We start from the raw sequence: 71,790 nt of genomic DNA on the forward strand, positions 1-71,790 counted from the left end.
CATCAGCAAGCACTGATCCTGCAAGGTGCTGAGCATCTCCTATTAGATGCTGCGGCCCCTCAAAACCCACTGCAGTCAGTGGAAGTCGAGGGTCTCAGCATTTCACAGGATCAGGTCCTAAGATTGGACCCTGTCTACTCTGCTTTTCTGTTTTTGTCCTTGCTCCCCAGCAGGGACTTGTCACTGCTCTGGGCTATTTACCCCTCCCCCCCCCTCCAATGAGCCTTGCGTTACCCTCCCTGCCTCACATCCTGAGGAGTGCACATGTCTGGAAAACTCCCGTTCCTCTTACTCTGCAGCATCTGGAGTTAAGGCCAAATACAGCCCCTTTGGATGGGAGGTGTTGGAAAGAAGCCCTGTTTTCACCAGGCCCTTAGCCAGTGAAATAATCCTTTTGACACTGACCCTGCTAGTCCCAGGCCACGAAGGATCTGCTAGCCTTGAATTCTTAATAGTTAGAGTTAAACTCAGTGCTTTAGAATTCTGATTCCTTCCCAGCATTTCCTTCCAAGACACCAGTGGATCCTGGGCAGTACAGATCCTGCAGTACAGCTATCTAGAAATAAAAATGGCAATATACAGCAATTGGCAATAGAGAGCAATCAATATAAGTTAGAAGTTATGAAGTGCAGAATAATGATAAGGGAAGCTAAAGACATCTGGGAAAACTCCATTGCTGGCAGGGCTATGGACACTAAGGAGTTTTAAAAATATATTAGGGAAAAAATAAATCCTAGCAATGATATAGGTCCATTACTAGATGATACAGTTATTAATGATGATACAGAACTATTCAATAAATATCGTTTGTCTGTATTTGGAAAGCAGTAGGATGTTCTCATATCATATGATGACAATGAAGTAGGATGTTCGTTTTGGCCATTTCCAAACAAAATATTTTGACTTTTTGCTTTGAAAAGTTTTGTTTTGACCATTTTGAAACATTTTGTTTTAGCTTTTCATTTGGAAATGGCGTTTAGTTTAGATATTGAGCTGAATTAAAAAAAAAATTCACTTCAAATTAAATGTTTCATTCAACCCCAAACAATTTATTTTTGTATTTTCATTTGTCAAGAAGAACCAAAAATATTCCATTTTGGTTCTAACCAAATTTAATTATTTTTTCTTGGCTGGGGAGACCTGGTCAGTTTGGCTCCCAAATGAAAACAAAAATCAACTCTAATACTTAGGTGTTTTGCATCTTGATTAAATATTGCCACTGTTCAATATAGCTCCAGAGCACATGTTAAATGAATTAAGAACTAGCTACGGGAGCTTACAAAGTAGTTGTTAGTGAAAGCCCGTTAGGATCTGTATTATCTTCCATGAAGTTACACATACTGTAACCAAGTCACTTCTCCGTCTTTTGGATGAGACCCACAGGGATCTGCAGACCAAAGGCTGAGAACCACAGGTCTAGTGGCAAAGGCACTGGGCTGCCATGCTTTGGGACTGAGGGCAAACACTTCCTTTGACACAGACTTTCTGTGTAACACTGGGTGAGTCACTTACACCAACGTTTTCCCAAGCAGCCATTAGTGCTGCGGTCCTCATCTCCTTGAGAGTCCTGGAGCCTATTTTCAGAAAGGCTGAGCATTCCCACCTGGGACTGAAGTCAGTGGGAGCTAGAGGTGCTCAGCATCTCTGAAAAATCAGGCTCTGGGTCTCTCGAGTTGGGCACCCAGAATTAATGGACAGTTTTACAAATAGTGTCCTCAGTCTGTCTGTGCCTCAGTTGCCCATCTGTACAATGGGGATAATAGCCTTTCCACACCCCTGGGGAGCAGGGTAGGATAAACACATGAATAATACATGAAGAGCTCCATTACTGCAGGTACAAGCCTCGTAGAAACACCCATGTGGAAACGAGCAATTACATATTTTGTTCAGGGTGTGGATGGTATGTGGTGAAGGGGGCAGAGGCTACACAATGGATGAGGAGGATATAAAAAGAAACACTGAGCAGCGGCCATATCCCTAAGCACCATCCATCCTGTGTCCTGTGGAGAGAATAGCATGTGATCAAGTCCTTATTGACACGAGGGGGCAGATGGAAGGTTGTTTGATGGTGGTAGCCAAGTAAGTATCTAGGCAGATATCTGTCCAGGAACTAACTCAGCACCGCAGGAGGAATGCATCACATTATTACAATGTGATCAATTAGCCACACATTAAAAACAGGGCTTAGGCACTTTTGCCACCATGTTATATCAACCTCTGCTGGGCCCGGGCTACTTTACTGCTGCCACCTCTGGAGCAGCCCAGGTGAAGAATGACCCTCTGATTTTTTGCTAGTTAGACAAGTCCTGAGTGGGTTTGATCCTGCTCTCACTTAGTGGGGAAAAAGCATTTGCCACCTGTTTGCCTTGCAAGTGAGGACTGGACCCAAGGGATTTTTATGACCTTTAAAACACTCATTCTAACCCTTGCACCCCAGCTGCAGGCAGCCCACCTGGCCATGGCATTTGCATTAGAGAAACAGGCTATCTTCTGAGGGAGATCTGAAAGGCTTTTGTTTCACTGCTTCCACTTAAGGTCACCTGTTTAACAGCTAGCGCAGCACAGCTGAGAGATGGAAAAAAGAACGATAGGTCCCCAGGAACCAACAAGGCTGTAAATCATGCCAACAACGACCTTCCCCTGGCATTTATGAGCCCTTCAGACACCGGCCTCACTTGTGCAAAACAGACCAGTGCAAACACATCCCTGACAACATCAAAGCGTGGAGTGGTTGCTGTGTGGCTGCTCTGAGAACGTGTCCTGCATGGAACAAAACAGAGCATCAACGGTGCCTTTCTGGTGGGACCCAGCACATTCTTCTTGTGCCGGATGAGTGGGAAAGGCTGGCTCACCTACACGCTGGCACGGGCACAGAGGAAGGAATTTGGTCTAAAACTGATTTTTCAATCTGGGCCCAATCCTGCAAACCAGCATTTCCAGACTGTCACGTTTGCCTTTCTATTGAGTTTTAACCTTCATTCTGAATTTCTGATGCTTGCCTTTTTAATAGCTACAACCGGCATGTAAAGGCCTATACCCAGAAGTGACTAATATGCCCCCAACCTTAACTCTGGCTTAGCAAAGGTTGTTTTTTGTTTTGTTTTTCCTGGGGCTATTATAGCAGGTTCCTGTTATAACTAAGGTTGCAAATCAGTTTCATTATGACCCTAGGACATTAGTGTTTTCAGAAGCTCCTGTCTTTCCAAGCTATTCACCCTGAGGCTGAAATTTTCAGTGCTCGATTTCCACCTAACTTCCTTTTGCTGAAGTCTGACCCTTCTGCCGTTTTGGAGCTGTGAAGGGTGGGAAAAGGTTCTTTTCACATTGGGGCAACAATGATCACCTTCCTCCCCTTGACGGTTTTTCTTTTTCCAGTAGGACAACACAGAAACAGAGGAAGCTTTAAGGATTAGATTCTCAGCCTCATGCAATTTTTGTTGGGAAAAGGGGGTGCAAAAGAGCCAGTCATGGCTCCCAGAGCATGGGAGTTGCTATCATATATGTTGGTAGGTTACACTCCCCAAATGGCCATCCACCAGCCTGAATAGCCAGAGCATGGCATGTTCTGGCCGCACCTGCCCTCTGCCCTTGACATCCACCCTATGTTGAGAGCTGCAGCAGGGTGGTATAGGAGCTAGCTTCGCTCCATCTACACATGCAAGGCACTCTCCTGCACTAGGGCATCCCCAGCTGCAGAGATCTGAGGCTACATCTTCACTGATGGCGGCAAAGCGTCCGTCAGATCGACTTCTCTGGATTGACTGAGCGGTCAGTGAAGACCCGCTCAGTCAATCCAGAAATCGACGTATTAAGACCACCTTCTCAAGTGGCATAGTGCTGTGTTGACAGGAACGCGGTTCCCATCGGTGCAGTGCAGTGAAGACGGTGCGCAGAAGAGAAGCAGAGAAGTCGACGGGAGTTACGCAAGTTTTTTGCGTAGTTTGCGTAACTCTGGTCGACTGCCGCTGAATCTCGGAGGTAAGTGTAGACAGGGCCTAAGAAACTTGCACCCTCTTTGTGCTTCTGGAGCTGCGCAAAGAGGCTGGAGCGGGCCAAGCATCTGGCCCTAACTGTGGAATGTATCCAGTCCTTTTTTTAAACTTAGGAAAGCATGTGATGTACACAGTGAGTTGTAAATCAGCTGAGAGAGAAATGTTGGGAAAAGCGTTTATAATCATATACAATGGAAAATTGTCCCCCCTTTTGTGAATGGGACACAGCTGGGAAATAGGCCAGATTTAAACACCTACTCGACTAATTCACCACCACTGAGTTGATGTTCTTTAAACAGGACTTAATGTTTATATCAAGAAACAAGATTAGTTTAAAGTTTCTAGCTGGAGCGGTTCTGCAGTTTTTTGACTGCAAACATTCTGAGTTAAGTAACTTTTCTAGGAACATGCCAAATAAATGTAAACTTGCAGAACTTTAATCTCTCTGCCCCTCCCCCCACCCCAGCCAATGTTCTTCAAACACACGTGACGTTTAGATCTCAATGAGTTCTACAAAACAAGCCAAGTCTGGGGTTTCTAGTACAGCAGGGTATCATAATGTGAATGCAGATTTTCTAAGTCAAGCAACTTTCAGCTGGCCAAAGCCCCTAAAATTAAGCTTGCAACTCCTTCTTCTAACTCCCTCTTTTCAGATGTTCATAAGTTTCTCAAACTTTAATTTTTGGGGATGCATTTTCCATGCTTGTTTGCTGCCCAAAGGCGATTTTCTTCCCTAGCACTTTGATCAAAATGCCTCTGTCAGTTTTGGAATTTTACATGGTGGGGAAAAAACACTTTTCCCACTGAAAAAACGAAAGACCCCAAAAAGTTGCATGGTCATATTTCATTCTGGATAAGTAAAAATTGGCTAAACTTCTTAACATGAAATTTGCCATGGATTAGTCCTTCATGTGCAATATATGCTTTGCCAAGTTAAAAAGCAAAAAGAACCAAAACTTGATGGGGGAGGTAATATCTTTTATTGGACCATCTTCTGTTGATGAGAGACCAGCTTTCGAGTTACACAGAGCTCTTCTTCAGGTCTGGGAAAGGTACTCAGAGTCACAGCTCAGTATAAATTATACAGATACAATATGTTCAAAACCAGTGGCTCTCAACCTTTCAGACGACTGTACCCCTTTCAGGAGTCTGATTTGTCTTGTGTACCCCCAAGTTTCACCTCACTTAAAAACTACTTGCTTACAAAATTAGGCATAGAAATACAGAAGTGTCAAAGTGCAATATTACTGAAAATTTGCTTACTTTCTCATTTTACCATATAATTATAAAATAAATCAATTGCAATATAAATATTGTACTTACGTTTCACTGTATAGTCTATAGAGCAGTATAAACAAGTCATTGTCTGTACAAAAATTTTAATTTGTACTGACTTCACTAGTGCTTTTTACGTAGCTTGCTGTAAAACTAGGCAAATATCTAGATGAGTTGCTGTACCCCCAGAGGTATGAGTACCCCTGGTTGATAACCACTGTGCTAAACTATCTGTTTGACTTGTATTTAGCTGTGATGCGCTGAGTATCTTTTCCAGACCTGAAGAAGAGCTCTGTGTAGCTTGAAAGCTTGTCTCTCTCACTGACAGAAAGTTGGTTGAGTAAGAGTTGCCCATCTTGTCTCTCTAATATTCTGGGACTGACACAGCTACACCACCACCACAAACTAAAACATGATGGTCAGATAACCTTGTTATGAATGCTAGAAAGGGGCTGTCTCTGTTTGTGCGCTGAGATACAAGAGGAACACAATAGCAATTATTGGGAGCTGGATGGAGGAACTGACCTAAGGGGGAAAATGAAATGACTTATACATCAATAGCTCGACTGAGTGATTCCTAAGGGGAAAATAAAAGTCCAGGGAGAGGAATTTTTAGGCTAGCGTATGGGGGCATCGTTAGGAGTAATGTGTCAAATTAAAAGGAGTGGGGGTGAAATTAGGATGAGTATAAGGACAATCTTCTTGACAGTGAGATCTATTGGACTGTGGAATAGCATTGCATGGAAGAGGGAGAAGCTAAATTTCCCAAGACATTTGAAAACCAGGCTGGACCAAATGGTAGTGAATCTTCAATAGGGAACTAACTTGTACGCTAAAGAAATGGACTGGATGACCTCACCATTCTTCTCCATCTCCAGGTTCAGTGACTCGCTGGTGCAGTTTTCTGTTGATTTAAGTTTGTTAAGCAGTTTGGGCTCCATAGGGGTAAAAGACGCTGTATAACTATACAATGTTATTATCTAGTAAGATTTTATTAGTATTTGAATGTGTAACTATTAGGGGACTCTATACTGGACATTTTTACTAAGATTTATCGTTAAATGCAAATCTTGGAGAAACTGGGAAGAAGAACCACAGAATAAGGGAAAGATCTCAGTATTGTGATCGGCGGAGCTCCATTGACATTGACAGAGCTACACACTAATCTATCCCAGATGGGGAGCTGACCTTCTGTTTTCATGCCTTTTGGAACAATGTATTTTCTTCAGGTCCCATTTGTGTATTTCATGGCCCTATCTCTAGGCAGAATTCCCTCCCTGGGCCATGCATGGAAACCCTAACTCATGCAAATAGTCATAAGATACACGAGCAAGTCAACTGCTTTACTAATGTGAGTTGAGATTTACTTTTGTGGCAGGCTTTGGCATTTACTATTCCACACCCAATGAACTCTGAGCTCTCAGACACGCATGTAACTAGTATCTGACTGACCACGTATGTTAAGTGATGTTAATGATTGTTTGTTGCAAAGGAAACATTTCTACCATCTGTCAACTTTGGATGATGAATGTCAGGACGTTGCCAGCACATGAAATATTTCCACCCTAATAAACAAACTCTTGTCTTGATCCTGTGTCAGTCCGAGATTCATACAGCTGCTTGCAGCCTGGAGCAAAATTTTGTCCACAAACGATTTCAACAGTGATGTAAATATGACCTATCTGCCCCATTAGCGCTTGTGGTGCTTCAGCCATTAGTGAGCTTACAGCGGCACCGATGCAGCTGCCCTGCTGTCAGAGCGCTTCTGTAGCCACTCGATGTCAATGGGAGAGAGCTCTTCTGTCGACATAATAAAATCATCTCAATGAACGGTGGTTGCTATGTCAACGCTGTGCACACGGCTACTCTAGGTCACTCGGGAGTTTTTTTCACACCCTTGGGCGACATAAATTTTGCCGACGTAAGTGCTAGAGTAGAGATTGCCTTAGCGTTTACAGTACACGGGGGTTAATTCCTTTCCGCGGGCATATCCTATATGTATTACAGTGCTGTACTTAGATTTAGCTAATGTGAACATAGGAGCGACCTCTGGGAGTAATAAGGTGGCGTATTTCCCTTTCAGTGCTCTCCCTCTCCCCAAAGATGTGACCCCCAACTTTGCTTGCCCTATGGCTGGTGAGAGGAAAAAGAGAAAGGGCTCTTCTCTGTTTCCCTAAGCCAGGCCTTCCTCATATCCTTCTCCAGTCTGGGCTGCGTGAATTCAGAATTGCCAACAAATTCTGTGAAAGTTGTGTGTGGGGGGGGGGGGGGGCAGAAATGGTGGCTGGTTGGACTGAAACAAAAAATGTTGAAATTTTCAGTGAACCAAAAACACGGAGAGAAGAAAGTCATTCCAAGTGAATCTACATTTCATTATGACAAAACGGAAGCACTGTCTTTCCAATGTTGATGGTTTTTAATGGTTCTATTTTTTAAATAAAATTCAAGGAACTTTTGAACTGAAAGGTCATTTCAAACCCCTGGATTGAAACGTTTCATGTTGGAAATGTTGAAGGGAAATGTTCCAGTATTTTCTCCTCCGCAATGAACCAATTGGTGAAATTGACGTGGATCTGTGTAGGGTTTGGAGGTCACTAAAGCTGCATTCAGTTTTGGCTGAAAAATCCCACCCATCTCTATTCTGGCCCGAACCATTCTTTGTCTCTGCCCTGCCCCAGCTCCTTTCAGTGCCAGCTGGCTATGGGCCGCTGCACCTGGCAGAGCCTGTGGGCCGGGGAGGGCACAGATTTTGCAGCATTTCCTCCCACCTTGCAACCAGGCTCTGCTCCCCATGTGGGCACGACTGGCGTACGCAGCATGCAGGATGGATACAGAGTTCTGGGAGGGAGCCAAGGACTCAGCATGAGGCAGAGCACAGGGGAGACATGGTGATACGGAGTGCAAAACTCCCCAGGTCACCTTGCTTGGGCATTAATAACATTTTGAAATTCAGCCCAGGTTTGTCCCAGGTCTGGGGAGGTTTGGCTGTGAGAATGAACCTGGGCAGCTGCCAGGCAAGGATCTGCACGGTATCAACTTGAAATGGGCTCCAACCAAAGCCCTAGATCCAAGGCACCGTTCCTGAGCTGCAAGGATGTTCACACCCACGGCCAAGTTTTGCAGCTGGCCCTTGTGCTCCTCACCGGTGCGGTTGAATTCCCAGAGCCGAACACCCCAGGCTCAGGAAAGCTGAGAGCTAGGTCTGGGCTGTGTGGTGCTGGCTGATCTCTAGTTTCAGGAGTTTTGTTTGGAACTGGGGGCTCTTTACCTGACACTAGGTAAAGTGTCTGTGTGGGATAAGATGTGGGGAGCATGACCGTCCACACCAAAACCAAAGAGTACAATCCCTTGGCTCCCAGTGAACTGATACACTGAGTCTGACACGCACTTGTACATCAGGAAATGGGAGACCCCCACCCCCTGCCCCTCAGGCACAAGCTCTCAACTCCCCAGAGATCAGGAGCAGGAAGGGTCCCCTATCCTGCCTCTTCCATAGACTTGCTACTGTTTGGTCATGGCTATAGTGTATGCAGGCAGCCCTGGGAATGGGTCTCAGGCCTTCTGGCTCTAGGAACATGTCTCCAGCACTATAGCTGGAGGGAAATCTCTCTTAGCTTCTAACTGCTGATGGACTCCAGTAGGAATCTCCCACGGGGATCGGTTCTTGCCCCTATACCAGTCAATGTTTTCTCACTGACCTAGAATTAAACATAGTCATCCCTGATCCAGTTTGCAGATGACTCAAAAGTTGGGGAAATGGTCACCAATAAAGAGGGCAAGTTACTGATACAGAGCAATCTGAATCAGTGGATAAACTGGGCACAAGCAAACACTGTTTCAATACGGCTAAATGTAACTGTGTACATCTGGGAACAAAGAGTGTCAGCCATGCTGACAAGCAGGGGCACTCCAACCTGGGGAGCAGTGACCCTGAAAAATATGTGGGGGTCATGGTGAGTAATCAGCTGGACATGAGCTCCCAGAGAGATGCTGTGGCCAAAAGGGCTAATGTGATCCTGGGATGCATACACAGAGAAATATGGAGGAGGAGTAAAGAGATTGGTACCTCTATTTTGACACCGGTGCAACCGCTGCTGGAATACTGTGTCCTGTTCTGGTGCCCACAGTTCAAAGAAGGATGTTGATAAATGGCAGAGGGCTCAGAGAATTGCAAGAATGAGTAAAGGGTTAGAAAAGCTGCCTTATAGTGACAGACTCAGGAAGCTCAGTTTCTTTAGCTTAAGAAAGAGAAGGGGTGACTTGATCATAGTCTAAATGGGAAGCAAATATTTAATAATGGGCTCGTCTATCTAGCAGAGAAAGATGTAACACTATCCAATAGCTGGACATTAAAGCTAGACACATTCAGACTGGAACTAAGGTGTAAATGTGTAACAGTGAGAGGAATTAACCATTGGTAAATTTTACTGAGGGGTGATGGTGGATTCTCCATTGCTGATAATTTTTAAAATCAAGCTGGGATGTTTTTCTAAGAGCTCTGTTCTAGGAATTATTGTGGGAAAGGTCTCCAGCCTGTGTTACACAGGAGGTCAGACTAGATGATCACAATGATCCCTTCTGGCCTGGGAATCTATGAAATGGTCAAACATTTTCATTGAAATTTTGCAATTTATTTCTTTAAAAAGAAATCTTAATGAAATATTTTCTCCATTTTCTGCATTTTTTTGACAAAAATATCTTCATTTTGTCTTCTCTGGTTGGTTTTTGTTTGCCACTTTCAGTTGTTGCACTTTGGGCATTTTGGGGTTTTTTGTTTTTTTAAATTTTTTTTCCCCATTGACAATTGTGGCTGGCTAGCTTAGTTACATGGCAGGATTTTTTCAAAGGCTAATTTAAAAAATGAACACTTTATTCCAAAATGTTCATAATTTTCATAAATTCAACAAAAACTTGAAAACTTCTAAGAAACAAAAACAAGAAACCTTTTAAAACTCCTGGGGAATAGTCTGGTTGCCTCTCCAGAATTACATCTCTTTTTTAAAGGGGCAAGATGGTGAGTTAATGTCTTTTTCTGGACCAACTTCTGTTGGTGGAAGAGACAAGATTTCAAGCTACACAGAACTCTTACTCAGGTCTGTGGAAGATAACCAGAACAATTTATTCCTGCCATCAATAGAATTTGGTCCAATACAAGATATTGCCTCATCCACCTCGTCTCTCTCATCCTGGGACCGACATGGCTTCAACAACAATGCAGACAACACTGGACTATATTTTTGTGACATTTTTTTAAAACACAAGTTCAAGCAGCTCTAGTCTCCGGTCACTACAGGGCAGTATGACACAGACAGGCCAGCATATTACACCGTCACTTGCTGGTCTGCTGATTCTATAGCTGGAGGATGACTAGGAAATTTATTTGTGGATCTGAATTTCCCTGTGATGTGTGGGGGTCTGCCCATTTCCAGACACCAGAGGAGGCAGTGTAACACCGCCCCCAACTGTTAGCTTGACAAAGGGACCAAAGAAAAAGTGTGCGTCAGATGGCATGGAAGCCCGTGTGCTTTGCCGCTCCATCTTCTCTTCTCTTAGACACACGCTGCCGGATCCTCTGTCCGATACGCTGCTCTCGTTATATAGATAGCTTTCCCCAGGGGGTGCTGAGTTTAGCACTGTGACCTTTACCTATGAGTAGGCCTTGACCCCTGACCCCGGCCCCATACTACAGATAGTACACACCTTTCCACTGCTGCAACAAAGGAAGCAGAGTTCCTGGAAATGGTCGTCTTTGCTACACAACCTTGATTCATCCCCAGAGCCCCTCTGTCCTGTGCACTGAATAAGGGAGGGACCTGTCCGGGGAGGGGAGAGGAAAAGGGGGAACAGCATGTGCAAACCTGGCTGGTTTCTCTTTGCGTGGGGGATAATCAACCTTTTTTTCCTATTTTTGGTCTATTGAAGAGGCCTGAAAACTCAGCAGCTCAGAAACCCCAAAGCAGAGCCAAAGCCAAGGTTTTGCACGGTCTGGACTCTCAGCTATAAATCCTTCCTGGATATTGGCTTTCTGGGGGAAATAAGCAGCTTGTGCAGACTTGGCTGGGGTGCACTGAAAGCTTTCCTCAAACCTGGGCCAGGCACTAGGTTGGAACAAAACTTGAAAGCAGGCGAATTGGACCTAGTTTGGGGTTCCTTCGGGAAAGGTTCGCTCGGCTGTGGGTGTGGAAAAGGGAATTCAGTCCTATAGGATCGATCCTGCTGCCATTGAAGTCGATTGCAAACCTCAGAGGGAAGCAAGACTAAACCTTTAAAATATTGTACTGGAAAGCCACTACCATCATCCTCTGTTCCTCCAATTAACCATCTACAAACAGTTACACACTTGACCTCTGTTTGATCTCGTGCCCTGCCCTTGAAGGAATCTCCATGTATACATGAAAACAGGAGTCTATTTTACTGCAATGGGGACAGACTTCTTTGAACAGCATCTGACACCCAGTTGTTTGGTGCATCGTCAGGCGGGCAAATCAAACAAAGTGCTTTTGTTAGGATGTATTGCTTTAATGGCAAATATGTCATATTGAATATTGAACTTGCTATCTTTTAAAAAGACTGTTAGGCAGGAATCCAGACACAGTAATAAGGACTAGAGGGTTGTTCTACAGTTTTTAAGTTTAAAAAAAAAAAAAAAAAAAAAAAGGAAGCATAAAGGGGGAAAGAGAAACTCAGGCCAATAATAATTTAAACGTATTTGGGATTGCTTCCCCCTTTGTCAGTGTTGCTCATTTCTCTAGGTCAGGAGAACCTGGCTTTAAAATACCACACACAGACTGGGTGCTATGTAAATAATAAATCCATTTCAATAGCAATGAATATACAATTCCTAGAAAAAACGCATTCAGTAGGATAGTATGTGTCTGTAACCTAAGGGTGAAAAATATTACAGAGATGTTGTAAATATACCCAAAACAAACATTAATATATCAAAGAAATTCAGAGTCAAGGTTGCACTTCAAAGAAATCCAAACGAGTCAAGGTATGGAAAGGCATAGATAAGGCACCAAACATCCTAAACTTTGCCCTGTTTGCATGACGCCATGCAATACTAATTATGTTTATACTATTTTAGTGTGCGATCCCAGTTTACATTAACCTGTTTCTAAGAGAGATGAGTTTTTTTATTTCTTTCCCATTGTGACATCATAAAAGATGGAAAGACATAGTTGAGGCATACAAACAACCTTAACTCTGTCCTGTAGAGACATCATTGGGGGGGAGGGGGAGAACATCTTTTAAAATCACTTTAATCTAACCTGGAAACAGAGACATAAAAATGCTTTAATCAGAATGGTCCAGTTATTGCTTGGTGTCACTGCATATCAGAGTTCAGGTTGGTTGGATGTCTTAACTGTTCATTTCAATCCCATAGCATCTTTGGTTTTCTTAAATTTAATTAACCTGAACTCTGAATTTCCTGGAATTAAAACACTTAGTTTGGGGATAATTATAGTTTTCCTCCAATGTATTTTATCCTAAATTACTGATATCAAATGTCAATCTTAACTCCAGTTTAACATAGTTTTTATGTGTCAGTTTTAACAGCTCAGTAATTGTCCATGACATGAGCACATGGATAATAAAACCATGAAATATTAGGAAATATGATTGAATTAATGAAAATAATGTGAAATGAGGGATATCATTTTCTTAGTCTGAGAAAAGAGCTTTTAAAAAATTCCTACCTCACAGAATTAATGGAGGTGCAAATTTCTAATATTGTTTCATTTAGGCAAAAATCTGTGGAGTATCTTTTAAAAAAACTTTACATCATAAACCGTTTAAGGTTTAGTTGATGGCAGTCTTGTCATCTAAAGTTCTACACAAGAGCAATATTTTCATGACAAATAAATTCATTATGTGGGAAAAAAATTAATGTGATCTAAATATTATTCTGACAGACACTACAGCGCATAACAATATTTATCAGAAATACTGATCATAATAGGCTTGTCTCATTCACTATAAAAAGTAAGCTGTCTTAAATTTTGTTAGAAACTAGAAGTGTGTCAATAACCACCTCCCAGACTTCAGCCTTGCTTTGCCCGTGTTCTGAAAAAAAGTTAAAATCTCCAAAACCCAGTGAAAGATCCAATTGCAGTTTCATAGCTGTGTTGAGTTTTGCTTTTAAAGTAGGGACTGAGCTATTCTGTTACATTTGCAAAATACAGGGTATCATCCTGAAAGTTACCACACTTACATTTTGAGTACAGAATAGATTACTCAATTGGGAATTAAAATTAATTAATAATGAGCTTTTTTGAAGAAATGTAACACCTACTGTTAGCTAATTTTAGGTATTTTTTAAGATTAATTTTAATTCTGAATTTCCTGGGTTTGTAATACTACGGTTTGCAGATAAACACCCGTGTGATGCTTTTAAATCACAACCTTAACTTCTGTTTAACATAGTTTTTTTTAGTTGAGTAGAATCTATTTTTTCTGTTTAGCTACTATAAAAACATTTACAATTTGGCAAAATTGTGTTCAGTTAGCGGACAGTTTCCTTCCTGCTGACTTTTCTGTCCTAATGTTATTAGAAGGAAGCACTTGCAAGATAGTTAGTTCAACACAGTAGATAAAACATGGTTTTCTGTAGATTATATCTTTATGATATTTATAGAATCCTCCTTTTCTGTCTACTAAATCTTTTAAAAACTGTTCTAGCCATCTTCTTATAATTGCAGTTTGTTTTACAGCTGTGCAGTGGGTAGAAGTTCCATACTGCAAAAGATTTCAAAATGAGAGGTTGAAATCTGAATCATAGAAATCATAGAAGATTAGAGTTGGAAGCTGGCTGTGTTCTGAACGGAAAGGTAACGCACACATTTCAAAATTCCCCAGGAAAGAAAAATTTTAAAAATGTGTGAGATTGATCAAAACATGTATTGTGACAAAATGGTTTTGAAGCATTTTGTTTTGATGTTGACTTAACTTTTCTGTCCCATTATTATGTAAAACAAACGATCTCCAAAGGAAAAGCTACTTCAAAATGTAAATTCGGAATGTCTCATTCTGAACACGTTCGAACGGGACCTTTTGACATTGTCAGGTTTATTTTCCGTGGTTTTTCTCTGAAATGAAATTGCAGTGAAACCAACCGAATGCCCTGACGCCTCTCGCTGGCACTGCGTTCTCGGATGGAAAACGTCCCTGCTCCAGTGTTTCTGAGCAGGTCCAAGGATAGGGCAGAGTTAAAAACTGTATTGAAGATAATGTTTAAAAAAACGGTCAGGTACAAAGTTTAAAGGGGAAGAGTTCCTGGACATCCAGGCATAATGTACAGATTATCAGCGGGTACAGAGTTGGGTTGAGAGTCAGGGAGTACAATGAAAGCATAATCTGGGGTATCCTGGATGGGGGGGGGGGAGGATGAATAGGTTTGACGGTTAAGGGTGCACTCGATGAGTAATTGGGGAACATCGCTAGTTGCTAACAGGGTTAGCTAACGCAATCTTCACATGCTCATAGCAGCACATCCCCGGTGCTCCGAAGGCTGCACCGCAGCCAGTTCGACACACGAGGGAGCCCGTGTGATTATACCAGAGCAGGCAGCTAAGGGGTGAGTGTGGCTAGAAACTGCTGCCTGGCTTGCCTGCTTCGTAGGGACTGTGGGCATGGACAGAGAGAGGAAGATCCAACTTCGTGTTGTGCGAGGTGCAGCAGTGCGCGCTCCTTCTCCAGCCTTGGTTCTCATTCTCACTCCCAGCAGCTGCACTTTGGATTTCTTTTTCTCTTGTGTGATCTCCTTTTATTGCGTTCTCATCGCCTTAGGGCGACTGAAATTTGAATATCCCCAGATGCCGTACTAAGGACTGATCTGCACACAAAGTAGCAATGAACAAAAATTGCATCTTTTGTAACTTACACCTTCCTTACTCTGGTACAGGTCTGTCTGGACACTCTTATTTCAGATGCTAATGATTATGGAGGCCAGGAGAAGCCCCAGTCATGACCCAGATTCCCATTGTGCTGGGTGCTGTACAAACACAGAACACAAAGGCAGTCCCTATCCCAAAGAGTTGTGTCCCTTTTTCCTTTTGCTTGGGTCAGTTATTTGAACTGAATTAGCAGACTCTGATTCAGAAACAAGAGCATCCTCACAGAGCAGTAAGAAAAGCTGTGAATTAAAACGATTTAAAGTTATTTCCTGGGGAGTTTGTGTTCACACCCACCCTAAGAAACAAAGAACTTCAGCAGTAGCGTGATTATGATTTAACACTTTCTTTTTCTTTGTTTACTCTTTAGAATGCTGTGCTGCTCAGGATTCACTCAGATGTCAGGAAGGAGTGAAATCTGGGTTGTTACGATGTTTTATTGTTTTCTGTGTGGGGGTAGTAAAGGAAAAATGAAGACAACTTTTAAAAAAAGCTGTAGAAAGTGCCACATGCTGTCATAGGATGCAAATTAATAATAATAGTTTCCAAAAGGGCCTGTTGATTTTCATTGGGAACTGGGCTCCCAAATCTCATAGGCCATTTTGAAAATATGGTAAGACTACCGCATCTGGATGATAGTGGTGCTCGGATACCAGAGGGATGGGTGAGGGATAGACTGATGTGTGTGGGACAGAAGGATGGATCCCAAGGAATGTGGTTCCCCAAGCCACAGCCACCTTGTGCTGAGTGAGCAAGGCTGGGCCCTTTCCTTTGACTTCTGATGTCAAGGGTTGCCAACCTTGCACTTCAGTTTTTACTGACATGAAGGTCTGAAGTTGATTTCTTTTTTTACTGATACAGTAAACTTTTTATTGTCATCACTAAAAATCCCATGAACAATTCAATAATGTCACAATTTCATGGACCTTTGCATTGATGTAGGGGTTTATGGACAGTGTTAAAATTGTACATTTTTCTACTGATTGTAAATATGTAGACGGTTGGCAACCGCTGGGTGAGGCCCTGGCTGTAGCCCTGCACGCTGCAGTGGGGGGGGGGGGGGGGGGGGTTAGATCAGAGGTGTCTGATAGCCCCTCACCTTTGGGCAAGGAACGAACAGGAGCCAGGCCCCCAGAAGTGAGCAAGCTCTGTGCCTTGCTGTTAGCTTGGTGGTGGCAGGCAGCTAAAGTCCCCTCCTGTGTCAGCTGGCGGACAGTGCCCTTATCAATGCCCCCCCCCCACCTGCCGCCCTGGAGTTTGACTGAGTCAGTCTCCGTGTTTGTTTAAAGGCTTGAATGGCACCAGCGGCCTGGGGGGGGGGGGCAGCGCAGACAGGCCTCCATGACCACGGGCCGTTCACCATTGTCAAGTGTAAATGGCCCCATCAGCCTGCCCTGCCCTGCCCTGCGCCGTGCCGCCAGCGGCGAGACAAAGGGCGAGACTGGCCGAGGTCGGAGGCAGAACTGGCCTGGTTCCGCTGCCAGAGCGACCCACCCGCGCTGCTTAGACGCAAGCGGAGGGGGGCGGCGAAACCTCCCCCAACCTGGACTGCTGCTGCTAAGGCTGGGCCAGTGTAAATGCTCTGGAGTAAATGGGGCCGGATGCGCCTCTGAGTTGCAGAGAGACCTGGAGATTTATACCCCCTCCCCCCCGAATCCGGCCCAGCGCGAAGTGGGTCCGGATCAGTGTAACGGGGGTGCCCAGCAGCGATCCGCAGCCCCCCACCCTAGTTAAGGCGTGCCGCTTTAATCTTAGGCATCTTCTTTCTACCTGCCCGATGGACCCGGCTTAGGGCCACTGCCCGCCTTGAGGCCAGGATGCGCGGCTCTCATGCCCCCCCCCCCCCCCGCCTGACGAGTGCATGCCCCCCAAGCCTGCCCGCTCCCCTTCTCATGCAGCCTCCGTCCCGGTGCTGCAGGGCACCGCGTCTGCCAAGCGGGCGAGCCCCTCGGGTCTCCTCCCGCCTCCGCCCCCCCGGCCGCGCAGCTGGCTCAGGCTCGGCCTCTCGGCGCTGTGCGCGGCTGGTGGGTTTCCAGCGATCGGCGCGGAGGCAGGATGTAATAACATGCCACGGGCCATAAATCATCGTTCGCGGCTCCCCTCCCCTCCCCTCCCCCTCGGCCCGCATCGCCGCCCCCGCTATAGAGGGGAGGGAGGCAGCCAGGGCATTTCAGCAGAGCTCCGCTCAGCTCCGCCTCTGCTCGGCTCCTGCGCTCACTCCGGCTCCAGCATGGACGGGAAAGCCCTGGCGCTGGTGACTTTGCTGCTCTCCCTCTGCCTCTCGGAGGGTAAGTGCCGGGCCTCCGGCCCAGCCGCCCCCCGATCGCGGCGGGTCCTTTGCCTTTTTCCTCCCCGCCGCCCGTGGGGACACTTTTGCTGAAGCCCCGGGCTGCGCGCTCGCGGTGCGCCTGCCTCCCCGGGCTGCCTTTGCGTGGGGCCAGGGGCCGGCCAGGCCGGGCTTGCAGCGAGCCCCACGGGCCGGCCCCCCCCCCTCCCGCGCCGGGCACACACGGGGCAGCTAGGGCGCTGCTGCGGGAGGGAAGATCGCGGCTGCCCGCCAGCTTGCGCCGTCCCGCCCGCGCCGTCCCGTGCGCCTCCGGACCCCGCTGGGGACGTGGCACGGCGGTGCCGCAGCGATCCCTGGCTCAGCAGGACCCCCACAGCTGCCCCGGCTGCAGCCCCCGGCAGGCAGGGGCCGGATCTGCTCGAAGCGAGCGCCGGGCCAGCTGGATGCGCAAGGAGGAATTGTGTCGCCGCTCCCCTTTCACAGCCGCGGCGCATCCAGCTGCCGACCGCGGGGGGCTCCCGGCACTGGCCCAGGGGACTCCCGGAGCAGAGATAAGACAAGCCCGCCTGTCTCTGGAGAGCAGCGGGTGACAGATAAAACGGCTCTGCGGTTGGCTGCAGCGGCTGGGCTCCAGCCCGGACAGCTGGCGGCGCCCCACTGCTCCCGGATCAGCTGTGCGCAGCAGGGCCCAGGGGGTTGGATCTTCGGGACACCGGGCAACTTGGCTAGTAGGCAGCAGGTCTAGCGCGCCCTCCCGGGGCGGCCGGGCGGCGGCAGGCAGCGCCTGTGGCGTGGCACGTGTGTGGATGATTGAGGTATCTCTGTGCTCGGGTGTGGAGCGGCGTGTCTGCTCACGGCGGGGGGGGGGGGGGGGGAAGGTTACACCGGTGTTTTGTGGGGTGGTGGGAACCTCGACCGCGGGCATGTCTTCATCCACCTCGTCCCTCCCGGGCCACGCCAGTGCCCCGAGGGCAGATGCAGCTCGTCAGGTGCGGTCATTCACCTGCAGCTCGGTGCAAAGCAGAGGCGGGGCTGCTTTTGTTCGCGGTTGGAACCGTCGCTGGCCGCTTTCATCTGTAATCTCCGAGGTTAATCTCCCGGGACCTTCTAGCCGGGGAAACTTGGGTGTCTGTCTCCTTTCAGCCTCCCCCGAGCCTAGGAGGGACCCCCCCCCCCCACACACACACCCGCCAGATTTGTTTAGGCTGCCAGTGTGAACTAATCGCCAATTTCATCGAAGGTTTTCCATGACAAAAGCCCGCCTAGAAAACAAGCCCTGCCCTTGGAAAACCAGCAACATCTCAGCCTCACTGAGAACTCAGCTCCCCCAGCAAATGTGTCCTGAGATCCCCTGGTTTAGGAAGGGCTGATCTGTGGGTAGCACGTTTGAGCAGCCGGATCCTTTCCGAAATAAATCCTTGAATATCTGTACGAGCGAGAGAAAAGCTCCAGCGCGGTGAAAGCAATCGAGGCAGGTATCGGTGTCCGATACATCGGGAACATGGTTTCTTTTTAAATCTGTTCGCGTGCAAATGTATCCCGGGGGTTACCTTTACCCATCGGCTTAATTCGTATTCTCCTGCGTTTAGAGATTGGCTCATCAGAAATTTGGACGCGCAAGATTTTATTGAGTAAGGGAAAAATCTTTCAAACCGAATTGGTCTCAGATTCCCGTTTGGTAAAGTCAATCCGAGTCTCCCCGTGGTGGAGGCGGGAAGGAAGGTTTGACTCCCTTGGCATGAATAGACCGTGGGATCTCTGTGTAGGCAGATGGATCGCAGAGCACATCGGCGTTTCTCATTCTCTGTGTCGGGTCCTTTTGGCCTTGAAGACCCTTCTCTAGGTCGGGCTATGGTCCAGCAAAGGGCTCTTTGTAAATTGCATGCTCACTGCCCCAGATGTCTCCGCAGAAATTCACCCCATCGCCTCTGAACCAGAAAGAGAATCCAAAAAGAGGCGGGAGATTTCTCTGTGTTACTTTCACGCACAAGATATTGACACGGGGCCCGATCCTGGCGCCCTTTGCCTCCAGTGGCACAACTCCCACTGACTAGAACAGTGCAGGATTGGGCCCCAGAAAGCCCTGGATTCGCTCGCACGTTTGTGCCCCCTCTATTTAGACAGAGATTTCAGCTTCCCCACGATTTCACTTCTTGACAGTCACTCCTGGGCTGGTCCTGGCTGCAGCTTGGGGAAACTGAGCAAGGGGACAGCACCATGCCGGGATCCTGACCCTCTGAACCCTGCTCACTCTTCCTATGGCATTGCCTCCAGGCTGCCCAGCTCTGCCTATAGTCCAGCTGCCAGCTCCCCTGGCTGCCTGGGCCTGGCTAGCACACCTGAGGCCGGGGGGATGCTCTGGCTGCAGCTCCAGGCCTGCTCCTTGCAGGGGGCTGAGTGGGGGTTAAGGTTGCATTGATAAATAAAGGAAACACTGAGCTTGGAGCAGAATCCCCTTCCCCCCCAATCTCACTTTGTTAAAAGTGGAGCAATTTAATCTTGGTGTGAAACTGCTCAGTGAAGCCATTATTTTTAAACTCTACTCCCCCCCCCCCCCCCCCAAAAAAAAAAAAAAAAAAAAAAAAAAAGGTTGTCTTCATCTCTGTACAGGGATGATGTCCCAAGCCTGGGGCCTGCAGAAGCCCAGGAATGCACTTGTGAGTGGTGCTGGGGTGGGAATCCCCGATAAAAGGGTCTCAGAGCTGCTCTTTGCAGTGGGAGTGGAGGGTGGTCCCCTTCTCCGCACTGGGCCTGCCATGCATAGGTGTCGTTTGGGGGAGGGGCGGGCAGGAGGGGCACTGCAGTGCCAAACTGCAAGCTTCTGTCAGGCATGGGACCCCTTTCACCCCATGGATGGCTCGTGACCTGACTGGAGTGTCCATCCCCAAACAGAGAAGTCAGACTGCACCTATGCCGCCATTCTCTGTTGGTTTCTAATAGGCAGCGAGAGGCTGGATAAAGCAGATAGGTCAGTGTCCTCAGGGAGCCTGGTAAAATAGCTCCATTGGGCTAACCCCTGCCGTCCTTCCCCAGGCAAAACACCTGCTCATGGACTGCCTGAGCAGACACTGTAGGATAGGCCAGTGCTGTCGGCCCTTTTGTCTCCTGTGTCTCCTTCTCCTACACAGAGGGGTGTGTTTTTAAGGCAGGAGGATACATAATGTGTCAGGGTGTATCCACATGGGGAAGTGATAGGCTCAGGTGGGAATTTCAATTGCTGGAACCCCCGTGTGGACTGTCTCATTCCAGTATAAGAGAATTTTTGCATTTATCTTATGCCGCTTCGGAAGGGGTTTTAAGCCAAAGGGGGAAAAGCCACCTCCTATCCTGGAATAAGAATATCCACCGGAGAGCTAGATCAGTTTAACTATATGGCCCTTAGCTTTTGAGCTGTAAAAACAATGGTGGGGTGGAGGCTCTGTTTTATTGCGGAAAAAGCTACGTGCAGTCACCCCTGGGGGCATCACCCTGCACTTGCCTGGCCACCCGAGGGCCTTGCCTCCACTCAGGATTTTACAGGAAGATAACAAGGGGGTGGAGCTGAAAGGTGTAAATTCCAGCCCCAGTGGGACATACCTGCACCGGCTCTGATCCCACTAGCGGGCTAGCTGTCCTGGCTTGGTGTCTTGTGCTGCTCCAGCTGGATGAGAGCAGATTGGGAGGAGTGGGGGGAAGGGGGGGTTACACCTCCAGCTCCAGGTGGAGAGGCAACTTTTGTGTCCGAGCCTGATGCTGGTGTTTCACCGAGATCGCTGAAGCACTCCAGCTATCCCAGGAAAATCCTACCACTTGGGAGAGACATGCCGCCTTCTCAGTGGAGATGTAGCCCTCCTGTGTGTCACTCTGACCTGGTGAGGGAAGCTCTGAGGGAGTTATTGCCTCCCTAGGCCAGAGCACTGGCAGGCAGCTGCAGGCAGAGCTCTCCTGGCTTCCTAGGGCTGATGCTGAGAGCTGCTCACTGCCCAGTGCACTTTGCAATGCCCACTGGCACAAGACAAGGGGCACAGAGATGCAGATAATATTCCTGCTGGGAGGCCTCATCCCCCAGTATTTTGGAGGGGCCACCCACTGTTTGGGGGGACTCCCCGAGGTACTGAATATACTTCTAGAAATGGACAAAATGGGAACTTGGAGGGCAGCACTGAGGACAATGGCAAAACTCCCCTGGACCCCAGCTCACCCATAGTCCTCATCTGGCTGTTGACTCCCACAACTACATCTGCAATGAGATGCCACCTTTGCACAAAGAGCAGGTTTAAGGCTGCCAGTTGCATGTTGTGTAGCCTCGCTTTGCTGTATGTGCTCCTTGGGTTATACAATATTCAGGTCTTGTCTAGGAGAATACCCAGATTCACTCTGTGGGGCTAATGCTGTGGATATTGACCAGCAGAGTCCTCTACGCTCGTTACACACTGACCCAGATTCAGACGGCCAGAGTAAAAATGGAGGGTTCTGCTGAGGTCAGTGGAGTTACTCTGCCTTTCTTCCCTGCAATCGCAATTGCTCTGCAGTGCGGCTCAGGATCTTTTAAAAAAGTTGCTTGTGATAAGGATTTTCCTGTAACTTCCTTCGTGAAGAAATGGTGGCAACCCAGCGTTGTGCCCCAGGGGATGTGTGAGGGTAAATGGAGACAAACATCAGTCAGTGTCTAGTATTTGCAGATCATGTGCAGTTTTACAGGCTGCCTCTTTTTTGACCTTCCCAGACAGCAGTTTCAGGACCATGCAGCTTGCCCAGCATTCAGAGCCCCTTTCTGTTCCAAGCCTTTGAGGGCAGCTTTGTTCGGACACTGAGCTCTGCTGTGTAGCAAAACAAGCAGAGATGTGGAAGGCAATGCTAGAGCCAAAACTCCTTTGGACCCTGGGGAATTTGGATCTGAACCCAAATCCTGCACCAAACTGCAAGGAGCGCATCCCTCCCTCTATAAACAAGCGGCCCTCACAATCAGAGGCTGAACAACTGTCCAACAAGAAATTTGTAGGATTTCAAACAGTCCCGAGGCAACTCTTGCAGGCTCCCAAGATGCTGCTCCCGGCTCTGTTCCAGTGTGCAGCAGTTTCAGGAAGGACTCATGATTTCAGCTGCGTACACCCTGGGGGATGGAGTCCCTCCAGCCCTCCCTGGGGGCTCGGTGTGAGGACAGAGGACAGGATCGGACCCTGCACGCACACACCTGGCAGAATTTGAAGCTGAGGGGCTAGATAGGCTCAGGGCCTGCTCCGGCTCCCGTTGAAGCTGGTGGCAAACTACCCATTGGTTTCAGCAGTAAAGAATCGGGCCCCTCGCATGTGGCTGTGGAGCATGTGATTCACGATGGGGTGTCAGGCTCAGGAAGTTCAGAAGGATCTGGATCTGCCCTGTACGCATGCTAAGCTGGGGGCCACCCTGTCTCCCGCTGCGTGGTGCCTACTCAGGGAGCAGCCCCCTGCCAGTCGGCATTTGGCAACATGAGTACAGGCCGTATGGTGGGACCCTGGGAAAGCTCCTAAAGGCACTGCTACGCTCTGCCTCAGATCAGTTCCCAGCCAGGAGCTTGCACCTGGGCAGAGCCGCTTGTTTTGATTCGGATTCCTTGGAATTCCCTGCTTTCTGCTGCCTACCTTCTCATCTGGCCTCAGGCCAGAATCATTTGGCAAGAATAACAGAGCAGACAAGGGCCCCACTCTTCCAGCCTTTATCTTGTCTAATTACCAGCAGCAGCTCCGGACAATTGAGTGGCTGCTTATTCTAATCTCTTCTCCATTTCTGAGCGTCCAATTCCTCACCCCTTCCTTTGTCTTCTGAAATCACAAGCAACCAGATTAGAAGGCCCCCATGGGAACTGCAGAGGGTTTGGGCAGGGAGCTGTTGACACACTGCTCCTATGCCCCAGCTGTTCCATGGCTCTCTCCATCTCCCTGTTTTCTTCATGCCTACCTAGACGAGGAACTATTGGGGCCACTGGCTGCATGTTGGCACTGCTGCCAAAGGGGAATGAGTAACGTGTGTCCTCTTTATTGCTGCATTCCACAGAGAAACCCGTCAGCCTGACCTACCGATGCCCCTGCAGGTTCTACGAGAGCAACGTGGCAAAAGCCAACGTCAAGCACCTCAAAATCCTGGCCACCCCTAACTGCTCGCTGCAGATTGTGTAAGTCTCCGGGCATTTTTTAAGGCTGCACTTGGCCCCAAACGATAGGCGGGGTAAGGCAGGGAGTTGAAGGATTTCACCAATCTTGGTAAAAGGCGCAATAGTTTACATGCGCTGCCCCTGCCTGGGCTTGAATTTGTGGGGTGCCCAGCACCTTTTGCAAGGTGCTGAGTAAAGCAAGTTGGACAATTTCAGTCAACATGTTCCCTCAGTGGGAGATGGCTTTTATGGCTCTTTTTGGGGGGAGGGGGAATTTGTTGATGCGGGGGAGGGGTGTCATAAAAAATTGTTCTTTTTTGGATTTGGGGCTTTTAGTGAAAACTTCCAAATTTCCAAAGATACATTTAGATTAAAAAACCTTGAAACTTGAAAATTAAAAATAAATAAATAACTATTTTTGGGTGGGAAAAACTCATTTCCTCAGCAGCCTGGTCCAATCCTCTGAGCTCAGTTCCTACTACTGTCAGTAGCACTGCCATGGATCTAGATCTGTGTATGGCCCTTTACATTGCCCCTGCGGAGCTGTAAAAACCTCCCCTTTTTGCATGCAAAATCCCTGTGAGGTTTCACACGATTTCTCAGAAATCCACATGTTTAGTCAAGGGCAGGTTTCAACCATGCGCAAGTGCTTATTTAAGTGAAAAAATATATTAAAGAAAATCCAATTTGAGGAAATCCCACACAGTTTCCCGCACAAACTCTGCCTTTCATTTTTGTGGAAGACAATGGATATTCAATCCAAACTGAGAAATAATTTGCTCTTCATGAAAATGGCAAAAATGTGGTGGGTTGCGTGTTTCACCAGCTGTGTATAGCTCTGATTGCTACCTAGATGGAATGGGGAGTCTAAAAAGCTGTAATACATGGATCTGGGAATGTCTGGGAATGCCTGATACGCATCATGAGAGTCAAGAGAACTCTACTGGGAAGGCTTTGGTGGGATTTGGGATTATCTGAAGTAGTTTCTACATAATGACAGAAATTTGAGATTTGATGTGATATGCATTTTTCTCTTGATTAACTTGAGAGTATAGTAATTAGATCTGGAAAAGACCATGACACATTGAAATGGAAAAAACCTGTTTTCCTGCCCCCTACATGGTCTGAATATGTTTATAGTTTGCAGTGTATTTTAGTGTCTATAGAACAGATGATCCTATACCCCCCATTGTTTAAGATTTGACATAAAAGAGAGGTACCTGAAGCAGAACTCTACATTTAAACACCCCAGAACTTTGGGGACATCTGGACCTTGGACCCAACTTTTCTTAAAAACAGAAATTCAAAAATAAAATAAAATGCTAATTTCTAAAAATACCATTTTAGCAAATTTTACCTAAACATTGAATTTAGTTGGTATGTGGCGTGCTGTGTTCTGTTTACTTTGGAATTCATCCAATTTTTGGGCCTGGACCATCTAATTGGAATCCCATATTATGGATTTATGAAGTGATCCTGTTGGTTTTTTTTTACCCAAGCCAAATTCACTTTGAAGGCAAGGGCAATTTTGCCTGGGCAAGTTGTATAGGAGCTGGTCTTTTATCTTTACATATGCTGTGCATGGAGAGTGGTTATTTGTGCTTTCAGTTTGTTACTCCCCTGTATAAGGCCATTTCTGCAATTCCCATGTAACGACAATGGGTCTGACTCTGCTTTTACTTTGCACTGGTATAACTTCACTGAATTTGGTGGAGAGACTCCTGATTTACACTGGCATAAGTGAGATCGGAATCAGGACCAATGGAAACACTACTGGAGTAGAGAATGCAGTATGATCAGTGCATGAGGATTCACATGACTTCAGAACTAGCAACATTTTAGATTCCTGCTTCTTTCATTGGTGTACGTTTTATTAGGCCCTAAGGGTTCCGTCTTGCCACAATCCAAGATAGCTCTTAAGCATGTGCTTTATTTAAGCAGATAAGGAGCCTGGCTAAAGTCAGGTGCTTAAATTTAAGCATGTGCTTAAGTGCTTTGCTGGGTCAAGGCCAAAGTGCACAGTATCTGGCAGGACTGAGTCCTTCATGAAGAGGAGAATTTGGCCGGTCTACGTCAATGCATGGTAAGCTGTTAGTGTAGTTGCATTGCATGGTGCTTAATGGCCTGATCCTGCAAGATGCTGAGCAAGTCCTTGCAGATGCCAGGTGCTCTCAACTCCCATTGTGCTCAGCTGGAGGTGAGGGACCTCAGCACTCGGAATAGGTACTCAGCACCCTGAAGGATCAGAGCCTGGCTCTACAGAGCTTTAAATGCTCTGGATAAAGTGCTATATATCTTGTTTCTACCTGCCCTATCCCATTTAACCCAGAAGCCAGTGCCAGGTGAATTTCCAGAGGCTGGGAGACGGAGTTTGGTTCAGATAAGCATCCAGAAGTTTGACTCCTTATCTGTAACATATTTAATCTAAACCTCCTGATTCTGCAATGTGGGCTGGAAATTTCACGAGACCAGACTTTCTCAAGAGATTTCTGGAGCTTCCGTTTCCAGTGCTGATTGGAAAACACGAGAGAGAGCTTCTCTCTGGTAACTTGGCGTTTCCAGTTCTTTCCCTGACCGGAGTCCAGAAGTTCAAATCCATGTGAGAATTAAAAAAAAAAAAAAAGAACAGAAGAACTGTTTGGATCCTCCCCAAAGGTCCAGTTTAGTTTCTGTTCTAAAACTGGGTGAAAGTTCAGCGTTGGGTTGTGCCCCAGGCAAGGTTCAGCGGTGCAGAGGCTGAGTATGACTATGTTATACTCCCACAGGACCAGCTCTGATAGCAACACGGATGCTAATAATAACACCCAGAGAGTCAACTGCTTTCCTTATTCACGCCATAGCCAATAGCTGCCAAGAAACCAGATTCAGATGAGAGGCTGAATTCTGCTAGCCATTAAAACTGGTGTAAATCCTGAGTATTTCCAGTGGCATAAATGGGATTATTTCAGACCCACCCTTGTGAAACTGAGAGCAGAATTTGACCCCTGGTGTAAGCAGGTGCAGCTCCCTTGTCTTCACTGGAATTGCACAGGTAGAACTGCAGGCAGTCCTTGGCCCAGGAGGCCTTCTGTGCAATGTCATCCCTTGTATTCACATGACAACTCTTCTCTTCTCTTTTGACAGCGCAAGGCTGAAGAACAACAGTAAGCAAGTGTGCATTGATCCCAAGTTAAAGTGGATTCAGGAATATCTGGAGAAAGCTTTAAACAAGTAAGGCAAGAAACAAACGGACTTACGGATAACACAACCTGAGAGCTTAAAGGGTAGGACGTTCAGGGCTGGCTTTAACCATATGGACAAAGTACTCAATGAAATCAGGCATTGCTGTGAAGATGGGGTCTGAATTTACCCAGTGTATATTAAAACAGTGGCTTGCAGTATTTTCTATACTTTCTACTAAGAGATTTTTCAGTATTTGGGGTAAGGGGTATCCTAGCAAGTCAGAAACGGGGTTCCCTAAGTTATCCTCTTTCTAAAAAGGCAGTTCTCCGAAGGAAAATGCTTCCCTTATTCCTCTCCCCACACCCAATCCACAATTATTTCCATATCTTTGTTAGTAAAGTATCTCCGGAGCCCCTTCTCCTCTTTACAGTGGGAATCAGTGTGCACCGGCCGCTGATGGCTAGTGGCGTTTGGCAGGCAGAAATCATGCCATTGCCATTAAGATTTGCCGAGGTAACCTGCCTTGCTAAGAACAAACCTTCTCCATTCCTGCCAGATGATATTCAGCCACACCTGGGGAATTAGCAGGCCTGTTTTTCCTCCTGGCACTTCAATGTGGCTCTCCTGCTGAGGGTCCTGCACAAGTCAGCCTGGCTCATTAGCCTCAAGGTCAATTGGCTGCTGTTGTGAGCGAGCACAGAACAGAGACTATCAGTCATTTCTGGGCGAGCGAGGTCTTTGCAGCCTGCCTCAGCTGTGAAATGAATCAAGGGCAGAGGGGAGGGAACTGCTGCGGCCAGCCTGCAGCGGCCTTCGGAGCAGCGACACCCCCCTGTGCAGGCAGAGCCCTCACACCTTTCTGCGCCTCATTCAACCATGCTGAATCTTGCCCCTGCTGCTGCTTTCTTCACCCAGGTGAGGCGGGGCTGGAATCTGAGTCATTTGCAGAGGGGAAGAGACAAGGAGGGAGGGGTCAGGGTATCGGGGGGGAATAGGAGAGTTGTGTAGATTGGTGCGTTCCAGAGACTTCACCCTCTGATTTTCTGAAGCACCATCCGGAACCAGGGATCAAAATTCTTCCCGACAGAGAGGGGAGGGCTTCACAATAGTTAGGAATGAGGGCATCCTCCCTTAGAGGCAGTCGAACCCCTCCGGGACCGGGGTGAGGCGCCAGAGGGTGGGGTGGATGGAAACCACTATGCAAATCACTAGTGATTCCAGCCCTGCCCAGCCTTCCCACCTTTGTGCCTTCCTTTGCCCCCGGTGCTCCATCCTGCTGTCCTTGGACTAACTCCAGACCACGTGAAAGGAGCTTGGCTGCACTGGAACGGTGCTGGAGTAGGGTACCGGCGATGCTCAGAGCAGAATGTGGCCTTTCAGCTATAGGTAGCGCCAACTGCTGTCACATGGTGTTGTGCTGCTTTAAGGCCTGAGTTCAGAGAGGTACTCCAGCATCTGTCTAATTTGGAGTGTTGGGAGCAGCACCCTTAAAGAGGGGCAAGAACTTAAGTACCTTGCTGAACTTGCAGAGAAATGCCACTGGGTCACCTTCTGCTCTCACATCAGTGGAGACCTGGGCCAGCTCCATTGAGGACAAAGAGCCTAATTCTGGTCTCAGGTCAGATTCTGATCTGATTTTACCCTACTGTCATCCTGAAGCTGCTCTATTGAATTCAGTCAATATACTCCAGATTTACAGCAGGGGAACAGATGAGAATTCAGTTCAGTTAAAGCATATGTTTGTGTCTGCTAAGTCTACAGTTGTGCCATGACCTTCGTGTTCCAACCAGAAATACTGGCACCCAGGAAATTTCCATGCCACAAGATCATCCCTAGATAATCTGGGCTCTCTCTGTAACACTTCCATGGGGCATGTTTTCAATAGATTTTAGTGCACAGCTTTGACTTTTTCAATTACATGTATTTCAGAATATATTTATAGTTCATTAAACAAGTCATATATTTGAATTGGAGCCATACAAACGTTGGTAGTTTAAAACCTGATATCCCTATAAACTACTAACAGCTTGTAAAATAAATAATTCTAGATCTATAAATGTTAATGTAGCTTATCAATTTCAATTTCAATCAGCCATATATTATATTTTTTCACTTGTATTGAAATTGTATCAAATGTGACATTACCCTCTATGCACTAGCAATAAAAATGGCTAATTTTTTCATGTATGTGGGAACTGTATGTGGGAATTTATTTTTCTGGGGGAAAATGAATACATTTTGTAGAAGGGGCTCTTTCAAATTGCTTACGTAAACCAAGTAAACTTTAAGTGTCAAGCTTATCTATGCAGTGCTTAAATGCTTAGGTATCTTCCATGCTATGATCTTGCAGCTATGGGGGATGGAAGGTGTTCAGAATGCAGTAGTCTAATACTTGATTTGAAAAATGAATGGGTTTGGTTTGATAGTGAAACATCAAGGTTGGTTTTCAGTAGAAAAGCATTTTGCTCACTAATTCTGCTTATTCTTTATTACTGCTTTATATTCATTGCACCTTCATGTAATATACACAATTATGTGACATCAGCAGAATATATTAACATCAATGGGAATTGGGAATCCAGATATCCTAGCTGGCTTTAGAGACCACTGTATGATAGCTGATGTTATTAAACTCACATTCATTTTGATAGGTGCAGGGCAAGTTAGATCTTTCTTGAAACTGCTACAAACCATAATTCCCTTCTAGTAACAACGTCCAGGCCCAAGCCTGGCAATCTTTATTCCTCATTCAAGCAAAGGTTTGCAAAATTGGGCCCTTTACGAATTAGCAGAGCCAAGAATAAAGAGGTCAGAGTATGCTTCTTGCTCTTCCATCTAGTGTTAGTGTCACCCAGAATCCTTCCTTAAGCCTGAGACGTTGGAATTCACTAAGCTCAGCTCTCAGTTCTGGTGCAAACAAGAAAGCTGATGCATCTGGAAAAGAGATTAAAGTAAAATAAAAAAAAAGATTCCCCTGGACTCTTGTGGGGGAAGTAAGGAAACATCCGGCTCTCCAGTGGCTAGCTGCAACAGAAGCGAAGGATGGCTGCGATCTTATTTTTAACACCTGTACATCAGTTAGTGGCAGGCAGCTCTTCCTCATTTGTAAGTAACGACTAAAGCTAATAAGCCAAGGTCTGTATCTCCTGATGTTCTCCAAAGCCTTTCCTGTGTTAGTGTCACACGCTGGGCCTTTGCCGAAGCCTTCTCAGGGTGACCACAGGCAAGCAACTGATGGCCTGGATCCTCAGGTGTGCTGAATGCCCACAGACCCCATGGTATAGGCAGCGGCTCCCATTGACTTCCGTGGGAGCTGTGGGTGGGATGTGAGATGACTGTTCGCTCTGTGTCTCAATTGCCCCAGGGATAATATGGGAGTAATGATCAGCCTCATAGGCATGTTGGGAGGCTGAGGCTGCGTCTACTCTGCGTGCCTCTTTCAGTGGTGTGTAGTGTATGTACTTGCATAGCCTCCTGGCATGGGTTTAAGTAGCAGTGTGGATGGGAGGCCCAGCTTAGGTGAGTAGAGTACAGGAACGCTGAAGGGTGTGGGTCCGAACTTGAGTACATATCCTACACGGATCTCTACTCACCCAGGCTGGTCCTTCCTGTCTCCACTGCTGGTTTTAGCAGTGTCCTATCCCGCTGCCTCCCAGCTGCTGGAGCCTTTCTCTGCCGCAGGAAAAGCCTCCCACTGGGGAGAAGCCGTGGGGAAAGGCTGAGCCTTTCCCCCCCTCCGGCTCCAGCGTTTCCCTGACATATGCAGCCTGCTTTTCACTGTGGCGTGTAGCTACACGTTCCCTATGCGCTCCTGAAAACAGTGTGTAGGATTGCCGTATCCTAAGGTAGTGGTACTTGGCAATTGCTTTGAGATCCTAGAGAAAACTTATTTAGAATGTGGGAAGAGCTTATCACTAGGACACTTTGGGCCTGGCTGTTGTCTACCCTAAGGCCCCTTTACACCACTTTGGCAGTGAGTGCTTTGAAAGGGAAGTTACCATCATTCGTACCCACTTTAAGGCCACTTGATGCTGCCAGAGTGGTGTAAAGGGGTCTTGGCATAAATGCTAATCAGTCCCTTTGTATCTGGCCAATGTCTATGGCAGTCTCTCTCTTTTTCTTAAAATGCCCTTGTTGCATTTGCACGGATTAAAGCAATGCGTTTGCTTCGGTTCGAAAACCACTTAAAGAACCCAGCTTGAAAGTGACAAAGGTGGCTTGATCTGGCTATTTACCCCTGTGCTGTGGGTGCTAAGAATGGCCTGTGCCAGCTGCATATTAGCAGCTGCTTAGTGCCAGCACTTGGCAGCATGAGGGCATGGTGATTTCATGCTGTTAAAAAGAGACCCACCTTTATGTGATGGTGTATTCTAAAAACAGGCCATTTGTTGGTGAAATAACAGCACCACTATCTGAGCCTCCAACGGGCACGCACACGGTCCGGACTCGCTGATTAACACTGTATGCAAAGACGTGAAATACCAGATTTCAGCTTTGCTATTTAAAAAATGCAAAATCTTTTAGTGTCCTTTAGCATGTTTCATCCCACTTAAAATAACCGACAACGGAAAATAATACAACTTAGTGCTTCACCGGTGCTTTGTATTTCCAAAACACCCTATGGATGTTCGCTGGTTCATTCCTGGGATAAGTGTGTGAGGTCGTTAGGTAGAGAAAGTATTATCATCCCATTTCACAGGTGGGGAAACTGAGGCCCAGTGAGCCCTACAGCAAGCCAGAATCGGAGGCTGGTTAAGGATTCAGCTGCTTCTAGCTTCCTGTCTTGAGCTTACTTTTGTCCTTCTGCTAGCTAAGTGACAGAGTTAAAGAAGCAACACCTGTGGATTTTTCATTGATGTTTTAAATGACAAAAACAGAGTGTAGGTGTGCAGTGCAGATTGTTACATCGGCCCTTGCTTCTGTGTATTCAGGAAAGCCACCTGTTTTTGTGTAACTGTTAGATTAGATCAAGAGATTAGCTACTTTTTGGCAGAGGATTGTACACGCCGTGATTCATTCTCCTCTACCTTGTGGCTGGTGGATCTTGGCTCCCATATTTTGGTCTCCCTGCATGCACAGACCTGAGATCTCCAGCACTGAGGAGAGCGGGATATCGGAATTAAGATCTTCTGTGTCTTTCTGAGAGGAGAAAATTGCTTAACGTTCAGGATGTTCAAGTGAGCATCCGAGGCTACCGACTGCGGAGAGGCAAGAGTAGGTCTTGTTATCATTGGGTCTCATCACACCACTCATCTCACACTGCTGGGTCACAGTCTAACCTGCTCAGATAGGGATGCTAGGGGATTGAATGTGCTTTTGCACGGCAGTCTGCAGTGGAGCTGGGTCTCAAGCTTTTTTAATAGCCTGATATTAACCCGCAGCCATTTGCAAAGCTGATCCTCCTCAGACATACCCTGGTGTACTAAAGAGAGAGCACAATGAGTTCCTGGCTTCTGAGGAGGACCAGGCTTTAAAGGACCAGCTCTCCTTGAGCAAAAGACCCCAAGCAAATGGTCGCTCCCAACTAACTCCTGGGGAAGGCAGATACCTGCCTGTTCCCTCTCCCTCTCTGACATCCATGGGGAGCTGAACGTAAGTGAGAGCAGAGCTTGGCCTGTCCCCTTTCAGAGCTAGATTCCTCCCATCGGCTCAGAGACATGGGAATGTTCATGCAGGTCCGTGCAGCACAAGAGCGGCATGATTTGGTTGTACTGCCTCTCCACAGCATCCCCTTTGCAGCTCTGTCTGGGTGGAGCAGGTCCTAGTGCCAGGCATTTTGCTACCCGGGCCACTTAGGATCATGTTTTAACCCCATACTGTCTCCACTCACCCCATTCTCTCTTGCTGCATCTCTGTGCGCAGCAACATTCTTTGCTCTGGCTTCAAGGTTGAGAATGAGCTTCTTAGCCAGCCCTTCTCCTGCCTTAGCTCTGGACACCTTACTAACTATGATCAGCATTACCTGCAAAATAACCACCAGCTCTGGGCTTCGCCTTCAGGGCCCCAACAGCTCCTCCTTCAGACACCATGCAGCAGAACCGCCTTTGCTTTTCCCTTGACACAAAACGTAATTGCAACCCTTATGTGACTAGGCCTGATGACTAAGCTCTTTTCCACTGAAAGAAACCTTAATAGTATTTCACTTTGTTCTTCATCAACAGGAGGTTCAAGATGTAAGAGGCAAGCCTTGTAAGCCGTCTACAGGATTTCTTACTGTAGGACCCAGAGAGCAGATAACCAGTATTAGGGAATGAATGCATTTCACTGTTATCGTGCAGCACAAAGGCAACGCTTCATGTATTTCCAAAGGCTCTTTATTTTTTTTAATTTTTTTTTGGCACAAATTGGCTTGCTTTCACAGTACTATTTTATGGAGTAACGTGATTTTTTTTTTTTTTAAAATCTTTTTATACAGTTTGGTTTATCATCTAGCACTGGTGGCAGCGATGAATTAGACTAACCCAACATTATAATGTTGTTTTCCTTGCCTGTATTATTTAGCAATTGCTGTTAGGTTCATGCCAGCATTCAAGAGTTTTGACCTAGCAGGACGTGAGCTGTAAGGTGCAATTAGATAGTATAATTCCAATGTTCCTATGCTCTGTGTGGCTTAGCATAAAAAGCAAGAGTCCCAGTCCTGTAACCAGAGCTTGTCTGCAGCCCTATATTAGACAGGACACAGCGCAGGAGAATAATACTGTTGGGGGACCCAAGTCTGCACAGTAGAGCATGATTTTGCAAATGCATGCACGGGCAAATGTTCCCAGGCGGAGATGCCTCGGTTTGTCGGTGAAATGATCTAGCATCCAGAGCCCCATTTGCAACAAGGTTTCACTCAGGAGAGACATGCCCCCTCCCGCAATCCCTCACTCTTGTCACTTCTTCCACTTGATTCCCACCTCTGTAACCCCATATAAAAGATGTGCAAAATACGAACTGGGGAGGAAAGCTGTCTCAGCAACACTGCAATCTCTTGGTTACATTGTGCACTGAGAAATGGGGAAAGCATGTCTTGTTCAAACTGTGAGCAGCAAAATACCCGTGTATGTGTTGCAAAAAGAAAGAAAGAAAAAGGAAAAGAAAAGAGCCCAACCTTGTGTGTTTGGATGGGTTTCTTCAGAAGGAATCTTCTTACATGTAGCTTGTATTCTGGGCTGTTATACTAAGCACTCTCTGCTGTTGCAAGTAACTTACATGGCAAAGGACCATCCTGTCTAGCCCTGGGATGCCTTATTTTCCACTTTGGTCAATGTGGCAAACTAAGCATTCTGCTCCAGACAAAATGAGCGTGCTAGTGCAGGATGTGCTTCTCTCCATCAGCTTTGAAGCAGAAACCAAATAGGAGCCCTGCCTGAAAACAGTGCGTACAATTTGGCCCCCAGTTTTTTCTACTAAGTTGGAGCTTTTATGTCTTGTGCACCCTCTTCTGTATGTGTTTGGAGAGTAAGGATCCAGCACCACTGACATCAGAGGTGAGTTTTACAGCTGGTTTCAGTCAGAGCAAGATCAGGCCCTCTGTGTAAAGGCCAAAAGAGCTTATGTGGCCGAGAAACCATAGACTAGTGCATCTTCCATATTGTGTATTTTATCACCTAGGGTCCAGAGTCCTTCCTGATCTAGGCATCTGCAGTTGCTAGTGACTTGGCTGGAGATTACATACCTGTATCAGAGGTAGGAGTTACCCCCAGGTTTTTAAAGAATCCCTGGGGAAAGTGCCTAAGAATTTCTATTCTAACTCAGAATTATAATCTCTCTCCCCTACCCATTAGACAATGGCTTCTTGCACACTGTCTGAACTGGGTACCGGCTCAGATCCTGCTCCCTCTGAAGTCAGCTTAGATTGAAATCTTTCTCTGATTCAGCAGTCTTCACTGTGAATTGCAACCCAGATGCATTCAACAGAGCAGCGGCCCTTTAAAAGGGATGTCATGGGAGGCAGGACACGGTCTCAGGTTTTAAACAACCCTCGGTGTGGGGACTGACCTCCTGGGTGACAGAGACAGCTTTGGACAGGCCTCAGTGAGTCAGTGCAGACAGTGCTGCATTTGGCTGTCTCCCCGCCGTCAGCTTTCATCACTGCCCTGGTGCAAACCCTAGTGTAGACCGGCCAAGCCACTGTAAGCCAGGCATGGCACCTGTGCAATTTACCCCTGCTGGAGATGAAAACAGCCAGCAACGGGGGTGCAGCAGCAGCGATAACACTGATGAAGGGCATTCATCACTTGGAGGGCTGGCCCACTCACATAGGGAAGTAGATGCTTTGTGGGAGAAGGGAACATTGATGGGCTACGGACAAGTGACTCGCTGGGACATCTGATGGTTCTGTTGTTTGCTCTATAGTATTTTCATCAGAAGTGTTGGTCAGGAAACAGAAACGACAGACAGGCAATTTACACTAGAGAAATCAATCCCTGTACCATATAAAGCTTCTTGCACTAATACTTGAATTGTGCTCCAGTTCCCGTGTCCGTCTGAGGTCTTAGCAAGTTGCAATGCATTGGTTTTGTAAATCTGGCTCCACGGAGATAGATCCATGGTCAGTTTTGCTTTCTACATTTGGCTGTTGACCAAAGACAAATTCAGGGGAAGGAAGTACGGGGCATACAAGAAAGATGCTGTGGCCATATGTGAAGAGGAAGGAAAAAAATAACATTGAAATGCTGCCAAAAGAGTTTTTTCCATAAATGTGAAATGTTCACGAGTGGCTGTTTTCTAAGTGACCGTCATAGAATCCCAGGTTTAAAAAACAGAAAGGAAAGAAAACGTGGTATTTATCACTGTGCCAATACTCATGTTTATATGAGCTTCACAACTGTAGAAGCTTTAGATGTTGATGTCTTATTTGAGTCCTGCTTGAGAGAGCACGAAGGGTGAATTTCCAGTGTGTTATTAACCAGTGTGGTGTTTGAGGAAGGGTGACTGTTTGTTGGTCTTTTCGAATAGAGGCTGTATTCTGAGTTGAATGTACACATTTGATTGAATATGCAATTCTTATATAATTTCTTGTTGCTATTTTGCCTTTATTGGGATCTTGAAAATCCCCTCTTCTCTGAAAACTTGTACTGCTCTATGTCAGTTACAGCATATAGATGCTTGTCAGAGCTCATTTCCAAAATATGAGCTTTACCTTTATCATCATCCAATCACATAATAGACTTGTTTGCAAATCCAAAGCTGCATTGACCCCAGAGAAGAAGGCATATACATCATCATGGAAGGGTAACATGCATCTTCCAACCTCTGATCATTGAGAACTCAGTGTTGTAAGAATGTGGTGAATACTGTATTTTGTATTGTTGTTAAGGAAAAAAACAAACAACCCCCCCCCCCACACACACACTTCCCAGATAATGTGAAAAAGTTTTTCTGAAAGGCAGCTTTATGGAGGTATTATATGCATTGTGCTTTTTAAAATAATTCCTTTCGTCTAGTATTTTGAAAATAAACACTTTTTATATCCATATCATGTCTTTGGTGAATGTGTATGCACTTATAATTTTCTTAATAAAATTTATACTCAAATGAAATTTGCACTTGTTTCAGAGTAGTAAATGGAATGGTTTTTGCCCTGCACACAAACAGCAAATGGTTGTTTACAGCCAGAAGGGCATTTACGTTAGTTCTTTCTTGTTCTGTTAATTTCCCAGTCTCCAGTGCGGTTTCCCTGAGATGCAGACTGAACTGGACACAAGATGGCTGCCTGACTCTGCAGAAAGCAGAGCACTGAGAGATTTTAAACCATTGTTATCTTTCTGGACTTGCACTTCTCTAGGGTGTGGGGAGTTCAGATCTGGGGTGAGGCCCCTCTCAGATCACATTCCTCTACTTCATTCATACACGGGGTTTTTAAAAGAACAACAAACACATACAGGCAAATTATGCTCTTCTTGGGAGACACTCTGCCTGGCTTTGAGGTGCCAGATGCACAACGTGCTATCAGCACATTGGAGGGGCAAGGCCAAGCTAACATTCACTGCTCCTTTCAGTCGCTGGACATGGAGATGAGGCCTGCTGTTCCAGTGGAGTCAGTTAAGAGATTGAAATCAGCATCTCAACACCCCCTTTGAGTGTTGTATCTCTGAAGGAGAGCAGAGCATCAGTGCTGCTATGTGGACTGGACAGGGAGGGATTCTTCTTGCAGTGTGGGTGGGGATTTTAAAGGGTCTTGCGGGAGTTAGGCACACAACTCCGATGGGTCCCGTTGAAAATCCTAGGTGGTACCTCCTGCTGCTCTGTGTAAGGCTGGGACGGAAGCTGCCAGCTGAGTACACCTGTACCGGGTGCGCTGCAGAGTCACCATGAGCCTTCAGGCGGTGAATTCGTTGGGAGTGCTGTAGGACTGGTCAAGCTCCCATGCCGCATAGGATGTTTGAGCATGTCCACCACACTCCCACAGTCAGGGAGTCTCATTCCGCAAGTCGAGTGTGCATGGAAACCCTGTCTGCACTGATTGGAGCGCTGGCAAAGCTGGGCTTGTAGGATCAGACCCGGGGTGAGATCATATTTCCATCCATGCCAATGGGAGATTTGCCCTGATGTCAATGGAGTGGGGGTTCTGCCTGTCCTGTTCCCATCGGTGTTTGCAAATGGTAAAATAATGTGGACGATTCCTTAATGCCAGGCCCGGTTTGTACAGAGAGAACCAGCCAGCCACTTGTTGAACCAGTCACTTCCCTGCTCAGTGGCCCTATCAGCAGATGCGGCTCTCATCTTCCCCAGCAGAGACCGAGGTACGGAGCCAGCAGTCACACACAGAAGGGTCCTAGAAAAAGATGAGGCCACATCCCCCAGTGTTGATCAGAACACGCAATGACCAGGCTCCTTAACAAACACAGCCCTCGGCTGCAGCAAGAAGCTGCCCTAGGGCTGGACAGTTACACAGTCTTTGTTCGCCCCCATTATGGGAGATGGGGCATGAGCTCATTACCCGTCCCCGGGCTCCTCTCCCTTGCTAATCAAGGCCTCGGTCCAGATCTTTAAAGGACGCAATGGGTCAGGAGTCAGACTTCGGTGGGGCCGCTGGCGTACCTATGACCCGCCAAGGCAAATACGCAGCTCCTGGACTCAGTGGCTCTCACAGCCCAAGAAACATTGTGGGAGAGCAGCATTCCTGATTCGGGAGGCCTGGCTGCAGACTGAGCTGCCCAAAGGAGAGAAAAAGAGGCACGTTTGCTGCAGGTATCCTGAGGAGGTGGAGGAGGGGTTTGAAAGAGGAGTGGGTTGTATTTGGGGCCAGGTTAGGAAGGGGCATTCCCTGCATAAGGGGCGCCGTGGGAGGAGGTGGCCGAGGGAGAAGCCGACACGAGATGGTGAGGCTAGTGCCTCTGATGGAGTGGAGAGGGTGGGGGAGGAGACAGAGGGGGGCTGAAGAGAGCCCTGGGGGACCATCATGGAAGCAGGGAGATGGATGCCTGACCAAAACAGACCCTAAGGAGCAGCCAGAGATGTTGCAGGATTGCTAGGAAGGACAGTGTTGTAAAGCCCAGGGAGGACAAGATGTTGAGCAGGGTCATAAGAACATGAGGACGTCCATACTGGGTCAGACCCTGGTCCATCTAACCCAGTATCCTGTCTTCAACAGTGGCCGTTGACAGATGCTTCAGAGGGAATGAACAGAACAGCAATTTGAGTGATCCATCCCTTGTTATCCGGTCCCGGTCAGAGGCTTAAGGATACCCAGAGCATGGGGTTGCATCCCTGACCATCTTGGCAAATAGCCATTGATGGGCCTATCCTCTGTGAATTTATCTAATTCCTTTTTTGAACCCAGCTATATTTTTGGCCTTCGCAACATCCCCTGGCAACGAGCTCCACAGGTTGATTGTGCGTTGTGGGAAGAAGTAGTTTCCTTTTGTTTGTTTTTGAACCTGCTGCCTATTAATTTAATTGGGTGACTCCTGCTTCATGTGCTATGTGAAGGGGAAAATAACACTTTCCTATTAACTTTCTCCACGCCATTCATGATTTTGTAGACCTCTATCATATCTTCCATTAGCTGTCTCTTTTCCAAGCAGAATAGTCCCAGTCTTTTTAATCTCTCTTCATATAGAAGTTGTTCCATACCACCAATCATTTTTGTTATCCTTCTCTGTATTTTTTTCCAATTCGAATATATCTTTTGTATGATGGGGCAGTCAGAACTGCAGGCAGTATTCAAGATTTATGTAGTGGCAGCGTGATAGTTTTGGTCTGATTACCTGTCCCTTTCCTAATGGTTCCTAGCACTCTGTTAGCTTTTTTGACTGCCCCTGCACAGTGAGCAGAGGTTTTCAGAGAACTATTCATGATGGCTCCAAGATCTCTTCCTTGCATGGTAACAGCAAATTTAGACCCCACCATTTTGTATGTACAGTTGGGATTATGTTTTCCAATGTGCATTACTTTGCATTTATCAACACTAAATTTCATCTGCCATTTTGTTGCCCACTCACCCAGTTTTGTGAGCTCCCTTTGAAATGCTTCGCAATCAGCTTTGAACTTTGCTATCTTGAATAATTTTGTATCCTCTGCAAACTTTACCAGATCACTGTTTAGCCCTTTTTCCAAATCATTTGTGATGGGACAAACCAGTGGGGAGGTCAGGGAGGGTGGGGACGAGGTACAGACCCTGAGGAGGAGGAGATCTTTAGAGACCTGTGTGAAAGGGTTAATAAGACGTGAAGGGAGGATGTCATTCTGAGAGCCGTATCTAAGCCGGTCATTAAGCGGGAAGGAATGGGAAGGGGGCTAAAGAGACAAATAGAGAAGGAGGGGCCCAAACCACAACCCTCAGCCTGAGGCCCCCCCCCTGGGCTGGCAATTCTGACCAGCACCCACAGCCCAGCCCATCTCAAACCATGGTATAAATTCTTGAAAAATTCCCTTATGTCGCCTCCCCCGTCTCGGGAGCCGCTCTAGGTTTTCCACGAGACCCAGGGCATGCTGGGAGTTTTTGTTAATGCTCTGCAGACACGTGGATGGATGGCATGTGTTCTACAAAGCTGCTATCTATTTATTTTACTGGGGCATCTTAATGCATGAGGCAAGAGCCTGCAGTACTGCAGTTAATGACGCCAAATCATATGAGCCCCAGTATAAACGACTCTGCGAGTCTAGTGTATTTCCCTCACAGCTTGCAGGAGGTCAGCAACAACCGCAGGAGGGATGATGGGCTTGCTCAGGGGCCATCCACCATGTCCGGCAGAGCCACGCAGGGATTAAAAGCCCAGTGCAGGGAGTGGCTGGAGCACGGAAAGGAGTCAGGGCAATGGGGATACAGGCCTTGCCATGAGCTCTGTCTGTGAACAGCACGTCAGCATTGTCCCGCTCCAGCATGGCAGTCCTTCCCTGCTTCCCGCTTGTTCCAGAAGGGCAGCAATTTGCCGCTGGTCTGTGCCAAAGGGGGCTTTCCCCCTCACACTCAGGTTACACGGGTACAGCTGGCAAAGTCTCACAGAAGTGAACTGAGCTCATTTCCCTCCCGCCTCCCGAGAGGAAACATAGTCACTCCTCTCATACAGGGCTTTGTTTACCCCCCCTCCCCCTCCCCAGAGGTTTCAACTACTCCCTCTCCCCCCCCACACACATCATATCAAATACAAATCTTCTCTGGCCTCCATTATTTCAGTGTCTGAGCTCTCCCCGCTGCTCAATGAGAGCATTGATCCTCACATATTTCTGGGAGGCAGGGCAGTGCTATTACCTCAACTGGCAGAGGGGGAACTGAGGCCCAACTTCTCAAAGGTTGGTAGGTGCCCAACTCCCACTGATGTCATGGGAGTTAGGTGACTTAGTCCTTGTCCAAGGTCGCTCTGGGAGTCTGGGACAGAGCAGGGACTCTGACCCTAGCTTCCAGCTAGTGCCCTAACCATTGAGATGTCCTTCCTTTCCCCAGAGTATACAGGTGTCTTGGTTACTTTCTCCAGCCAAGGATTGTTTTATGGACCCACCCACATGTATAGGCCTTTTACAAATGCTCCAGACACCAGTTCAGAGTACTACATTCCCTTCCATATAGGCAGGCTTTCCCTTGTATCGGGATATGATGCCAAGGAGTTATTTTAAACCACCCTAGGGGGGTTAGTTTGGGATATTTTCACATGCCGTATATATAGATTTGGGTTTTTTTTGTTTTTGTTTTTTAACTCGCACTCTCATTTCTGTTTTTTGTTTTTGTTTTTACTCTTTGTCCCCCCCCCCTCCCATCCTGAGATGTTTTAAAAACTTCCTCCGTCACATGGGGGCGGGGATAGGAGAATAAACCCCCCTGGTTGATAGGGGAGTAAAAATAGTCCCTGATATTTGGGGAGGATCAGAGTTTAAAAGACCAAGAACCAGCAATACTTCTCCAATCTCCCAGGCATGAAGCAGTGTGTGAGAGAGAAGTCCTCAGCCTATCCAGGATCCTAGAGAATATCTCATCAATGAGGAGAAAGTGTGCCGTACGCTAGGGGAAAGGAAAGAGATATCAGAGTTGTCATCACACTATGGACCACCTGCCATTCTAGGTTGGAAACAGACACCCATGGCAAAGGGCCTCAGGGCCTCCATACAGTGTGTGATCTTACCCTGGGCAGTACTATGTGCACCTGACACCAGCATCACCAACTCCAGATATTCCGGTTACCCAGACACTTTAAAGCACCCCCACCCTTTCCCAGTCCATAGGGCTCCAGGCAAAAGGCACCTACCCTTTCCGAATCTGTAGGTCTCTGGGTGTATTCTGCTATGGGTTTGCAGGACCTTTTACCAGTGAGAAAGTCTTATGCGGTAATATCCTTAACCTCTGTTTATTAACAATTACCAAACATAATACACACGCTAAGCATACAACGCTATGCTTACCCATCCTGATCAGGCAGATGGACTTTCTCTGTTGGCTGGCAAGGTCAGTCTTGTCTAGGTTCTGGCTGCTGCATGTCACGGTCATGCAGAGGATGCTAGCAGCTCTGATCTTGGGCTGTGTCTTGGTGGTGAATTCTTCTTCTTTCTGGTCTTTCCTCCTCCTTATTCTTCTTCCCTAGCTGGTCTCCATCTTTGACCCCAATTGTATAGTGAAACTTGAATGCTGCTGAGCTATACCTCAACCAATCATTTTACTAAAATATTACAAAATAATTCTTTGACCAATCCTAACATATTGTGCAATAATTCTTTAACCAATCATACCCGACCACCTGAGTTGATTTAAATACTGCACACTTAGTTATTCAATAGACAGAAACAATCAAAGAACCAGACAGAAACCGTACAAATAAACAATAAAAAGGTATAGATTTCACAACCACAACTGTTGGTAAGTGATTCCTTGCTAGACAGAATGCTATCAAACAATGTTTTTTTAAATCATCTGAAGATCTGTTTCTTTATCTGGTGGTGGTAGATGCCATTCGGACAGTAATGCTTTCTTAACAGCCTGATATTACATTGTTTGATGTAATTTGGATGGGGATGTGAAGATGTGACCACTCGCTTCTTAGCTTATGGCTGCTGTCTCTCCTAATATGGCTGCTCCTGCTTAACCAAAAAAACAAGGCCTCAGACCTGACATTCCAAAACTCTGAGGCTATGTCTACACTGACGGCGGCAAAGTCGGCGCCGTCAGAGCGGTCAGTGAAGACCTGCTCAGTTGATCTAGAAGTCAACGCTATTAATCCACCCCCGCAAGTGGCTTAGCGCTGCGTCGAAGGGAACGCGGTTCCCGTCAGCGCAGTGAGATGAAGACGGTGCGCAGAAGAGAAGACAGCAGTCGACGGGAGTTATGCAAGTTTTCTGCGTAGTTTGCGTAACGCCCATCGACTGCTGCCGAATCGCCGGGGTAAGTGTAGACCAAGCCTGAGTGAGGCCCCAAAATATCATGAGATTATTTTAAAAAACACATGATCTTTAAGCCAATGATAAATGCTTGTTCTTTTTTTTTAAATTATTATTTGCCTTCTGGGTTCTGAAACCCTGGTTATACTTGTGCCTCATTTTATTTCAGGTTTTTCTCTGCAACCATGAGGGAGAGAAACTTGGGGGGAGAAGGGCCTTAATGAAAACTGAGATTTTTCTTTTAATCACATGACTTCCAGAACTGGGACTTTAAGGAAAAACACCAAATACTTCAAGGTTCATGATAAAAACAGCAATACCGTGACAGACATCGGCGGGGAGTCCATCTTTCTCTCACACTTTGGCAACTCCTATATATCTCACTGAACTGAATAACCGGAATATTTCCTCCTCCTGGGCTGGCTCAGCTGTGCTAGCCTGTGCACTGTGGTTCTGCCGACTCCATGGCACTATGCCCACCTGCTCAGGACATGGAGTTGTTCATGCAACACCTGCTTACTTTTGCATACCCAGACCCAAGGTGAGGGGCTGGGGTCTTACTTCTCTTGGTATCCCTGTGTGGTCTGGGGCATAATCTATGGAAAATGGGACTATATGGGTATCACTGAGGGCAGAATTAGGACTACGGAACCTTTTTTACTGGTGATGACTGATGTGAAGGAATGAACCCAGCTTGACTTTCAGATCCTTGTCCAAATCCCACCCCCACTGACAAAGTAGCTCTTTGCCCCCCTCTAGTGACTAGTCCACATATAGCCACACAGTGGTCTGCCTTACATCTATGAAAGCTGGTTGCTCAACTCAGACAGTAAAGACACAAGCTTTTAGATGCAGAGATCCTACATTCAGGCTCTGCCACTGTACAAGCAATGGGTGAGTTTGCTAGACGTGGCAGCTAACAAAAAAAAATCTTTCCTCTTGTACACTAGCACCTTTGATCAGGAGAGACAATAATGGTAGTATTTTCTTGGTAAGGTGTGCCAGCCTGGGATGGTAATAATAATACCCAGCAGGCAGGTAGCAGAGACGACAAATGCCAGCTGCTCCAATTCTTTGGGTCCTTCTGCTTTCTGCTTACTCCACATACTGGGGCTGTCTTTCAGCCCAAATGGGTATCCATTATGCCTGCAGTTTAAACGTGAGTCAAAATAATCAAAGTGCAAATACAACAACCCCTGGAAGCTTGAAAGGCTGTGAAGTTTGCTGCCCTGCTGGCAGCCTTTCATTTCAGCTCAGGGAATTCTTCATTAATATTGATACCAAACACAAACTGGCCGATAGGCTCCATCACAGTATTGTTCAGCCCATTTCCAGGTAAAGCGTGTTCTCCTTCCAAAGGAAAGTGCTCAGTGCCCCACGGCAACATTCACTCTGCTAGATCCTGGCAGAAGTACTCACTCTGCTAACTGACAGTAATGTAGGTTCTGCACAGCCACAGTTTCTCCTTTTGCTTCATTTTGCAAAGGGACACGCACAAAACAGCATGTACAAAACTGGCTCCTTCTAACACGAGTGTGGATTTGAGCTCAGAACATCTGCAGGGTCTTGGGCATCTTTATCTGGAGAGTTGCTTTGGCTCTTGTTACCTGTACACTAGGGCACCCCACCTTTACCCCAATCCATAGGGCTCAAAGCATAACCCAGTTGAGGCACCTCCACCCTTTCCCAATCCATAGGGCTCTGGGGAAAAGGCACCTACCCTTGCCTAATTCACACTCTAGGGCTCAGAGTCATCTATTCCCAGGCCGTAGGACATAAGCCGGTTAATTAAAGTACCCACCGTTTCCCAATCTGTAGGCCTCCGGGCATAATTCTGTGCAGGCTTGTGGGGTTTTTTATCAGTGAAGGAACCTTACACAGTAGTATCCTTATTCTCTATTTATTAACAATCAACAAACAGAATGCACACACTAAGCCTGCAATGCTCACCACTCCCAATAAGGAAGACAAACTTCTCCTGGTGGCCAATCAGGATTATCATCTGGGGACTCCAGCTTCTGTACAATATCATTGTCAGGTGTTGAGGTCTAGTGGCTCTGATCTTGGGCTGTGTCCTGGAGTCAGGTTCGAAAGCGCTTTCGTTTGGACCTCAGGTTATATAGTTAAAACTTGAGTCTGGCTTAGCTATACCTTAACTGATCATTTTAAACTAAAATCCTACAAAACACCAACCTTAGCCCATGACGAAACAGTTTTTTAACCAATCATCTCCCACCATCTTAATTGATTTAAATAGTGCACACTTAGTTATGCAACAGACAGAAACAATCAAAGAACCAGACGGAAATCATTCAGATAAACAATAGAGAAGCGGGGACCATAAAGACAAAACAATAAGACGTGTAGATTTTACAGCCACAGCTGCTGATCGGTGATTCCTTGCCAGACAGAATGCTATCAAACAAAGCTTTCTTTCCATACCTTAAGATCCGTTTCTTTATCTGTTGGTGGTAGGTACTACTAGGACAGTTGCACCTTCTTAACAGCCCGATATGACATTGTCTTGATGTAATTTCAGGAATGTGAAGATGTGACCACGTGCTACTCAGCTTATGGCTGCTGTCTCCCCTAATATGGCTGCTGCTGCTGCTTAGTTCAAGAACAAAGGCCTAAGCTGAGGCCTGAGGCCTTACATGAGCACGTCAGAGGGCTCAGCTAGGCCTGGCATGAGGCTGTTGCTGCTGCTTCTGTATGGCTGGAGACAGTTCTCTGGAGGGCTAGGCCAAAAGGGCCCTGGCAGGTGGTTAGCCAGATGCTGAGGTCACCTTGGAAAGGGAGAGACATGGCAGAGGGCTGGGGAAGGATTCAAATCCTGTTCCCGTCACTCACCCATGTGTCCCTTCTGCTCTGCTGCTGAGCCTTGGAGGTGGTGGGTCCTCTTCAGAGCCTGGCTCAGCCCCAGTGCTCGCCTGATGATGTAGGTTTCCTTTGTATAGACACCCCGAGCCCTTCTTCCTGCCTTTCTGCCCAGATCCCTGACTTGTCCCACACTTTTCCCTCTAAATGGACCCATCTCCTCTCCTCAGCGCCTTTCTTCTCTCTGGGAGATGACTCGCACCCACCTCCGCACCCCACGCCACTCAGAGCCGTCCTCACAGCTCTTAGCAGCTCACAGCTGGGTCTTGCTCGGGGCCAGACACCATTACCCTCTGTTTCCCCACTGTTGTCTGTGTGTGTTAATTACCAGCCCTTCATTTCTGGGCCCTCTCGGAGGAGTGTGGGGAGCAAAGGGAGTCAGAGGGCGTGCTAAAAGAGTTAACCAGAGACACTTGGTTTGGGGAGGTTCCCTTCTTCTAGCGGCTGGTTCCTTAGAAGAGAGCTGACGTGGTTTGGGAGGGGGCTGACTGTAGGAAGGCTACAGGTGAGTCAGCTCTGACCGGGACAGCTGCAAGTCGAACCCCAGAGCTGGTCGCCCCCTGGGATCTAATTTCTATAAGGGACTCTAGGAAGCCAGCCTTTTGCTCATCCAGGCTCTGAGGTGAGAGCCAGGTTCTGGGACAGATTTTGGGACTTTGAGTTTCCCTTTTTGAGTTGCTGGTCTGATTAAACCCAAACACCAGTCAGCGTGGTGACTGGACAAGCAAGCGTGTGGAGTCTATGTAAATGGGCCTGGAAGAGGGAGAATAAAGGACAAGGCACCCCAGCCACGATCGGGCACCAGGGGGATGCCAACCACATTTGGCGCCTGAATTGGGACGTGTACGTTCCTGCCTCCAAGAGGGGCCGTGGAGGAATGGTTTGCAGGAATTGTTAATGAGACAGCAGCAACAGGCTCAGAGGGGACAAAATTCTCAGCTCCAGGAGGCCTTCCTTGCCACCTTCCAGCATACCTCCAGCAGGGAGCTCAGCTGGCCAAACAGGGACGGAATCACCTCTGATCTCATCCCTCTCCAGCACGAGGATCAAACCGTCTGCGAATGTTTTAACCAGGGAGCTACAATTCAGGAGTCCCATTGCTGCCCATCCATCCATTCTGCAACTCTTAGCATAGCGGGGGACGATTAATGGCTCTGCACGCTTGCATGACAGTGGCCCTCGTGGTGGATTTTCCCACTCCAAAGTGGTTTCCCACTGACTGATAGCAATCTGGGGTTGCAAGTTTCTACAGTGGATCGCCACTTGCTTCTCTGCTGTCAGAACAGCTCTTATTTTGGTATCCTTGTGCCGGAGGGCCGGGATGAATCTTGGTGCACAGATCCAGAAGCAGATCTTGTGCATTGAAAGTCCTGCAGCCACTGCTGGTCATTGCAAGCCTACATTATGATGTGGTCCTACCAGTCTGTGCTTGTTTCTCGGGACCAGAAGTGACGCTCCACCATCTGCAGCTGCTCCGTGAATTCCAGCAACAGTCATGAATTGGTTCTTGCTATTTCCCACATGTCCTGCCCTTCAGGAAGTCGTCATTCTGTCCCCCGGCTCTAAAAAATACCAGAGGATCAGGTTTCCTGCGCTTGCAACGCTCATGACAATAGTGCAGAGCTGTGCGGGCTCTGTGCTTTTGTCAGAGAAGGTGGACAGCACCAATTCCCAAATGGTTTCATGGGATTTTCAAAGCAGGAGCAAAAATTCTGGGATAGAGGTGGCATCAGGATGGAGCATGATGGTAGTCATCCCTCCAAGACACGTTTCTGCCCACCATGCATTGCCCAAAGTTCCCAAACAACCGTGCGCTGGCTGGTGGCAAATTGCACCCTGGGATACCTACTCATGGTGCACAGCACAGTGTATTGAAACAAGCCCTCCCAGGGAGTATGTGCAGCGCTGACGTACAGAGCCGAGCACATGTGCACAAGTGATATACTAACTGCAGCAGTTTTATGCCAATGTAACTTGTGTCGGCAAAAGTTCGTAGAGTAGCCCTGGCCTAAGAAGAAATTCTCTAGACATTGGTCAGTGTGGGTAAACTACACACTTCGGTCCCCTGCCACACACAGGAAAATTATTCCTAAACCCCTTTACATCTAGATCTGAGCCTGTACTTAAAACAGATAGAAATAGGTCATTTCCTGCACTGTCTGATTTTGATAAAAGTTTCTTGGGTTCCACTGAAAAGCAAAAACTTTTGAATAAAAATTTAGATCAACATTTTTTTGTTTTTGTCGAAAACTTTCACAAGAACAAAAAATATTGACTACTACTGAGATTACAAAGACCTTTTTTCTTCTGACTGGCACATAGAGAAGTTATGAAACATGGATTTTTGTTGTAGCCTTTTTATATTAGATATTCACATCCAGCCTAACACCGCTTATCCTCAAAGACTCCAGGGTCTATTGGAGACTTAGTGGGCATATGACATCACAGACACTAAGGTAATGAAACCTGAGCAATTGAGAAGGGACAGGATTTTTATTCAGACTGTATGAAACTCTGTTAGTTTTTCTTAACAGCTGTTTCACACAAAGGTCTGAATTAGCAAATTCAAGAAGAGCTATCTTTTAATGGTTAAGCCTCCTTCCTCCTTTAAATCAGAAACCCAGACCTCCCAAGGTATGCAAATATACAAGAACAACCTTAACTCTGCCCTGTAGTAATGTCATGAGAGGAAACCTATTAAAATGTGTTTTAAAATCAGTTTGAACTGATATGGGACTCATAACTATAAGGTTATTGCATGGCGTCACACAAGGCAGAGTATAGGTTCACTATGTATTTCCATTCCTTAATATGCCTGGATTACTTTTAAATTTAATTTTTACTCTGGATTTTCTGCTTATTTAATAATTGGCTTGGAGATAATTACAACATATAGTGTGTTAAATCCAGAAGTTGCTGACATACTAGTTTGTACCTTAACTCTATTGCTAAGCGTTCTTCTTGTTCTCATAGCTCAGTGCAGACTGTTAGAGAAGACACACACACTGTGCTCTCTTGCTCTCTCACAGAGCTGACTTTTGTTCGTTGTTATTGTTAATTATGTATATTGTGATAGTGCCTAGTCATGGATGAGGATCCCATGGTGCTAGGTGCAGTATGAACATAGAACCAAAAGGGTAGTCCTTGCCCCAAACAGCTTGCACTCTGACTAAATTCATTCTTGTTTTGCTGGTCTCTGAATCTAAAATCAAGGTTACAGTTAGTGCAAGCATCTGTCTGTTCTCTGTGCCTGAAAAGGATAACACTAGACATGGTACCATTTGCCAAGCTCGTAAAAAATATGAATCATCTTATTTTACTTTTCCTCCTTTTTCCACATGCAGATTTTGGTTGAGGGGAAATATTTCAGTCCCAGGTGGACTAAGGGATGGGAGGAATTAACGAGCTACCAGTGGAGACTGTGGAGCAGTGATTAGGTGGGTGGTATTTGGCCACCTGACAGCAGGCGATGAAGCAAAAGCACAGGAAGATCTGCTGCATCTGGGAGGTCTTGCTTCGTTGCAGCTTGCTCTCCCTTTGACTTAGCTCATCCTGCATATTGATAATCCCAAGCGCCTGGCCCTTCTGGCTCTTCTTCTCCACCACTCTTCCCTGATCTCAGACTTCTCTATTTCTTGCTGCCATGTTATTTGTTGCTGACTTTGGAATTCTTTATGCCCTTTCCCCAGGCTTCCCAGAGTTGACATGCTGGACGCTGGCTTGATCCACCTTTCCCTTTGTCTGTACAAAACCAAAAGAATTATGTTCTCTGAGAAAATTGTGACTTCAGGTCTTTCCCCATGATAAAACCTAATCACAACAAATGGAAGTGCCGAGATCAGTCACTGTCCCTGCGTTGAGAGCTTGATCTCACGGCACCTTGACACCAGAGTAATTCAGTGGAATTACTCCTCATTTGCACCACTGTAATTGAAAATGCAATCTAGCCCTCAGAAACATAACCATTTTTAAAAAGAAAATGTGAAAGCAGCATAACACTCTAGGCTCTGTCATGAAGATCTGGTTTCTCTCAACCTTAATGAATCAGCTGACTACCATCTACACCTGTGCAATCTTCTGGAAACCCATGAGAACTTTCTCACCGTAATCCTGGCTCTCCTCAAACCCCACAGAGATTGCTGTTGTGTAACAAAAACCACAGGGTGGTATATGAATCGGGGCTTATGAATGGGGCTCCCGTGTCTGCGCATGTCTGCTTCCTCTCTCACTGCCCAGGAAAAAATTAGAGCTGGCTGGAAATTGGAATTTCATCCTGCAGGAAATCCCAGTATTTCAATATTTGTTTTCATCTCAAAGCAAGACCCAAAGTCAGGATATTGAAACTTTTCACAGAATGGAAGTTTCCAAAAAAATTTCCATTGGGAAATGACAAAACACTTGGTTTCAGTTTTGTCTGATGTTGAACTGCATCCACCTGATCTCTGGGGGTGACTGAAGGGAGCTGAAATTGTAGGAGAGTCTTATGCCCCTTCATGGGCCAGGCTCTAAACCCGAAATACATTTCCCATGATGCATCACTGTCATTGAGTCACTGTGGTGGTTTAATTAGAGAGAAGACCACAATGCATCATGGGAGATGTAGTCCTGCCAAGGAATCTAGCCCATAGAGGAGAATGGGGAAATGGAGCACCTGAGTTACAACTCCTATGAGCAGTGTGGCAGCCCAAGCAGACCCAGATGAATGTTAGACTGACCTGAAATGAAATATTGCAATTTTCCCAATGGTTAATTTAAAAAATTCTTCAAAATCAGAACTTTCCTTGGGCATAGTTCAGTTTCGCAGAAGCTGCATTTTCTGTTGAATAAACATTTTGATGGGCATTTCTCAATCAGCTCTAAATATAATCACATGGTGCAACAGGGGTGTTCCCATGGCTGGTATTTAGTTCCATAACTCCCACCTGTTGCCTTAGGGTGGAGACCCCTCCTACAGCCGTTACAGGGGACAGGTATTTACCCAGGAATCACTGTGTCATGACCCACATGTAGGCAGTCTGACCTAGTGTTAGAGCTGGAGACAAGCACGGGGAGCCAGGGCCACAGTCGATAGCCAGGAATCAAACCAAGGGTCAGAGGCAGAGTCAGAAGGCCTGGAGCAGGACAGGAGCAAGGCTGGGAACAAGGCAGGTGCAGGAGCAATTGCAGCTGCAGGTGTAAGCATTGAACAGCCAGATGTGCTGCTATTGCTGACTTCAGATGCAGACCTGCTGGCTCCTTTCATCCAATCAGGTGATTCTGTCACAACTCAGCTGGGCTCATGAACCTGCCTCAAGGCTGAAATGGCTAGCCCCAGGGTCAGCTGGGGGAACTCAAGTCCGTGGTTCCTGGCACACTCCAGCAGTGTTATCAGCAACAGTCACCTTGATCAGCAAACACACACCCAGTGCCTACAACTTCTATCCCTCTGTCACTTATCAGGGACCTCCTTCCTTTTGGGGACTGGCCAATCCTAAGGTGTGGTGCAGGTTCCCTGGGGCCACACAGAAAGGCAGCTGCAGTGCCTGTCTGCCAACCCAGAGCTCAGATATTTGGTGGCTGTGTCCCTGCAGCAGCAGTAGCTGTGCACATGTCATCTCTGGTAGCCCACAGTCCCATCTTGAAAGGCAAAACCCATCCTCCAGTTCAAAGAGAGCTGGCAGCAGGAGGTAGAGATGCATTTCCGCACAGCTCTCCAGCCAGTAGAGCTGGCTGAAAACATTTTGATGGAAGACTTTTCCATTGCAAAAAAGGGAGTTCTGTCAAAACCAAAATATTCTGTGGGAGCATGTCACTTTTGGAGAAATTTACGACAGGAAAGTCAAAAAGGTTAGTTGCAATTTTCTGGTTACATTTTGATAATGGCAAGAAATTTCACTTTGTCAAGGTGAAAACATTTCCTTTCATATTTCATTTCATTTTGTTTAGATTTTTATATTATAACTTTAATTCTAAAATTATGTATTACACTATATAATTATATGCTAATATTCTATTAAAATATATACAATATTTATATGCGTCCACATATAAAACATTATTATGGTTCAGCATTGAAATGAAATGTTTTCTTGGAACAAGATGTTTCGCTGTTTCCAAATCACAGCTGAGATCACAGATTTTCCTTCTTGCGGGAGAGGATAAAAGTTCAGCTTTCTGTTTTGATTCAGAACAAAAACAAATTTCAACATGGCAGCATTTTCTCTGTGAAGGAAATTCTGTTTTCTGACTAGCTGTATAGCCAACCAAGGCTTGGGAGCAGCCGGCTTCTCCGGTCTACACTTCCCCAGTCAATCAGGGTTCATATCACTGCTGCTGATCTGTGGAGGGGGGTTCCGCACCTGGTACTCCTGGATTATTCAAACTGGAATAATGTGTGGGAGATTGAGGGGGTTGGAGGGGAAACCCAGTCCCAGTTAGTACATGGGTGCACAGCACTGCTATTTTGACAGCATTAGGGCCTGAAAGCAGTGGTAGTCAAGGACTGTTTCTGTGATGGGCTAGAATTAGGCCCAAGATATTTATCTATACAATAGGACGTTTTGTGTCTGTTTTGTATTAAACCATTGCAATCAGTTTCTTTCTCATTTTAGCAGATATGCAGTGTACAGTATTTTTTGTACTGTCTCAGCTCTGTTTGAAAGAGAGAACGTAAAATAGAGGGATAAAAAAAAAAGAATTTGCTGCCTTGATTCTTTGTGATTCTCTGAGGTGCCTCAGATTCTTTCATTAGCTAACATATGTGTATTAGTGATGTGTGAATCTCAAAAATGGCAGAGGGTTAGCTCACAGGAGGCGGCAGAGTTTCAGATGTGATTCCAGATCTCATCTGCACTAGAGATTGGCAAGAACTTCAAAGTTCCTATCTAGCAGGGGATCCCAACTTTGGTGGTGGTAAGATCTAGATTTTTCCTTGAAGTTTATGCAATAACATCAGTACCTCCAGTTCTCGTTTGTTTGTAAAATCAGGTGCAAAACCTTGGGAGACCAGGCATTCATATGAGATGTCCGGTGCTAACTTTGCTTGGAAATGCCACCAGCCTAGCCTGTTTTGGGCTGTACTTTTTCACATTTCTGCTTTGTCTCTGACAAAACCAAGAAGTGCAGAAAATATATAAAATAAAGAAATGCAAAATAATCAAGATTTGTTCAAAGCGGAAAAAGGTTCATTTTCTCTTAACTGCTTCCCGCATGCATAATATTTTTTAAATCTTGAAATATACAGCACAAAAGTAAACATCCCAGTGAAAGACCTTTTTTTCTCTCCTCTCTTATGCTAGCTTCACATTGGTACAAATGCAGTTGAGTTACTTCTTATTTACACTGGTCTCCATGAGCTAAGAATCAGGACCTCGATTTATCCGAAAAGTTACAGACCTGCTGATCAATTTTCTGCCCATGAACTGAAAATGTAGGACTGATTGATTTCAGGTACGCAGATAGGAACACAAAGTAATTCTGCTGAAGGCGTTTCTCTGGATTAACGCTGGTATAACTGAGATCAGGACTTGACCTAATGCTCTCTCCTTAGACTTTTCAATTACTTAGTTTTACTGGTTACTCAGGACCCACAAATTTGAACTGTTTGAACATTTGTCCTCACAGGAATTAATTAGATTATCTTTAGTTTACATCCTGTAATCACAATTTCTCAGACTTTGGCAAATCCTCTTCAACAGAATTCCAGCCATTTGGGCCCACGATGCATCTCACGGCAGGCTTTCCTGCTCAGGGACACAGAGAAAAGATTTCTTCTCAGGCCAAGCATGTGTTCAATGCTTGTTAACAAATAAAACACAGAGAGAGCTTTACGCCATGCAGCGATTGTCACTTATAACTAAACAAGCGCTTAGAAATGGAAATCCCACAGCTTCCAAAAGACACATGTCAGGGAGGCAGCAGCATCAACACTAAAAGTAGAGCTGGTTGAAATGTAAAATTTAATTTTTGTGCAATTTTTTGATGGAAAAAATTATAATTTTCTTAGAAATTAAAGCTTGTCTGTGTCTTTGATGAAAAAATTCAAATCAAAGCATAACATTTTTGTTTCGTTTCACATTCAATAATTTCATTGATATTTCCCCCCCTTCTCTTCTTTTCTTTACCTCCTTGCCCTCTTTTTTTCCAATGGGAGGGGGGAAAAAAGAGAACTGAAAGGGGGAAAAAGAGTCTAGTGGGGAAAAAAACCTGACAATTCTGTTTTAATTTGAAAAAGGAAATTTGTCATCAAAAGTGAAAATTTTGGATAAAAGTGGAAAAATAAAAAAGTAAAACAGAAAAAAAAAAATCCCTTTGATGCAATCATTCATTCTGCTGCAATCAGTGCCAAATAAAATAAAATGGACAAAAAAGTGGAAGGAAGGGGAAACCAAAAACCTCCAATTATGAAATTTCAGAAAAGTTTCAGTTTTCAAAAAGTGAAATGAAACAACATTTCAGGATGAATTGAAATGAAAACTTTGGGTTTCATTTCAAAACTGTCTCACTGAAAAACAAAATTATAAAAGAAATTATTTGCCCATGAAAAAAATCATTTTGTACAAAATCCCATTTTTCAGAAGGAAAATGTTTCAGCTGCAAAATTTTGATCAGCACTGATATGAGAGCTGGGCAGGAAACAGTTTTTCCATTCCCTGAATATTTCCAAGTTCAAACTTTTTTTTCCCATTCAGACTCAGGGTAAAACTGAGACCTTTTGACGTTTTTGATGAAAAAGCAGAGAGAGACACCACAGTCCAGAATGGCCTATAGCACTCTCCAAAGCAGGCAGAGCAGGCTCTAACCACTGGGATATTGGTAAAGCTCCATGAACTTCTCTTTATTTTTTTATAATTTTTCATTGTGTTGGGGGTGGGGGGAGGGGAATTTCTTGTTTCATTTTACCCATTTCCACCAGTTCTGCTCTTGTGCGAGGGTGTTGGAAGCCCTGGGGGGGGGAGGGGGGCATACTGCTTGGGGGTATTGAGTTCTGCCTCTGGGGGGGACTGATCGGCCCTGGTGGGGGGATCAGAGTCTACCTCTCGTTGGATGCTGTCCCCAGTGGGTGGGAGGCCAGCTGCTACACAACACAGGTGCTGAGGGGACTACAAACTGCCAGGCAAAGACACCCCTACGGCTGGCCAGAAAAATTCACATGACACATCTTCCCATTGGAAATCAAAACTTAGTGTGGAAAAAAATCCATTTTAGTAAAATGTTCCATCAGGAAAATGAATACATTCATAGATTCCAAGGCCAGAAGGGACCATGGGTTAAAATGAGGAGGGACAGAAAACTGCAACTCCTGTGAGGCACTGAGGTGGCTCAGGCAGACGGTGAGATTAACGTCAAGCCAAAACCAAAACCTTTCTGTAGCCACTGGTGTGGAACTTGGAGGGAGGAGCACGGGTGGCAAGAGGGAAGAATTTGGAGGAGGCCCCTGGAAGTCAATCTGTGTGCACATGGTTGGAATGCCAAGCTGCAGTGGCAGCATCTCTACACATAGTTCTTGGAATAAAGAGCCAGTTTAGTTTTAGAAACGTGGAGTCTTCCATATGATCACCCACCACGTGGCACATGAAACAATTCAGACAATTCCAAGCCAAACAATTGTTGGAACTTGGTGTTCCATGCAAAGTTTACATAATTTGGTATTTTAGCCTGCTTCAAATTGAAAACAAATATTTCAATATCAGAATTTTCATTTTCAATCTGCTCCAGTCATTCAGACATTTCAAGAATACTATTAACCACACAAGAATATTACTTGGGAAAGGCACATTTTCTTTGCAAGAAACCATATGTTAGATGAGACCATTCTGTTACAGAGTCATGTATTAAACATAAATCATTTGAATTAGAAGTTAGCAGACAGACTAATTAGAGGCCCAATGATTGGTGTAATAGATAACCAGGTCAAAGCAAGTTTATTGCAAGAAATACATAGGCCATTGTAGAGAAGAGTGAATGTTTTAAGGCTGAGGTTAAAGGAACGCTATTGTGTTTAATGTAACATATTTTACCCTATCCTCCAAACCCAACACTTGGCACAGCACCAGAATCTGCTGATGGCAGCTTCATTACAGCAGTAGAAACCTACATGTGTCTGTGTGCTTTCCATGTGCCTGCTCCAGCATTTGTGCGACAGGCTAGCCATAGTGGTATAACTCAAGGCAGCAGGGATGGCAGCACTGCAGGGAGATGGGGAAGGTGGGGCCTGGTTCATTAGCAAAGAATGAAGCTGCAGGTTAAATTGAACAAGTGGAACTTTATTAAACCCCGTGCACTGCTTTGTCCATGTGGCTGAGTTACTTCCAGCCCAATGCCTCACAAATGCTGTTTTCCTCGTGTCCTGTCAATAACAGTCCCTCCAGGGAATATGGCCCTCTGAGTCTAGTTCCACTGGCCATGATACATCTTCTCTATTTTACAAACATTTAAATATAAATATTAAAAACAAATAATTGATGCCCTGCCCCCACTCCCCATGTCGCTTCAGCCATTGCCTGGTAGCACAGAACAGAGTTGAAGTATCATATTTTCCACAGACACAGCTGGTTGCACAGTCTTTGTAATTCGGTCTCCTCAACAGGTGACTGCACCAGATGTGACCTCTCTCTGTCTTTGAGCCGAGCAAACCCTCTCTGTGGAGTCCCTTCCCGTATGGAGGGATTAGGCCCCGGATGGTTCTGTCTGTATGATCTCTGTAGGATCTCTCTGGGTGTTGTCTGCTGGCTTGTAAGTGCCCCCTTTGGATGACTTGACCTTCTTGCAGTCACCTCATTTGACCTGGGTCGCATTGCACCCCCCACGACTCCTTCAGTTCACTCCTTGCCCTGTCCCTCTAATGGCTGGAGCTTCACAGCAGTGTCTGTCTTCAGGTCTGGTGCATCCTTGGATGCCCTGTTGTAATCTGGTGCCCGCTTTCTCTGATTGGTTGGCCATCTCCTCGCGATGGTGTCCCCATCCTTCTGGCTGCAACAGGTGTCTCATTGGTAGCAGTGTTTTGGTCATTTGCACCATTAGTTTTGGCACCCTGTGATGGGGAATTCCTGTGCGCCAAAAATGCTATCAAGGGATTTGAAGCAGAGGAAACAACCTTGTGTAACAGTCTCTTAGCTGTTTTCACAGCTGATACCCACAGAGCAATGGTAAGGTGGGACGTTGGAGAGGCGGGGTGGTGTCAAACTCCCACTCGTGTGCAATTTCCTTGCATTTTTCCCAGGCAAACCGGGGTTCCTTGTCAGTGAATACAGTGTCCAGAATATCATATCGTGCAAAGAGAACCTTCAGATGGCCAGTCACCGACTCGCTTCTTGTATCAGGCAGGGCATCGACCTCCCAAGAGTTTGACTAGTAGTCAACTGTAATCAAGTACTACTTTCCCTTGAAGGTAAATAAGTCCACTCCCACCTTTTCCCATGGTTGGGAGGGCAGTTCAGGTGATAGCAGAGTCTCCTTCTGCTGGTGCCTATCCCACTGGTGGCAGATGTCACACCCTTTTATCAAGGAGCAAAGTTGTGCATTCATTCCCAGCCAGAAAAAAACACTCAAGCTTGTCTCAGGCAGCTGTCAGTGCCCAGCTGCGAGGCAGGTATTTATTTTTTTGCATGACATCCTTATGTCAGGGACAACAGCTCTCTGGCCTTGAAATACGATTCCCTCCGGCACATTCAGCTCATCAACTTGGCTGTTGTCTTCTGGCCACCCTGCTAGGATTGCTCTCTTGACTGCCTGTGCTTGGATGTCCTTTTCCGCAGCCTCTTTGATTTCCATCAGCTTCACTGCTGAAATATGGAGATATATCCATTGGCATGCTGCACTAATGCCATGACCCTCTTTCCCCAGCTCGCTGGCGCTGGGTATCCAGGTCCTGCTCAGAGTACCAGCTATCTCTTCCAACCAACATGTCTATTGCTAGGCTATGTTTGTGTCTGCAAAAGCCAGGGCTATAGGGGACTTTTGATTGGCTTCCAGGGCTCCCAGGTCCAGCTGCTGCACTGCAGAGAACTCACCACGCAGATGCTACCACCCCGTTTCATTTGCGAAGAGTGAAGCTGGATACAGGTTAAGTTAAACAAGTGGAACTTCATTAAACCCTGTGCACTGCTCTGTCCATGTGGCTGAGTCGCTTCCCCACAGTCCTTGTTTTCACTGGTTTTCCCTCAATAACAGCCTCTGACTCCAGTTCCGCTGGTCATGATGCATGATCCAGCTGGGACAGGATCTGCAGGAGGGACAGACGGATATACACCGGTCATGTTGCCAGGCTGCGTACTGGAGTGCCAACTGGACGTTCTCTCCCCTGTACTGACTCCAACCTCCTCCCTCTCAGTCTCCTCACGCCAGCTGTCTTTCAAACCCACTTCTTTTCACCCCAGCTGCTTCTCCTCTGCCCTGTCCCCCTCACCCTTTCCCTTCTATGTCCCCCCTTGCTCCCTTTGCATTTCCATTTAGCAAATCCCCTTCCAACAAAACCCACCCAAGAATTGAACCCTTACACCCAAAAAACTTGTGCAAAAAGACTGCAAGTTCTTCAAGAAAGGGACTGTCTATTACTGTATGTTTGTACAGCATCTAGTGCAATCAGCCTCATTCTCAATAAGCCCCTAGACACTAGCATTAATAAACCCATTATTATTCTTATCTGAATACTCATTGCTCCTCCTTCAAAGTCACGTCCACCCAGGGCTGGGCTCTCTGCTCCGGGAGTACTGCTATTGATGCTCTTTCAAACAGATGAAAACGTCCCTCCCCACTGACCGCCAGTGCTGCCAGGTGCTTGAGAGACATGCCACAGCAAAGCCAGAAAGAAGAGAACACAAGCAGCAGTAGAGAAGACGGGTGACTGCTACAAACAAAATTCAGAAGAGGGAACTTCCACAAACCTACATTGCTGTGACAAAAGAGGTTGATATCCCGCTTCTCCTCTGTCTGCACAGAGGCAGCAAAGTCAGATGTTGCAGATCTTTTCTGGACCATATATTACTTTGCAAACCCAGAACAATGGAGACGAAGGATTGAAGAGAGGAGAAAAATGCTTCATAACCATGCTGTGGGCTGTCTGTGTTTCTTTCTCCTATGTGTGCACCTGCTCTAATCAACCTGTTTCAAACCAGTTGTTGCATGGAGTGTGTAGCAGAGCAGCAATGGCTGGCTTACAGCTGTACTGACAAGGCACATGGATATTTCAGCTTGTTTTTGCTACCCAGCCAGCAGCCAGATGTCGTGAGAGCCTATGATCCTTGGCTGGTACAAACTGACACAGCATCACTGCAGTCAATGGAGCGAGGCAAATTTACAGCAACTGAAGAACTGACCTGTAATCTTTGAAAGGGTGCAGGACTTCACATGGGTTCCTTCTCTGTCCCTGTCCCAATGCCACCAGTTGCAATGCAGACAAACAGAGCACAGTTGGTTCATGGTCCCTGCCACATCAGCCTCTGGGACCCACAAATCCTAAAGCTGGGGGTCCCTCAATTGCTTTCTGTGGGGCTGACTGAACTACAGGGGCCAGGCATCTCTGGGCTCCCACTGAATGTTCTAGGGCTGCAGTGCCCTCTCATCTGGCTGCTGCAGATGAGTGGTTTATTCACAGATTATAAAGCCAAATGAAACCACTGTGGCCAGCAGTCTGACCTCCTGTATAATTCAGCCCATGGGACTTGGTTGAATTAATTCCTGTTTGAACGAGAGCTGATCTTTTACAAAAACATCCAGTCTTGATTTGAAAATGGCCAGTGATGGAGACCCCACCACCACCCTTAGTAAGTTGTTCTCATGATTCATTTACCCTCGCTGTTAAAAATCGACATCTTATTTCCTGTTTGAATTCATCTAGCTTCAACTTCCAGCCACTGGATTGTGTTACACCCTTGGCTGCTAGATTTAAGAGCCCACTATCAAGTATTAGTTCCCCATGTAGGTACTTACAGCCTGTAATCAAGGCACCTCTTAACCTTCTCGTTGTTAAAGTAACTTGACTGAACTCTTGGAGTTATTGCTATGAGCCGTGTTTTCGACCCCTGTAATCATTTCGTCCTTTAACCATCGCCAGTCTGAGTGTAACCCTTCTGCCAGGTGGTGTTGGCAGTAAAAAGGGCTGAGTCCAGTTTTTGTGGGGTTCCTTTGGGAAACTTAAATGACATCGGCTCAACCCCCACCCAGAAATGATATATGCCCTGGGAGCCCTTGATGGGCAGTACTTCCCCACTCACAAGCACTGAGTGCAGAGGTTTAAAGCACAGAACTTGATTGGAGGAAGAACAAGAGAGTGAATTTAGCAAAGTCAGCAATTAATAACTCGACAATATTCAGTAAGACTCGCCCCCTCCATCATCCTGAAAGGTCTGAACAACAGTCCCAACTGAGGTCCTTCTCTGGCAGTTGTGAGCGGCTGGCACTCCCCACTACATTGTGTGGCCCAAGGTTGAGAAGTCTAAGGACTCGGGAACGTCAGTGCTGCCTGGGTGGCTCCAGAGACTCTGTGCCCTGACCCAGTGGAAGTGATTTCAGCTTTGATTGCTGGGGGGGAGGCCCATGCCAGAGCGCCTTAGGTAGGTAGCTGTTCTCTGGAGCTTCAGCCCAAGCCACCTCAGTGCCATCACTTGCATCAGTGCTGCTTCAGCTCTTTGCTGTCTGGTAGCTCAGCGACAGTTAAACTCAGCAGCATCTGTTGTGTTGTATTTATCTCAGCTCAGCTCTCCAGAGAGGAATCAGTGGCGTACAGAGTCTTTATCACCACACAGGCACTCCCAGCAGAGGATAGGCCCTTCTTTCTCCCTTGTCTAGGCTCCCTTATTTAATTGTGCCTGACTGCGATTGTGGTCAGGGTCACTCCTCACCCAAGGCACATTTGGCGTCTGTCTTTTATTCCTTCATTTCCCAGCAGGGACAGTAGCATTTTATGTCCCCAAACTCAAAACTTAACTGTATTTTAACCAAAATGCCCACAAATTGCCACACAACTGAAATGCAAATGAGTCTGGGCCCATTCAGTCATTTCCCTTTGCTCACCAACAGATGGCAGCAGAGAGTTCCCTCCCCTACGGAGCCCCTGCCTATCTGGCATTCTCAAGCTGCTCTGGGCCGCTCTTCTCCCTGTTCACCCAGAGGTGGCAACAGTGAGCCCCTCAGGCCACAAGGCGTACATCCGCACCCTTCCTGACTTATGGACACCATGGCTGGACGCAGTATTCTAGCAGCAGTGACACCAGTGCAAAACACAGAGGTCAGATAACCTCCCTTCTCCTACTCGAGATTCCACTCTTTTTATATATCCGTAATATGAGGCTTCTGGTCACAGGACGGTCAGTTCATTCATGGAGCCACCTCAACTGCAGGTGCCTGGCATGAGGGGGAATAAAAGATATTGGACCAAGCTTCATCCCACACCTTTAAGCTTTTGCAGCAGTCTTCTCCTTCCCTTACCAGCACAGGGAAGCAGAAGGACATCAGGAGCATCAGTCACCCCTTCAGTTCCTGGTCCTGTTTGCTCTCCCACCACACATCTTTGTTCCCACATGGAGCCCAGTTAGTGGCAATTTCCTGGAACTTTTCTTGCCAAGTCTCTTCTATTCTCCTGGGGGCACCTTCCCGTCATGTTCTCTTTGTTCCTTGAGTCACCAGTCAGTGTTGTTTGCCTCTTCTCCACTCCGGTGGCTGCTACTCACCGACACCCTTTCCTTCTTCTCTCCCCAGCACCTTCTCAGCCTAGTACTCCCTTGCCCAGTTATCCAGGACAGAACATTTATGGCTTGTGTGTGGGGTGAATTATTCTGTTATTCCCGTCTTCCCTTTCTTGTCACCATACTTCTTTCTTTCTTCTCCTCCACAGCTCTCCCACCTGTGATAGTTTTAGCCTGTCTGTCTGTCTTCTGCCTGTGCATCCCTTCTAGCCAATTCAACTTGGTTTCCATCAGTCACTTCAGCTACAGCCCAAGGCCTGCCAACATCTCCAGCCTGGACTCCTGCTTCCACCTAATGTGTATGTAGCTTCACCATAGAGAAACCGGACCTCTGTATGTCTTCATCAACATTGGCTGTCTGTGGATGGTCCTTTGGTGGTTAGTCTAATACCTGCTTGACGTTTCTTACAATACTAGCACCTTATGGGTCAGATCTTCAATGGGCATAATTTGTTACAGCACCACTGATTTCAAATAGATCAATATTGATTTACATCTGCAGGATATGGCCCATGAAATCATCCAGAAAGATTCCAGAATGCTCTAGAGTGGGTGGCTACGGCTGATACGTGGCCATCTCAGTTCCATTACGGCAGTCATTTTCCCCACATGTGCCTTCCATATAGGGTATCCTTCATAAGCCCCCTGGCGGGATAAGCTGCAATGCATCAGCCGTGCCCATTTTAATCCCCATATCTGTACAATGGGGGCTGTGCACAGACTAACATCTGTACACCCATCCTGGAAAATATTTGCCTTGTAGGCTGTTGGGAATCATTAAAACACGAGGAGCAAATGCTCACAAAAGTAGACCTTTTGCTTGCCTGCAGTAGTACAGATGATGTGTGGATTGCTTAGGCATCTGCTTTCTCCAGATCCTTAGAAACTCAACTGAGAAAATATGCATTGTACTGTAAAAGTCTAAACACATCTGTGTTCACTGAGCAAAGAGAGACTGAAGTCCTGAAACTGACTCGGTGTAATAGGGTTTTCCCCTGTTAGCTGTAATGGCACGGTGAAACTCTCAGTGGGTACACAGTATGCTGAGAGAGGACAGAACTATATTCGTGACATAGCCAGTTATCTAGAGGATGCACATGATGCTAGGTGCGCTTCTAGCATGTCTTCTTGCTGTTTCACTTACAGTGCAGCTATACAACTCTATGGCCCAACAGAGCGCTGTCTTTATTCCCTCTCAGTGACGTACAGAATCCGAGTTCACAAAGTCAAATGCAATTTTTTCAAGCCGTCGGTGCTGAAAAACTCCCCAGCTCGCATGGCAGGGCGAACCCTCGCTCACTCCAGTGGCGGCTCTTAAAAGTCGCACGCCTTCTCTAGAGAGCTAGTGTGGCCCATTGCTTGGGGGTATCAGTCAAAGATGTGGGAAACCTGGATTTCAGATCCCTGCTCGAAAACAAGGGAGTTGGGGAGAAAAAAGTGAAAGTGGAATCCCTTGCCCCGCCATTTTCTCTCTTTTTTTTCTTTTTTAGTTCCCACCTAACCTTTTTCCAATTTAAAAAAAGTGGGGGAAAGAAACAAAAAATAAGTGTGATTCCCCCCACCCAGTTTCAAAACAAACATTGATTTTTTTTTTTTAAATAAAAACAAGGGGTACTAGACGAGGCTGAAAAATGTATGTGAAAAATGTCAGTGGTGTCATAATGTCATTTTTTTTAATTAAACATTTTTTGGGGGGGCAAGGGGAAGGCTTTAGCGGTGAGTGACAGCTCCTCTACTAGAGCTTCTGGCCAGGGCCTAGCATTGGCGTTGTTTGTGGCTCCTCTGGAAGGCATAATGCTACAGCCCGTCAGGGGACGCAGCATGTACTTGTCTGTATAGCTGCTGTGCAGAGCGTGTGGGCGTCTTCTCCCCCATCCATTCCCCACTTTAGGGGTGAATGCAAGCAGGGAGGAGGCCCTGCTTTGTGGAGGGCCCAAGCACAGTGATTTTGGCTGGCCCTCGTGTGCCCTCCATTTCCTTCCTCACCAGCACCTGGCACAGCCCAGCCCCGAGCAGGAAGCTGATGCACGGTTGGATCATGCCAGCTTTGAAATACCTTCTTGCTTGGAGTAATTGGTGAAAAAAGCCAGCAAAGGGCCTTTCTTGATCACAGCACCCCCTAGGGGCTTAGCTTGGTCCAGCCAGCTCATTAAAAAAGCGAGCATCTGGACATCCTTTGCATTTTTGTGTGAGCCTGAGGGTTGCAAAATGAGATCCTTTCTGAGCAGAGCTTCACATTACCTCCTGACCCCTGTGTCACTCCCTGCCCAGAACTCACCTCCAGCCTTCTCACTCCAGCCCGTTTTAAGGGATAAAAAGGTGTTTGAGGGGGGAGACTTTAAAGCCAGCAATGAGGGGTTCAGATGTGGTGGCCGTCCATTTCCTAATGGTAACTGAAATCCAAGCTCTCTTCCCGATGTTTATTGCCCTATTCAAAGGGTGCTCCTGTTTTATGTCAGCTCTCGGATGTCAGTAAGTCCCTTTAAAAAGAAGGAATCTGAGGTGACCAAGAGTGTTTGATTCGACTAAATGTAAATGCAATGCGCAGAACTGACCCAAGCCTTTGCCACAAGGCTGTACTAGAATCACGCTAAATCTAAAGCCCTGGATACACATACTCTAGATTTTTGTCCCCCTCCATGAAATCACCATGTTCCCACAAAAAATTTTGCATTCAATGAATTGGCATTTTCAGATGGAAAAACGTTGTGTCGGAAAAGATGTGACCAGTTCTAGGTGAAGTTACAGATAAAACTTACTCAGGACAGTTACATTGCTATACCCAGCATAGCCACATTTTTATTTGATAGACATTATTGATTGCAAAAACTTAATTCATTAACCCTTTCTATCCTTATCTCCTCTGTGTACCGCTCTCTATTTTATTTTTCTCTCATTAAGCAGCTTCAATGATCTTTATTGTCATAGTAGTTTCTGATTTCATTTCTGATGTCATATCTTTACCTCCCTACACATCAGTTTCCATCTTTGGGTCCAGTCTCACCCTGCATTCTTGGAGCATTCAAAATTCCCACTGATGTCAAAACTCCCACATAAGCCAATCTGCAAAATTCAGAGCTGGAACCAGGTTTGGATTTCATATCTGCTCTTTGAAGGACAGTGGGACTTTTGGATGTGCAAGGAATGCAGGACTGGGCCTGAAGTTTACAGCTGTTGGACACCACCCTGTAAAGATCTGTTGTATTGATCTTAAAGGGTCAAAAGAATTAAAGGTGTTTACAAGTTCTTTGTCCAACATAAAAACAGTGCTACTTAATGTCTGGTGTTTTGGGGTTTTTTGTTCTACAGAGGCCTTGGTTTTACTGTTCTTTGATGAAAAGGAAAGGGTTAATTTTATTTTCAGTCCTGATGTGCAAATGGTATTCTGCACCCAGTGTCTGTCTGTTAGAAACAAGCAAAGTGGAGAGAGAGGATAGAAGAGGTGGTGGAAATACGGCTTTTGTTGATGTCTTTGGAACTCTGAATGGCTGGTTTGTCATGAATGGATGGGCTGGCAGATTGACCATGGCACTTGTTGCTTAGACCCTGATTCATGCTCTGTTCAGGATCGTCATTTGGCTGCGTCTCTTCTTAGAGAGTGCAGGACTCTGGTCCTCTCATTTTGCCATGCTGCTGCAGTGCGGTTGATTTCAGGATTTGATGAAAAGCTGAAAGAATAGGAGATAGGCTCAAAGGAAAAGGAACACAAAAAGAAAGGAACAGAACACATTCTTATATGCCTTTGTGGTGCTGGCCCATTGATGGGCTGATGACCGGATGTCATGATGATATGATGATTCTCAGGACTTACGAGTGAAAAACAAAGTTCTGTGAAGATGAGCAATGCCTACTGGCCTTCCTCTCAGGAAGAAAGTCTTACAATGTGGGCTGTTCCTTCTGTCCTGGAGTCAAGGTAGATGAGATGGGTTTTTCAAAGTCTCTTTTTAAGAAACCCAAAAAGGGGGAAAGTGGGCATCACAGTTTGTCCCTTTGTTATTTTGTCCACAATCAGGCCTAATATTTGCCATGCCAATTTTGGTTAATTAATTTTCAGCATCACATCTTCTGTTTTAAGCATGATTTCAACTGTAGTTGAATTAAATCACTAGCATCCTTTTGTTTGGCCTATTCTAGGTTTTTTTCTTCTGGCCTTCTTACATTTATTCATAACATTCAATTACTGAAAACAATGTGATCTATTTTCTATGGTTAACTTCTAAGCAGGCAAAAAGTCATAGATTATTTTGTCCTTTTATTAACTTTTGCTCACTTTCTGCATTTGAGCTTACAATTAGGGCACATTTTTAGGTCCAATGATCAATAATCACAACTGATCTCTGCCTAAAACTGCCCTCCATAAAGGAATTCGATAGGCAAAGGCCTGAGTTAAAAGAACACTTGAAGAAACAGGTTCTCTGTGAAAACAGTACACAGCACTTGCATCTATAAGTATCCTTCCTATTTCCAGCCCCTTTTATTCCTCATGGCTGGTTGCCAGCCCAGGATTTACTAGTGAAATTCACATGAGAGCAGTTTAAGAGTGTAAGAATCAATCATGAGTTTCAGCCATTATTTTTCTTTAGGAATAACCCACCGATGCATGGCTCTGCTGAGTTATTTATTAAAGAAAAATTCCTCAGCCTATACATAATTGAATTGCTGTGAAAGCCCTCAGACTGATTCATCCATGGGACTCAACTCATTTGTGCTGCAATGAAAAGTAAGAGGCTGACAATTAGCTCAGTGGAGAGTTAGCACCTCCAACTTCACGCTTGCTTTCGTGGCTCATTTCCGGGGTGGCTTTATGCCTGGAAAAAAGCAGGTGGGAAAAAACCACCTGATTTTGTTGTTTCTTGGTGATTCGGATGCTCTACTGTTGCTCTTTGGAATGCCAGCACAGTGCAACCTCCGGTACTGGCCTTGTGAATCTATTTTAAGAGTATTTCACTATGGGGTGGTGGACTAATCTGGGTTTTTTTTTCCTTAAGGGTCCCTAGGATCTGGATAATTATGACCTGGTGTGAAGCAGGGTGAGTTTAGGGAAGTTGGGGGCAGGAATTCTTTGGCGTTTTATACTCACTGTCTGCATCACTCATTTTTCTGTGTGTCTCAATACGCAGTCTGTAAAACTAATTATTAACAATAATGCCTTCCCGTAGGCATTATATCAAGAAAATAAGTCTACAGAAGGACGGCATATCCTTGCATCCATTGGTCATATAGGTTCTCTTTGTGTTGGCCAAATACATAAATTAGCATAGTATTACATTCAGTTTGGATGTGTCCTATCTGGATCAAACCATTCTTAGGAAGGGTACCTTGGACCTGACTTTGTACCCATTCACCCGCGGGTAAATCAGGAGTAGCTCCATTAAGGTACAGTGGCTGTGTGGTCTTATGGACGAGCCACTGACCTAGGCTATAGGTGGGGGTTCTAGTCTGGATTCTGCCATGGATCTGCTGGGTGACCTTAAGCAAGTCCCTTCCCACCATTTGTCTGGCCTATCAATTTAGATTGTAAGTTCTTTGGCTCAGGGACTCTCTCTCCTTACAGGTTGATACAGACCATGAGGCTCTGATCTTGGTTTGGCTCTCTCGATGCTACTGGAAGACAAATAACAATACTTCCTTGACATAAAGGTCTGTCTAGATGGAGCTCAGGCTGAGAGTGGGTGTGAACATGTTCAGAGTGAAAAACATTATTGGGCTATTGTAAGTTTCTGACAATATAATATGTCTTTAAAAATCATTGTAATCTAAACCCTAAAGTGCCTTCCTCATAACCATACGGTTATTGCATGGTTATCACAGGGCAGAGTTAAATCAACGAACCCCACAAAACATGTCCTACAAACCAAGCAACTCAGTCATTTTAAAGCTGCTGCCTTAATATTTTTGGCTGTATCATTTCAAACATGACAGTGGCAAACTTTTAAAACTTTCCATCAGGTTGACCCAATGGCCAGGCTGGCTTGGGGTCTGTGGAAGTGGGGGAGGAGGCGCATCTTACCTGTCTTTCCACCCAAGTCTGGCCCCCATTGACTCTAGCCCTCTTTGGCCTTCAGAGGTTGCCCAGATAGGTCTGCAGATCTATCAGTGGTCCCACTGTCCCACCTGGAATGTCCTTCTGTCCCCACTTGGAGCTGAGGCCTCCTGATTGCTGCTGGGAGTCCGTCTTCTGCACTGCCACCTCCTAAAGCACCTGTGCATTAGCCACTGGCGGCTAGGACCTAGTTGCTCTGCCACCCAAGACTGGTGAGCTGGAGGAGGGGATGTGGGATGGAGTCACTCAGCCAAAAGCTTGGGTCATGCCATGGCAGACATCACTGGCCTCCGTCCCTGTCCCCTTGAATCCCTGTGCCATGTCCCCTCTACCTGCTTGCACCTGCCTCTAGACAGGTGTCCCCTAACCAGCCCCCTGTTCCCCGGCAAGAGGCCTATGCATCCGGCACCAGGAAGGGGTGAGGTGGGGGTTTCCTGTGCTGTCTAGGGCCTGACCTCAGCCCCTTCTGGAGACCCAATCAGCAGCTCATCACATTGCATGAGCATAAAGCCATCTGAGCTAGCTCAGAATGGCAGCCACTGAGCTCATACACATCAGGCACCACTTAATGCAAATCCAGGGTGGCATAATGGTCAAGCCAGGATGTTATGGCAGGAGATCAGCTGCTACGAAGTGTGGCTGTACTCAGGAAAGTGGTGAGGGCACCTCTTCCCACCGAGAACCTGTCTCCCGTGTGTATTCAAACTAACATCCGCTAACTTAGGAAGTTATAATAGCGTTGCACCCTATGTGCTCTAGCAAGCCCCGCACATCCCATACAGTGTGGCGGGGAGGAGCCGGGTGCTACTTTAGCCTATGCATCATCAACAGAGCAGTTCACAGTTCTGACTGCAGGATCCGTGCTTTAGCTAGGAAGAGCCTGGCTTGACTCAGCACTGAGGGGGAATTTGCAAGGCTGGCCCTTTTAGCTTGTAGCCTGAGTACATTTAATCTGGCATCACTGATCAATTCTGAGCCCCATGAGGTCACTGTGTTTGAAGGCTCACTGTTCAGAACAGGGTTCAGACTGGAATCTCCTTGCCCAGGGTGGAGAAGTATGTTCCTTCCTTCACAAGCATTGTCGGGGGCTCTACTCCTGGGGTTGGGCACCATTGCACGGTTCTGTATGGGTCGGGGATCACTACGGGCCTCGAAGTGACTGGTCACAGCTAAGGCATTAATTTCAAACAATTCAATAATTACCATCTCAGAAGTGCACACTAGGCCTTGACTCCCATATTCTGCTGACCTTCCATGGCCAGATCGTGCCATGGGGATCAGACTATTGGCTCTGGGATTTGCCTTGTGGATCCAAGGGGAATTTTGCTTGTATATTCCATATGGATCAACATCGCTGCTTTGTCTCAGTGGCTGCGCGAAGCTTTCAGCCGTTCCCTTTCCTTCACCTGTTTCCATTGCTTTTTGAGTTCAGAATGAAAGTCACAGAACTCTCTTCTTTAGCAAGTGGCCTTTCCACATCCCCAAGGCATCTGTTCTGCTCTGTCCGTGTCCTTGACCCCACGTTCTTCTCCCTTTTACGTTTCACACGTGTGATTCCATTAATCAAGCCTGGAGTCCTGACAAGAACTAGGCCTGAGTTTGATTTCCTGATTGGCACCACATAGTCTTACGTTGCCTTTGGGCTGCGGGAACTTGGAGACATTTCCGATGACGCAGACAGAGGTTTGACGTTACATATTAGACATGGGTCTGAATCAGAACCTCTGCTCCAAACACCCGGGAGGTCCAGGCTGGGATCTGAATCTGAATGCAAATTTTGAAATTGGCTTTTATCTTTATAATGGCTCAGACCAGATATTGTGACGTGGGCCATCTTCTGCTCTTGAAATCCTCAGATGAAATGTGCTATTTATTTTTTTCTTGTCGTTTAGTGTTTTATCATATATATTATAATAGTGCCCCAACTGAGAGTGGGGGCCCATTGTGCTAGACAGCGCGGATTAATGGTCAGAGTTAGGAACAGATACCACATCCCCACTCTCCAGTGGCTTTTCCTGACCTGCCATGGTTAGGAAGCAAAGAGCATCTCCAAGGGTGGATTAAGGCAGAACCCACAGATCAGGTTCAGGACCCAGGAAGTTGTCTGGTTAGTGAGTGAGGAATGCAGAACACAGGTAATCAGAGTTGGGCCCTTTTGCTTTGATGGGGGGCCTCTCTCAGGAGTAGTTTCCCTCTGCCACTGCCCATTGCCTCTTTGTTAAAGCTGGCTGAACATGGGATTTTCACCCGACAGGAAATTTAGTCCCTTCCACACACGTTTCCTTCCTGAATTGAACAGGAACGTCGAAATACTGACATTTCATGGAGCCCAAACGTCTGAAGAGTTTTGAACTGGACATGTCGAAATGCAACATGTTGACACTTTTTGATTGAAACAACATGATCTGCCATGCCGAGGCAACATTTTTCCTCTGAGATCAACGTTTCGAAATAAAAATGTCCTATCATTCAGAAAGATCCCCTTGAAACAAAATTTTCCTTTTGAATCTCCCCATCAGAAACCAAAACGTTTTGTCAAAATCGACATTTTCCCACTGAAAATGTTGCTTTTGCTGAAACCCTGTTTTCTGATGGGCAAAATTTTCATGTGCTTAAACGCTAATCAACTCTTCTCTTTGCGAATATAAATGCTGCGATGTTTGGGAAAGAGCTGTATCTGAACACAGAGTCTCCTTTTATAAGGAGACACATCCTGCCTGCTCGGTTTTCCTCAGGACACAGGCTTATAAATAAAACTTAACGGGATCTTCCTGCTCCCTCTAGCCCCAGCAGATGGAAATGATCTACGGTGTTTGCATATCGTTTTACACCCTGGGGAAATCAAGCAGGTGGTGATGCAGTTACCTTTAACCAGCACTTTAAAGCAGTCATATTATGCTTTATGACGAGCGACGGCTTTGCCTCTTAGCTGGCAGAGTTAGAAGAAAGTTAATGAATGGCTGATGATATATTTCTCCCCCAACCCCCATTCCCTTTCCTCTTCTGGTGCTCTGACTCCTCACCCTGGTGACCCCAAGTGTTTGTGAAGTGGCACCTGGGTTGCAGTACGTTCCAAACTGCATGAGATAGCTTGGGCCATGGAGTGTTGAAATTCCCTCTGCCTTTACTTGTCGACTTTTGTCCTAGGAGGAAATATACCAGCGAGAGACACTAGCGCTAAGGGCAAGTTGCAGATCCTATGATAAGCCTCTTCCCTCACCTCTTCACATTTTTTTTTCTGTACTCAGGCTTGAGACACAAGTTCCCAATATAGATTTTATATATAGTAGGTTGAAAAGGATTTTTGGGTCTTGTTTTGTGGTGTTTTTGGTCACACAAATCCATTCAGGAATTTTCTATAAAGTAGTCCAGGAATGAAAGAGTTATTTTAAGCAGCCATTGGCAAGTGAGGAGAGACTGAGGGAACTAGGCTTGTTTAGTCTACAAAAGAGAAGAATGAGGGGGGGATTTGATAGCAGCCTTTAACTACCTGAAGGGGGGTTCCAGGGAGGATGGAACTAGGCTGTTCTCAATGGTAGTAGATGACAGAACAAGGAGCAATGGTCTCAAGTTGCAGTGGGGGAGGTCTAGGTTGGATATTAGGAAAAACTTTTTCACTTGGAGGGTGGTGAAGCACTGGAATGGGTTACCTAGGGAGGTGGTGCAATCTCCATCTTTAGAGGTTTTTAAGCTGCATCTTGACAAAGCCCTGGTTGGGATGATTTAGCTGAGGTTAGTCCTGCTTTGAGCAGGGGGTTGGACTAGATGACCTCCTGAGGTCCCTTCCAACTCTAATATTCTATGATTCTATAAGTGAGTTCATTTCTCCCTTGGTGCCTAAAAGCTGACTATGAGACTATGAGGTGGGGGGAAGAAAGTTGGATACCTACCTAGCCCTTTGCAACCCTGATTGTGCTTCCGTCTGGCTTCACCCAATAAAAGGCTGCTTGAGACCTTCAGTTTTCATTCCGTGCTGTTGCCTTTGAGATCTGCTAATTGATCTGCTTTTTCTGATCAACTGAGATCAGATTTCTGTGGATAACAAGCACATCCAGGCCGCCGATGATAAGGATTAAAAAACCAATAGTTTGGGAAGGGTGATAAATCCTCCAGCTTAAGGAGACTGATCTCTAATGAATGTAAGTAGGAAGAAACTTCCCCCTTTGGACCTCAGAACTATCAGCTGCAGGGTTTCTTTCACCTTCTTCTGAAGCAGCTGCTTCTGGCTGCCATTGGAGACTGGATAGTGGACCAGATGTCTGATCCACTCTGGTAGTTCTGATGTTCTTACTCCTGAATTTTCTCATGAAATTCAACTGAGCTTCAAAATATTGAAATTAATTTATAATTTCCCTCCCATAGTTTTTCCACTTACATTGCCAATTTCCTTATTAAACAAACAAAACCTTACAAGATGCTACAGAAATGGCCCTACGCATTACTGTAGCACTGTTACAGAGTTTGAGTCCGTAGAAGGGGAAATATATTTTTATAAGTATTTGTGGTTTTGGCCAAAACTGGCAACAGAGGTACTTAAACACTGTAAGGAAGACTGTTTTGGTGATCTTTCTGGATTACTCAGAAATCTCTGGCGAAAATCTTTTTTTCTGGTGACCAGATAGCAAGTGTGAAAAATCGGGAAAGGGGGTGGGGGTAATAGGCGTCTATATAAGAAAAAGCCCCAAATATCAGGACTGT

At 46.2% G+C, this 71,790-nt stretch overlaps 1 protein-coding gene across 1 annotated transcript; it reads left to right on the forward strand.

The window, feature by feature from the left end:
• Window positions 1-17,292: 17,292 nt before the first annotated feature.
• CXCL12 (C-X-C motif chemokine ligand 12) lies at window positions 17,293-36,245 on the forward strand. The gene is made up of 4 exons (XM_067538851.1): window positions 17,293-17,448; window positions 23,460-23,577; window positions 26,680-26,766; window positions 32,880-36,245. The coding sequence occupies exons 1-4, from the start codon at window positions 17,391-17,393 to the stop codon at window positions 32,893-32,895; spliced, it is 279 nt and encodes a 92-aa protein (XP_067394952.1). The 5' UTR covers window positions 17,293-17,390; the 3' UTR covers window positions 32,896-36,245.
• Window positions 36,246-71,790: the final 35,545 nt, after the last annotated feature.

This window comes from Emydura macquarii, unplaced genomic scaffold (assembly GCF_026122565.2).
Source record: "Emydura macquarii macquarii isolate MOO-44397 ecotype Brisbane River unplaced genomic scaffold, CSIRO-AGI_Emac_v2 contig_67, whole genome shotgun sequence".
Lineage (NCBI taxonomy): Eukaryota > Metazoa > Chordata > Testudines > Chelidae > Emydura > Emydura macquarii.

Excerpts from the sequence above, each read along its gene's own strand:
- CXCL12 (XM_067538851.1), top strand. The coding sequence starts at position 17,391 with ATGGACGGGAAAGCCCTGGCGCTGGTGACTTTGCTGCTCTCCCTCTGC. Across the intron at positions 17,449-23,459 it reads CTCCCTCTGCCTCTCGGAGG|AGAAACCCGTCAGCCTGACC; the intron begins GTAAGTGCCGGG and ends TGCATTCCACAG. Across the intron at positions 23,578-26,679 it reads AACTGCTCGCTGCAGATTGT|CGCAAGGCTGAAGAACAACA; the intron begins GTAAGTCTCCGG and ends CTCTTTTGACAG.